This window comes from Erigeron canadensis, chromosome 7, assembly GCF_010389155.1.
Source record: "Erigeron canadensis isolate Cc75 chromosome 7, C_canadensis_v1, whole genome shotgun sequence".
Lineage (NCBI taxonomy): Eukaryota > Viridiplantae > Streptophyta > Magnoliopsida > Asterales > Asteraceae > Erigeron > Erigeron canadensis.
The window spans coordinates 7,065,752-7,121,182 of NC_057767.1; the positions used below are offsets into that span (position 1 = coordinate 7,065,752).

Below are 55,431 nucleotides of genomic sequence, written 5' to 3' on the forward strand. Positions count from 1 at the left end.
ATCAAAAGTATATCGAATTGGATCTCTAATGAAAGAGGACGAAATTTTAAGACTACCCATGCTTTTTGGTTTGTCTAACGATTTACGGTTTGTGAGTTAAAACATTTTGAATGATTTAGGTGAAGTTTATTATTTAATTGAAGAGAGAGAAAAAAGAAAAGAATGTGTGGTCCAGAATGGTTTTTGAGTTCTTTTTTTTTAGAAGTTCTCAAAATAACTCACCCCTATATATATATATAGTTATATATATATAGTTATAGGGGTAAGATATTTTGAAACCACCTCTTATTTTAGGACCAATTAGGACCATTGATTTTTGTACATCATCATCATCTGCTACGATATACAAGACTTTTTTGTAAAAACACTAAGACTTTTCGGCGACGGACCCACCAGAAAATCATGTGTAAGTTAAGTTACACATGTGTAAGTACTTACACATGTGTAAGTACTTACACATGTGTAAGTTAACTTACACATGATTTTTCTGTGAGCCCGTCGCTGGAAAGTCTTAGTGTTTTTACAAAAAAGTCTCCTATATCGTAGTAGATCATGATGGTGGTGTGTAACTTACGAAAATCAATGGTCCTTTTTTGGACTTTTTTTAGTTGGTCTCAAATTATCTTTCCCCTATAGTTATATATATATATATATAGAGAGAGAGAGAGAGAGGGAGAGAGAGAGAGAGAGTTCTATATATATATATAGATGGTGAAGAAAAGAGATGGGGATAGCCGAAAGATCGATGGTGGAGTAGCCGGAAATTAAACTTCCATGTCACCATCTCGATCTGTACAACGGTGGCAGTGGAGATGGCGGAGCAACAATTTATCCTACACATCTATACATACATAAAGAAAATGGATCTGTTCATATTGATATCTAAAGAAATTCCATCCATTCCATATCTATATGGATCAATCAATCTCGGTATACTTGTAGCATCATTTTTTTTCTTTTTTAAAGCAAGAATTGATAGGGTCAGTCTTCTTAAAAGGGGTAAATGAAACTCCGACAAGGGTTTAATCTCATGCGAAGGTTTAATCTCCTTTCACTTCTTGTGGGTTTAATCTCCGGCCAGGGTTTTGATAGTGGCAGGGTTTGTGTAACACCCGTCATTTTAAAAACCTGGATTTCAAAAAAACTTTTCCAAACGGCATTTAAAAAGTAGCGGAAAATGATCACTTTAAAACTGCTACATCCGTAACTGGATGGTACCTTTATAAAATGGTATTACTAACGTGCATCATCAAAACAATATAAATGAAATCCAAGTTATGGCACCAACATAAATGCCATCATGGTTACATGTTCAGGAATCGTAAATGAAAGTAGCCAAGACATAAGGCTAAAAGGGAAGTCTAAGCATTCAACAAACTATGCTAGTCTTGTTTATTGCATCTGCCCATCTCACCGAGCTAATCCTTTTCTAGCTCAAACCTGCTTATCCTGAAGGACACAACATTTTCATAAAAGCAAGTGTTAGCTAATAAATTAGCTAAGTAAGATACACACATTTATAAAACGTTCTTCATTTTACTTTCATAAAATTTCGTCATATTTTACTTCTCAAAACATAATCACATTACGTATCATCCACAACAATCATAGATAATCCCATCTTTAGTTATTCTCACAACCCAACACATCATATCATATCAACATATATATACAACTTAATCAACATGTCAGGTCTTACATATCTCACATAAACATATCACATATATACGTATAGCACATGTAGAGTATTTACTCCTAATTGTGCCTATCCATCGTTAAATCATACGTCTCACATATTTTACTTAATCTCACGTCATATTGTAATCCCACGTCTTAAATTACATGTACATCTTTCTCACATATTCTTGTAATTAACTAAATCAACTTATTCTTACATCTTACTTATTACGCACTAGCTTTACAACTAGCACGATTTCCCACGTCTTAACTTTTAGGAAAGGCAATGCCATTTCCATGGTACCCCGTTATGCTTTTAACATTGGTGGTTAGTCACTCCACCCGGAAATACTTGTCCCACGTAACTATGTCGCAAGGAGTCACTCAAGCGACCACGTACGCACTAGCTTGGCATAAAACTAGCACGGGTTAAGCTTAACACTTCCCACGTCAATCTCACATATTTAGCTATAACATTTCCCACGTATTTTTATCTTTCTTACTTTTTACGCACTAACACTAAGGCTAGAACGGTTTCCCACATCTCACATTTTACTTTAACATTAGGAACAATCGTAACCTAATTAGTCCCACATCTACTTTTGCATTTAATCCCACTAACGTGCACAACTCATAACAAATCCTACGTGTATCTAGTGAACTAGACATATCATACTTAAGTCCCACATATAAGCCATCACATATCAACATCAAGGCATATCAACGACATTATCAACAACATGTATCTTAAACATTTCATAGCAACGTCACTATAAGCATCATACTTCATATGCACATATATATATTTCTACTTTAAACGCCATCATATCAACATAAATCATTTCAACATGCATATATTCCCACATAACCTCCCGCATAACCCGGAAAACCCAACACATATAAGATAATCCAATTAAGAGGTTACTTATAGAAAACCACATTTTGTTGTGCCTCCAGCGTGAGAAAAGTCATGTATCTTACCTCGTAGAAGGGTACAACAAATGATAACGTAAGTTACCGAGCTTTGCAAGTATTCCCGACTACCTATAATCATTAAACGACATAATGAGCTAATAAGTACCTACTCACTTATGGTCATGACTCAAGTCTAAATACCTATAAACATGACTCATGACAATGCTTGATGCATCGGAGGTTCGTTTAATACTTAAGGCTTACATAACTCGACAGAACTCGACATTCACTCACTAAATTAACCTTTCTGGAAACTTGACATCATCATCATCTTTTAAAAGTATTACCATTAGAAAGTAGACTCTCTCACGATTCCGTGGATAGCTTATTTGTCAAAAATGGAGTTACGGTTCAAAAATTATGGCCATTTGAAAATTCTGTCGCTATTGCGTCGCAGCTAAGTGTCACTGTTTCCTAGTTGCAACGCAGCTTAGTAGTTGCGCCGCAGCTAGTCCTGATTCTGCACAAAACTCATTGTTTAACCTCCAAAACTTAACCAAACACACCCCAAATGACCCCAAACCTTATGAACGACTTTTGCACCTCAAAATTCACCATTTTAAGACCATAATGATGCAATAAAATCATTGATTAATCGTTTTTTGATTTGCATCACAATAACAAACGTTTTAGGTTACCAAATCGATTAAAACTCATGATTTTGACTCCAATCAACCCTCTAAAAACCTAGATCAGTCATGAAATGAATCAAGGGATTGAAAGGACATGTAATCAATGTAATAATACCTCAAATACCTGTAGATTACAAGAAGGATGCAAACTATGGATCAAAACCTCTTCAAATCAACCGTATAACGATGATATCGAACAATAGAATGCTATAGAACCAAGGGGACAGCTAGGGCTTCAAAGGAAGAGTATAATCTCTGTATTATGAGTCTAATGATAGGTTACAAGACCCTTAACCCATTTTTGAGTTTAACCCTAAGTCAAAACTAGTCCCTAAGCTTCCAAACGACTCATATTTAGCTCAAAACACTTATGGGGAATACTTACAACCCATTAAACACTTAAAGCACATCAAAAGGCATATCAAACATATCTTAAACAATTTAATACATCAATCACTAAGGCACTAAAGCTTTACACGTATAACACATTAAACACATATAGTCATTAAATCATTTAAAGGCTTAACAGACACGTATTGTTGATTTAACGACTCAATTCAACCGTTTAATAAAAAGTTCGGGATGTTACAGTTTGGATGGTGGTCTGGGGGAAAAGAAGAACAAAAAGAAACATAGATATTTGTTGGTGGTATATAGATACAGATTTGTCGGTGGTGGTTATGGTGTATAGATACTGATTCTGCTGGTGTCGTCGGAATCTGCTATCTCCATAAACACAACCGGTTACTTTCCAATGGTGACAGGTAATTTACATATGATAGACGAAAACAGGTAGTTCGTTACATTACATAAACGTTTTTGTAGTTAGTTACATAACATAAACATTTTGGCATAGTTAGTTACATTCCCAGGTCATAATGGTGACCGGCTACATGTTCAACCGGTAATCTTATACATACTATAGACGAAAACAGATAGTTTGTTACATTATATAAACGTTTTTGTAGTTAGTTACATAACATAAACATAGAAGTCCTCGTGAATTTGCAAAACTACAAAAAAAATCCTTGTAGTTTTGCATATCCGAGCATACCCTACGTTTTAGAAAAATCACAAGATATGCATAAAAGTCCTCATGTATTTACAAAATTGTATCCTTGTAATTTCGCAAATTCGGCAAGGATTTTCTTGTATTCTTTGGAATTTTGACAAATTCGCAGCATCTCCTTGTGGCAATAAATATGCATGCTATACAAAAAGAGTCTTGCGAATTTGTTATTGGGTGAAAGTTGGATAAAACTATATACTTTTTATGTTTTCGAGTACTCAAAGTTACTTTTTTTTCATAAGGATTAGTTTTTTGGAATGTAACTATCTTTGGCCGAATGTCTATAGTAGGAAAAAACTAAAGTTGTGTGTATTGTATGTAAGCAACTCGAAAAAATGTTGATTGTATGTAAGAAAACATATGTGGTAACCATATATATGTACCGCTTGTCAGATTTTAATTGGTTGAAACGAAATTCTTACATACAATAAACATTATTTCGAGTTGTTTACATACAATACACACAACTTTGGTTATTTCCTACTAAAGACATTCATTCAAAGTTTCTTACATTCCAGGAAATTAATCCCTTTTTCATATTATGATTGGTACATAAGTAAGTAAATATACATCCAATGTCATCTTTTATGGGTTTTGAGTCCCAATAACTTGACGGTATATGAGAAAAGTTAAAAAGTATATAGTCTTATCCCTACCACAACAGTGTAGAAAGGCTGCTTTCAGGTTTTATTTAAAATAAAAAAGAACCTACAGCTTGACAAGATACAAGGATAGATTATTGATTTTTGTTTCCAGAAACAAGGATGTCACCACTTATCCAAATTTGCTGGCTTTCATACTATTACATGATGCTATTTATTATGTCCCAAGGTGTCTCAATATACCAAAGTATAATGGACACAGAACAATTGTAGAAGGAGGTGAATACAACTTTTTCTTAATCTTTACCAACTTTTGAAAAACATTTGACTCAGATTGAAATTTAAACAATGTAAATAACTGGACTCAATAAAACAGCAAAGCATATAAATTAAATAAGAACTCATTCTTGAACACAGATTGTATTTTTCAAATGTAACTCTTTATTAAGAATGAATCTTTACAAAGAATTACAGGGTTGTTGCGAAAACAAGATAGCCTACAGATATCTAAACAACCTTTTGAAATGACAAAATACAATCAAAAAGTTTCTACTCAAAAGGATCAGCCTAAGCTGATCATATACAGACTAAGCTGTGTGTAAGAGCAGAGAAACTTATATTAATAATGATTCTCAGGAATGTCCCACATATGCATACAAGGATTGAAGCTTTTATAGGCGAAGGCTTCTTCATCTCTTGGTGTCCAATTAAGCCACGTATTGCAATTCTGATGGAGTGACAGGGAATATTTGATCGTGCCCTTCATGGTACTTATGGTCCCCGACACATTCTCTTTCATCCAATCACATTATGGATACGCATATGTAAATCCAACCACCAACCTAGGATCTAGGAACATTCCTAGTCACGTCATTTGTCCTTATCAACAAATCCTAGGTTGTTATCTTCACTTGATTATCAGACACAAATTGGACCTTTTGTCGAAGCACCAATCTGCTTAAGTATTTTCAAACTTACTGCTAATCCCAAGTTGTCTTCCACTACCAGCTTGGTCTTCTATCTTCAATCTTGCTCTTCGACTTGGATTGAATACTTTAACCATGTTGATGCAGCTTGAATAACACTAGCATCCATAAGATAATAATTACAAAGTATGAAATGATTTGGGTCAGAAATAGATCGCAGTCTATGTCAGCTTAGACTGACCCAGATCAGATTACAAGAGCCAAAAATTACAAGTGTTTATATATCAGATTTGTCATCACCAAATTTACAATTAGCTTTGAGACTCAACATTATTAATTAAAAAACACACATTCGAGCATTTCTTTACAAAATGGCTCGATACTCAATTTCCATAACCGATGACTTGGTTAGTTTTACAGAATGGAACAATATTTCGCTAATGGTAAATTATACTTCTCTTTGTCTCAAGATAATTTTCAATGACAAATTTATCTATTAAAAAAATATTCTAAATACTAACATCAATTACCATTGGTGATACAATATAATAAACACATTTTCTTGACTGAGGATAATCATTAATTTGATACGACAAAGGACCAATTTTTTAGTTGAGTACCTACGTTATATAATTAACATTATATTAAATACATTATACATTTAACAACAAACAATACATATCAAGGTGGGTCAAAATGATGCTTTAAACTTTCACACATGGTGTCAGCTTCCGCCAGCTACAACAAGGGAAGCTACAACTTTTATTACTTAGAAAATCTGCTTAGTCAGCCACCACATAAGTATTTTAAAGTTATAATCATATTTTATGAAAATTTATTTAAAAATTCTAGAGGTGAGGATATAACTCAAAACCTCTAAGTTGGGAGGTAGGCTTATTTGCCATTTAAACCACATGATATTTTGTTTAATGTTTGAGATCCATAATTAATAAACAACCTGAACTCTTGTAATGCCTTACGGAATTAATAAATAGTGTTTGGATCCACACGTAAATAATTTTACTCTTATTTATAAAATAATAACTCACAATAGATATAATCCGTAGGTTTCTTATTTATTTAATATTTGTTAGCTTTCATTAAAATTAAAAGTTGAGATTATTTTTCCATTAATACGAATAAAAAATAAAATTGATAGTTTAATTATGATTAACGTATCATAACTACTATAAAACTGTTCACACTTAATAACTACTATAAAACTATAGGATTGTTAATTTTAAAAACTTTTAAGCCTTGATTGCTTGACGCACCATTCATCGTTTTACTTTTAACATATCAAAACTCATTTGTATGTGATGAATTTATTCATAATATTCTGTTTACACGGTTGTGCATATTATGGATATATACATACTTTGTTGATCTTTGAAAATTTAACTTTAATATTAATTCATCATATTCTTAGCTTACAAGCGTTAACAGTAACATTAAATTTTCTTTTGTTAGTATCTAATATTATTTTGTCAAAGCGAGGGATATAACCTAGCATTCAACTTATTTCATCGGATAGAAAAATACCTTTTCGGATTCAAACAAACCAATTCCTGAATCTGTTTGTTTTGCAATGACTATCTACAAAAGTCAAGGATAGAGTTTGCCCAAGTTGGTTTTTACTTGAGGAATCTCATCTTTAGTTATAGTCAGTTTTATATTATTGTTTCAAGAGTAAAATAAAAAAAAAAGAGAAGTAAATGTTTTAATTTTTGACAATAATGACAAAACTACAAATTCTTCGAAAATATGTTATTTTCAAGGATGTTTTATCTATAACTTATTTTATATTTAATTTTTTTTAAATTTAAATTAACTAAGCAACACTTTCTTTGTAATAATTATTAAGTACCTTCCCAGTATTGGTTATTCTTCATGAGATCCAAATTCTATACTTTATGTTTTTTAATTGTACATTTTATGAGTTTCACATGAAGGCATATTTATAAATTCTACAAATTAATTTTATAAAATCAATTTAATGGCCTTTCATAAGAAAGCCATATGAGTTGAGACATACCTAAACCTCTTTTGTTGACTCACTTGCGACTTCTGTTCCATTTATATGGTTTTAGTTTTGGTTTAACTTTTCTACGAAAATTGTGACTAATAGTAATAAGATCTAGGAGTTATGAGCGATCAAGTGTTTAAAGGAAGTCAACTAGTTGATCGCTTTAAGCATTCTAACATAGTTGAGTGTTCATATAATTTGGTGGTATCTTTATAATGGTGATTCACTATGTCTATTTAGAGTAAGTTTTAGTTAGTGTACGTGTGTATGTGTCCAATATGTTCATTCATGTAGGTATATAAATACGGGCTGGAAAATGTTAGGCATATGACGAGGTTGTGTTCATAAAATCATAAAAAAATAGATTTATTATTTGTACACACATAGGAATTGAAATGCAAAAAATTTTTACGGATACACATTTATGTATATACAACTACTTTGACAAGAGAACTTTTGCAAAACCTAAAGACATCGTTTTTTCAATTTATTCTAAACTAATAGTAAATGGAAAAAGTTAGCCTAGAACGAACCTTATTAGATTTACTTCATTACTTTATATGGAACTGAATTACCGGATAAATATATAGCCTTGGAGCATGTGTTGGTTAGTGTATGTGTGCTAAGTATTTATACGTGTCCAATATGTAAAGGCATGTAGGCACGTAAATACGGGCTGAAAAATGTTAGGCAAATGACGAGTTGTGTTTATAAAATAATAAAAAAAAATAGATTTATTTTTTGTTGCAACTAAAATTTGCTTTTAGCAAGGGCCAAAATAAGTGTTAAACAATGTAATGTTGTGTAAAAAGGGACAAACATCTTGTCATATACATTATAGTTTTGATTGTAATTTAATTTATTATGTTTCTATATGCCAAAAAATATTAATATTTAAATATCTTGTAGTTGATGGCTCTAATTCATATTTGATTATCTTTGCGATCAGGCGACGATTTAGTTAGTCTTCATTTTTGTGTTACTTATGGATTATCCATATTTTAGTTATTAGAACCATATTATATGATGTATATGCGTGGGAACTGAAGTGCAAAAAGTGTTCATGGATATACAACTATATTGAGAATACTTTTTGCAAAACCTAAAGACATTATTTTCTCCCTTTATTCTAAAACTAATAACGAGTGGAAAAAGTTAGTATGGTGTAAAAACACCATTTAGTAATGAAAATATAAGACTATTCAAGGGTATATGTTTATCTAGTAATTCATGGCAATATCAAGTAATGAAGATAGATCTAATGAGGATCGTTTTTAATTTATGCAGAGTCTCTTATCTAAAAATGCTTTAAAATCTAACACCTTTAAATTTGTTGATATTTTATTGTCCATCCGGTATGAATATGTATTTTATTATGTGCATAACTTTTTACTTGAAGATTATATTTTTTCTATTACATGTCATTTACGATGAATTATGTAAAAAATAAAATAGTCCGATGCAAACGCACGAGTTTCACCGGTCACCAACAAATACTTATTCACATTTCGACATCTCCACGTCTGTTTATTACCTGAAAATTACCCTTAAGTCCACTAAACCATGAACGTATCTCATATGTTTCTAGAATTTTAAGTTGTAACAACCAATATGTAAGATCTTCATGCATATTATCGTAGTATCGCACTCGTATTATTGTATGTTTTTAAGCAGCACCGATAGATAAACTTTAATAACAAAGCCAGATTTTGAACGTAGGTTATTGATAGACCCACGACACTTCTTACGCACCGCTCTGAGTTATACTCCTGGATGTCCAAAAAAATAAAAATAAAAATAAATGCTTACATTCAACGGCAGATCACTAACTACACTTGAGAGGGAAAAAAAAGAAAATAACTACACTTGAGAATTGATATGGCCAGCAAGAGAGTACTCATCCAAAGGTAACTCTAATTGACTATAAAGAGTCAAATAAATTCATAACTCATGTTATTATACTATGTCCAAGAATTTGGTTATAGACAATCTTGAAAAGCTCAAATGCAAAACAAAGTGTAGAGAAGAAAGAAAAAAGGATATCTAACTAAATATATACAACATATTAAGAACTGGCAGACATTCCGAAAATTAAAAAGAAAACTTAACTACCTATTTTTAACATCAAAATATACTAAAACATCTCCACTTCTACAAAGTTTTTATTTACAACACGGTAACATCTCTATAGTTGTAATAATTCTTTTCCCTAAGCACAATCTTCATATCTAAGAATTCACAAACTTCCTTTTTCTCCTTGAAGTAAACAGAATTCATACCCATTCAAAATTTGTTTCTTTAGGTAAAACAAGTCCAATCAAACAGTCTACAGTATCAGGAGCTACGGAAAGAAGTGAACATGTTTCATTGGAGTAGGGGAGAATGAACAAAAGTCTTGCCCATGTCGTTTTTGTGGCTGGAATCTTTATCACTCCGGCACACTCTCTCTGCTTTAAGTAGGATATAAAATCTTGAAACTGCAAATAATAGTTAACTTAAGATGCTGACATGGAAAATAAATGTTGCGTGCAACATATATAGTTTGTATTGTCACTTTGAACAAATTTGATACACCATCCTCCTCTTAAAGATATTATGACCGTTGCAACTATGTTAACCTGGACTACTAGTTTGCATTTACTAGCTCGTTCATGCAAAAAATAGAGTAAAACTCTTCTGGTAACAAGAATGAATGCAAATTCTTAGTTCAAACAATAAGTATTTTCTTAACCATTTGATTCTAATACTTCATGAAAGAAAAAACAAGAAAAGTTCATTACTTATAAAATCATACAAACTTGGGAGGAGGGGGGTAACTATACTGAATAGTTGAGAACTCTTGCAACATAATTAGTCTACACAGTGATGAATGACTATATAGCCCGAACCCTATGCACAAATCCGAAAACTATGGCTTAGCAGGTATGTGGGGGGTTTTGGGACGCCAAACAGGGTTTTTAATCGGGTAAGTTGCGAGTACTGGGCGCGTCATCCTGACCTGACCCGCCCAATATAATAATATTAATATTAACAACTATTTATAATGATACCATACATTGATTCATATTTGGTTTTCTTGTATTATCTCAAGCCAAATGTGAACCATTAAGACATCATGTTGTATTTGATATTTTCATAGTATGATTCAATGTATCTCAAACACTGCTTATTTGTGACCTACAAAAATTTAATGATCATATATGTTTAGCTATTTTTTCCCTTGTGGTACACCTTTTGCTGAACTGAGCATAGTAGTTCCATAATGATTAGTTTGGCGATTTAAAGATGAAAAGGATATACTACATACATATCATCGTGTTTTAAGTTTATTAATATTAAAAACCTAAGTAGTCAAGGACATAAAATTCAGTGTTTCGGTCACGGACTGGTATAGGAAATATCGTTTTTTTCGGTGGTATTTCGGTAATTCTAATATTATATATGTATTTATATGTATATACATAAATAAGAGTAAAAGATAAAACCTGGAAGTGCTGAAACAGAATTCACTGAAATTTCAGAAATTTCGGTAATTTCGGTGGTATTTCGGTCAAACCACCGAAAATTTCGGAAACGATATATAAACCGAAATTCAATACCGAAATAATGTCCCACCACCGAAAACCGAAATTTCACCGAAATTGATAACATAGTTAAAAACCTACATTTAAATTAATGGTGACAGGTCACGAGAACAATAAGGTTTAAGGCAAGACATGGCACTAATGGGGTAACTGAGAAAATGAGGTACGTTTGGGGAATATTTTTGTGTTCGGGTTTGGGTATGGAGAGTGGAGACAACATTCCCCTCAACAAACCTACCCTATTGCCATTCTTTTTAGGTTTTATTTATCCAACATCATCAAAACTATATATAATTTAAACTTTGATTCAAATATTGATAAGCCAAAATATACAAATTCATGCATATGAAACTTTTGCAAGGGTCATTGTCAAAGATTGCATTACTTTAATGTAAATAAACATAAGAGCATAAAATGGACAAGATAACTTACGCCTTTATGGTCGCCCGGAGAAGTAGGGAGCAGCTGACAGACCTCCTTCTGTAACACACCCAACAATGCAAAGACATAAATATTTTGAAAATTCTGATAAAGCCAAAATTCCAACTCTTTCATATTTCAACAGTGAAATCACCATGGGTATCTTAGTTCTACACGTACAACGATGTTATGAACACCACATGCAGTTATATTTAAAAGACGAAACTTTAACCAAAGAAATCACCATGTATAACATACATGAGAAGTTCTAGTGTTCTACACGTACAACAATATTATGACCATCACATGCAGTTATATTTAAGTGACTTGAAACTTTCAACAAAGATCAGTTAATCCAAATTTTTAGACGAGACAGATCAGGAATTTTCTGTACCTACTCTGATATCTTTAACTAACAGCTCATGTGATAGCCTTATGTTTAACTACCAAGTATTTCTGATGGGACAATGGTTTCTGTTTCATAAATCAAATCAAGCATATTTCAGCCCTTTGAAGGGCATTTTCTATAAAGACGATATTAGATTAAGTAATTACAAGATAAAGAAAAAAACTGAGATAGCTATTCTGGTGAACTATGAGACAATACATTCCTAATTAAATCACAAGTTCGTCCAGTCAATTAGCCATGTATTACTTCCTCGGCGATGAATAATTAACATAGGATACAAAAACATTTCTATAGGTTAGAGATCAACAGAAAGCAACGTAAGGTAAGAAATCTTGTGTAAACTTAAAATATAGAACAATCTATATTATTCAAATTGCAAACTAAAGGCTGCTTAGCCACATGCAACGGCAAATCCTGCGAGACTCCATTTTGTTATTTAAATTAATGTATTTTCGCAATCAAATACGACACCAAGTGCTACAGATGTGTCATTGTTAGTACACGAGATTTAACTTTTCGTCAGTAGTACTGTTATACTGCTCAACTATTACCCTCTAGTCTAATGATCTCTTTTTGGTACCGGAGCCTAACATCCAAATAAAGCGGCAATCCTGGGAGACTCCAATGTGTTATTTAGATTAATGCTATTTCTCCTTAGAAAAAGAAGGCTACAACAGCAAGGGTCACAGACGTGTCTTTGTTAGTTACACCAGATTTAACTTTTGGTCAGTCTACTGTTATTCTGCTTAACTATTACTCTTTTTTGGTACCATAGCCAAATCTATGAAACAAGAACTGGTATAATCAGTGTGTCACGCTGCTCGCCACTCGATTTTTCCAAATACCCAGAGATAAGCCATAAGTTTATTGCTCAATCGCTTAAAACCTGATAAAAGTACAATCATTAATGGTCCCAACTTGGGGCCAATGTCGTAACTAAGATCACAAAATTCACTAAATAAAGCTAGTAACTTTAGTCCCACTGGAAATACAGATCTTCCATGTTTGGTAATTACGCAAAAAGCACTTAAACATGTCTAACCAGCAAATCATAAAAGGTGATCACACACAGAATGCACTTTCAAATGATTCATACTGATAGAAACCACCTAATGAACACTAACTACAGTCAAGAACTCAAGAAGATAGTCCAAAAGCCAAAAAATTCAAGGCATAGAGTGCCAGCCTTCAATGCCTAAGAATTCAAAAATTGGAAGGACAAAATCCATATTCAAAAGATCCACCTCACAACATTGTTGGAACAAGATCCAAAAAGCTCTAGATTATTCGACATAAAATGATGGGGCCAAAGAAGGCACATACTGTACACAGAAGGGAGCTCCAGGGCCAAAAAAATTAATATGTTTCACTTTTGGACCGCCCAAAAGCAACAAATTTGACAATCAAATGACGCCAAACTTGGCTAAATTTGTTTTCTTGCAAGATTTGGGGTATGATAAAATAAAGCCTTGTCCAAAAGCTAAGTAACTTATGGAACAATTTCGTATGTATACATATTTTCATGATTTTTGGAATGGGATTAGTTCTTTAGAATATAAACACTTTACACGAATTGTCATAGTGTGTATTAAGTGTGTATTGAACTTCAATCTCGTGCATTGTACCTAATAAACTATTAAATCTTGTACATTGTATGTATCGGGGTATATGTGGCAATCATATAAGCTGCCACTTGTAAGTTTTTGATTGGTCGAATACATACAATGCACAATTCGTGTAAAGTTGTTTACATTCTGAGGTACTAATCCCTTTTGGAATTATCTATGAGGTAATTTAAGGTCTCTTGGATAATCAAACATATAGAAACATTCCTTATTCTGACGATTCTACAAGATTTAGATAATACAACTTAGAAATTACTTTCCCATCACTACTAGAAGTTTCATTCTTTTACTTAGTATGAAGGGGTCCTAATATGATATTATATTATTATGAGCTAAATTTTATTATTTGAGATTTGTTTTAACAACTAATTTATTATTGAACTTGATTGTAGGTTACTTAATTTAATCAACTAATTTCTTAAGATGTGCATTCAAGAATTTCCCATCTTAAGTCATAAATGTGGTGCCAAAAGTCTAGGGTCTTCAAAACTACATTTTGGTTAGTGCTCTCTCCATAATCAAGGTTCTCCTTACTTAATTCCCATAAGGATCTAGCTCTAAATAAGGTTTCTTCATTTTTATCTTGGGTCTAAACTCTATGAAGCATTCTTCCATCCATATTTCTTATTTCCTATATTCAAGAAAATCTAAACCTTGACTTCTGCAATGAATTACAAATCATTTATGCTCGACAGTAGGCAATAGCCATACACTCATACTATTCATAAATATGAGGAAGAGTCGCATCTAAATACATTGTATAAGATAGATACAAATTGAATTCACTAGGCTTCAAGGTGAATCCATTTGACGATTAACGTATCACTTAATGTTTGTAGAGCTTCATGGGCTATTGTCATAAACCCTCCTCTTAAATCTCTGCATCAGCAGATATATTATGCCCCTAACACCCCGTCTCTCTAGTGTATACGAGTTATCATTTATGTAAGTTGGCATTTGTCTACGACTTACATCCCAACACATAGACAAATAATTTATTCCCCTTACAAGTTACTTAAGAGAAATATATAATGCAAAAATTTGACTACACAATGAATGCAATCGGCTTCAAGGGGAGTCCAACTTTAGATTAACATATCACTTGCAACATGTAGATGTTTATAGAGCTTCATGAGCTATTTTTATAAAGTCTCCTCGTCAATCTCTACATCGCCAAATAGATTGTGCTTCTGACAAAGGGACTCCGTATCTCTAATGAAATCGACTTAACATGTGTGTGAGTAGGCTTTCGCCCACTACTTACATCCAAACACAAAGAAATTTTTTCTCTTACAAGTTGCTCATCAAGAAGCATATGATTACTTAAAGAGGCCTTCAAAGTCTATCATCTTCCAAAACCTTATGCAAGCCTAGATAACTTTTGCGCCAATTACTAGGTCGTTAGGTGGTTTATATCATTAAAGAATGATGGAGATATGCATATATATAGGTTCTGCACAAATACATCGTAGTAGTGATGTTATGTCGACGACAAAACACCACCAAAGTATTGTATCGTTCATAAGTTAAGTCTTCACCTTTAATGCAAAAGATTACACGATCCCACCACTTAAAACTGACATGCCATGTAAGGAAAACTATTTATCATTTTATGATGCCACGTGTTTCAATCATAATGTGTATCGTGATTCATGATTGATAACCATTTATGTAACTCCTATTTCTAACCTCCATTGTTGATTCACAGAAAGCATGTGCAACCATTATCATATAAACACGGAAATCAAGCATTTGTCGACGATGGTAGCATTGGAGGACATTGATACGACCTATTCAATAATAGTTCGCATCAAGTCGTAAACTAGGTGTAGAACTCACTCCAAAAACACATACAAGGAGGCGGCACCTAGACTTATAAAACACCAATCAACCAATTCCATACTTGGCCAATGTGGGATCGTAACAATACCCCACCATTTATAGAGCCAACATCCTCATTGGTCACGGCTAGATTGGTCACGCTTGACACCCTTTTTTGCCCTAAGCCAGCACTCTATGAGCCACCACTCTAAGCTCATCCATCACGGCTTATGTTGGTTGTCACCCTTCTCTTTTGGGTCCAAGCCAACACTCCGAGTGTTAAAACCTCAAAAGGTTGAGCTAACTCTGATGGTCCCATCCCATGATAGGTTTGCATCAAGTCATAAGCAACATTTGGCTGATGTGGGAACGTAACAAACATGTAGCATAAAGTAAAGGTTGCATGTTCAAATTCCAAATTATGTCTTCTTAATTGTGGAGTTATACGGTTTACCATTCCCATGTTGGAAGTAATTCCGATTCTAAAAGCCCTCTCTTGGTGCCATTCTCCATTTCAAAACTCATTATCTATAGAAACAGCCTGCTTCTATACACTTACAGGGACAATTCTGCTTGATGGTAACCACTAGAAAATTAAGTAGCGATAGTTAAGGGCATCCAAACCATGGCAGAGTGACTCGTTCGAGTTGCAAGTCAAGTCAGATAAACTGGACACAATTTGTCAAATGTATTTGTGAGTCATAATGCGAAGTTCTCGCTTTTAGTGTAAATTAGCTTCACTCGTAAGAGTTAGCTCGTGACTCATGTAAGTCTTACAGCTACGGTTAAATGGTAACACAAATTTTCCTTACTTCTTCCATTGATATTACTTATCTTCATAGAAAACTGTAGGTGAGTATCTACAACGCGATTGTTAAAGAACAAGATGGCAAACAACATCTTTATATGTAGCTTACAAGATTGAGTAAACGTTTTTATATGTGGCTACTTATATTTTAGCTTGGAAAACTAACTTATAGATTTCAATCATTCTCTCCTCTCTATTCATACATATAGTCTAATCATATATGCTAATCATAAAAACAAATTACTTCAACTACGTTCTAAAGAAATAATTAGTTCTACCACATAGAAAATTTCAGCACACAACTAAATGAAACAAGATCTATCTAAGAGCACGTACAATTTAACACATCTCAAGAGTAATAAACATGATAACAAGAATATACATAAACTAATCAAGTAATGGAGTCGTTATAGAAAATAGAGAAGACAATCCAAACTTTCAGATATGGATAGACCTTTCAACCCAAACAAAACTAAGTTGACACTTTTAAAGTCTAAATGATTCATAACCATGGTTGAAACACATTTATCTGTCAAATAAACTTATAATTGTTCCATTTTCCAGTAGGCAACCCAGGGATCTGATATGGATCTGCTGGAAGTTTATATTATTTAGTAACATAATATTAGTTTTATTATTATTATGATTAGGAAAGGATTGTCTTTACTATAGATTTCTTATGATATCTTGTATATTATTTAGTTAGCTTGATCATCAAGCTATAGGATTAGTATAAAAAGAATATTAGGGCTGTAATTCTGAGTGGAATATTATTATCAGTTTATTGTTCTTGTTTAGTTAATTTGGGAGTTTACTGATTCTCGAATACCAGCCTATCTTTCTTATTGCTCTTATCATTTGATACAAGCCATTGGTTCGTATCAATTGGTATCAGAGCATCGATCTTGCAACCTGTCCTTTTGTTCAACTATGGAATCAAGGACAATCGTTGATTTTGATGCTGATGTACAGCAATACCGTGAATCTACTGAGGCTTGGGTGGACAGAATGCATGCTCGGATCAATCGTTTTTGAGCAGCCACCGCGCGATCTCAATTGGCCATTCAACAATTTCAGCTGAGGTTTACAACTAGGCTGAGGTTTACAACTAGGCTGGATAAACTTGAACCAGTTGTAGTTGGGACACAACATTGGCGGCAATGGCAAACCAGCCTACCCCGGCAACCGATGATTCAGGAAGTTGTCCTACCAACAATCCCTACAACTTCACCAAAAACAAATCAGTTTGGGTTGAAGCAATCGGAGGTTTCACAAGCAGGGGTATCCTTATCCCAGACACCTTCAGATCTTGCAAGGAATAATCATCCTGATGTGAACCAAGAACGAGGAGCTGAACTAACATTCAAGGACATAAGCAATGCTTATGAAGTTCTGGCAGGCGATGAAAAGCGATCCATATATGACAGGAATGGGGAGAATGGGCTTAAAGGTGCAGGTTTTGGTTTAAGGGATTGTGCAAAAGCTGATGAACTTTCTGGTTTGATACATATGATTGAGTTTGTTAAACAACTTCAATATAATCAGCAAGCTATGGAGTTTCAAGTCAGAATTTGGGATCCTGGAATTACTCGAGGGAACAATTTAAAGCAACACCTTGAGGACAAGGTGTTTTGGGGGGCGGGAGTAATGATATGGATCTGCTGGAAGTTTATATTATTTAGTAATATAGGGCGGGAGTAATGATATGGATCTGCTGGAAGTTTATATTATTTAGTAATATAATATTAGTTTTATTATTATTATGATTAGGAAAGTATTGTCTTTACTATAGATATCTTATGATATCTTTTATATTATTTAGTTAGCTTGATCATCAAGCTATAGGATTAGTATAAAAAAAATATTAGGGCTGTAATTCTGAGTGTAAAATATTATATTAGTTTATTGTTCTTGTTTAGTTAATTTGGGAGTTTACTGGTTCTTGAATACCAGCCTATCTTTCTTATTTGTTCTTATCATTTGATACAAGCCATTGGTTCGTATCAAGATCCTTTGCTCCACTCTAACCAATAGAAAGTCGGATATACACCGAGATTTCACATAACAGTAAAAATGTCAATCAAATGTTGTGGTCAGAAAATAAGCATTGATAGTAAAAGAAGCAAATATTAGTTAAGACAAGAGTGTAACATAAAGAACTAAGAGAACAAAGAGAAGACAGTTTTAAAGTGTACTCAGAAACTTACTTTATGTGATGGAGTGCCAGAAAATGTAGACATCACATGTTTAAAATCAGTCCTCTTTGTTATATCCAATTTCGCAGGCCATCTGCAAAACCAGAAACCCAAATCATCAGAAACTAGTACCACTAATAAATGCCAAATGATATCCAATAATACATAATAAAAATCAGTACTCTGCAGGCTCTGAGATATTATTATCCATATAGTTGCAGGCCTCTGATTGCAGTCTACGTGCATGTATTGTGGAATAGTGAACCCCACTTTTACTTAAAGTGCCCTGCCATTGTCCCCCACCTCCCACAATTGAAGATTCCAAAGGTGGTGGTGGAGGAGGTGGCTGAGACTCAAGCATAGAAGGAGGAGGAGAGGGCGGCAATGGTGGAGGCAATTCGGGATGAAAAGATGGAGGTGGCAAGCCTGGATGAGAAGGTAATGGAAGCGGCATATTTAGCTGAGGTGGTACTGGAGGTGCGATGTGAGGCTGAGGTGGCACATAAAACATCGGATCATGATTTGGCATTGGATTCGCTTGTATCTGAGCAAGTGGGGTCACTGAAGCAGGTAAGAAAGGAGGCGCTACCGCATGATTATGAGGATTTAAAGGCATATGATGATCCATTCCATGAGCATCCCATGAACTATTTGGAGGATAATACATAGGTCTCATGTAAGGAAATGGTTGAATTGGCTGTGATGATGCATAATTATGCCCATGCATTGGTGTGGAATATAGTACACTTTCTGGATTGCTGTAAGTCCAATTCTGTTCAGGAGCCCCCGATGCTATATGACCACCTAGGAGTTCATAGCAAGCAAACAAACAAGTAAATCGTGTGAACAAGCCTTATATTAAAAAAAATATATAAAAAAAAGGTGATTTCTCAGTTATTGATTAAAACCTGCTTGGAATGGATATCCACTTTGCATTGTTGCTCCTTGATTAACAATATTAACTCTTGGAGAAGACAGCTCCATGGGGTTAGGATTTCCATATTGGCTGCGCAAACATACAGCGTAAATATTTTCTCACGATATAGTTCATAAAATATCAAAAGAAGAAAGATAAAGGTAATAACCTAGAGTAAATATATTAGTAGACGTTTTGTGATCGCTATAAGTATTTAAGTTATTACGTAAGTAGTGTTCAGTTAATAAATGGTCCTTCAGAACCATTAACATATATACAGAACCCAAAGGTTGATATATAATAAATACGAAATCAATAGGTAATAAGAATATAAATAAATGAAACAGATGGATATATAAACTAGACTACTCTATAAACTAAGATTCATGTGAGTAGAAAGAAAAAAAATAGTATCATTCTCCAATAGAGAATTAACCCTTCTAAATCAAGATATTATTAGCTAATCAAAAGGTCGGTCAATTTTGAGCATGCTTTTATAGTGTGTATATATATATATATATTCAAGAGTACAAAAAGATCTTATACCTGTATCCAACCACGGTTTGTGCAAGAGGTGAACTAGCAATACAATTTCCAAGATTGTTGTTTCTTGAGTCAACATGCAAATGACCAACACCTGGCGACTGGAAAAAATCTCTTTTTTCCTTGCGACGCTGTCTAAGATGTGCCATTACTGTAGCAGCTTCTTCAGGATTTCCAAATTCCATCAATACCGCACCTTCACTGACAAGATCACTAACTGCAAGTGGGCCCTTAAAAATAACTTGTCTTGATTCATACAGTATCTCATCCTTATCTGATTGGCTACGAATATTTCCAACATACACATCGCAACACGTGCCCACAGCTACACCGTTTATATCACCTCGTGTGCCTAGCCCTGTATCTAAGAATTTTATGATGAGACAAGCACCCCATGGAGAATGCCCCCTCATAACTTCTCTGGCCTTTATTGAGTCCATAATATGCTTGTACTCGATTACCGCAAACCCTTTGATAGAAAGGTACAAAAACTTATTGATAGGACCAAATCGTTCGAATTGGTACCTTACAAGATGCTCAGATGCCTCGGGACCCAATGAGCCCACCCAAAGATGTCTTGAAGCTGAAAAAACATCCATGGCAGCTCGATCCCCATCGGAGTGCCAAAATGGAAAGTGATGCTTAGGTGATTCAAAATTACTTTTAACGCCTCCAATAGAGACGTTCAAGGCAGGTAAACCATTTCCCAATCTTGAAGCATGGCTCTCCTTGTTGGGAGTTGATGAGCTGGCACGAATTATATTGGGCGTTGATGAGCTGGCACGAGATAAGTCTCTGTGATCGACAGAATCCAATTCCATAGATTGTGGGCCTCCGCTGTTATTAGGACTTGTGTTGGAACGGATGTCTCGTTCCAACTGCAGAACATTGAGTTGGTCAACAGCATCACTGGGGGTTCTAGGAACTGAAAACTGCCTTTGTATTTTTGAGGTACTGGAATCATTCATGTTGTTGTCAACTTGCTTGTCCAGTGCCCTGACCTGTTCTGTGAATGAACTAAATATTCTGTTGAAAGCAGCAGAGATAGCAGACATAACGTTAGGTGACGCTGATTTACTAACACTTCTAACAGTCAAGAATATCCACTGTCTCAGAGATGGGTCTTTATTAAGAACCTGCTCAGAAGGTTGAACATGGTAGCCAGTAAGAATTCAAATGGACAACCAACATAATCAGAATGTCACTTGTAGCAATAATAGGAGATATGATCCATAATCAATATCAATACTCCTTATAAAGCAAACCCATCTTCCTCCCTTTCAACTTTCTATCTTTAAAATACCCCAAATGCCCTTACTAGTACTAGACATGTGCGCACGCAATGCGGCGGTGTGGCGGTGGTGGTGGCGACGATAGCGGCAGGGGTGGCGGCGATAGCGGCAGGTGGCGGCGACGGCGGTGTGATTATGAATGTAAAAGTAATTGATGTAAAGGGGGTAGTGTAATTTTAATGGTTGAAAGCTGATGTTGCAAATAATTTCATTAAGCTCATTATAGGTATATTAGGTAGAGATAATTAAATTAATGAATAAAAGAGAGGGGTAGTTTGGGTTTATCAAGTTCTTCTTTGAGAAATTTGGAGGGTGTAAATAGTTTATAAGGTAGTATAAAAGTATAGATAACTAATACTATCTATGAGTCTATTAAATACCCAATATAACCTTAACAAAATTAATTTATAACGTATATATCCCCTAATTCCTAAATAACTACATGGCTTTTACATCAATAACCTACACTACTCGCGTCATCGCCACCACCACTAACCGTTGCCACCACCATCACAATAATGCTACCACCATTACCGCCGCATTGCACGAGCATTCATCCAGTATGCTATACACATATTAATTAGTCAAGTTATTAATTTATAACTTTCTTTATAGAAAAGATTTACATTAAAAAAATATCTTGTAATTCAAACTTAACTGGATATATATATATATAGGGGCAGGTTATTTTAAGTCCAACTTATTTTGAGTCCAAATTTGAGTCCAATCTGAGTCCATATAACTTACACGTGTAAGTCGTGGTGGCGGTGGTCGGCGTCGCCGTCGCCGTCGCCGGAAAATCATGGTGGTGGTCAGAGATTATGGTGGTGGTGGTAGGAGGTGGTTGGGATTTGAGAAGATGGAAGAAAATCAATGGACTCAAAATAACTTTTCTATATATATATATATATATATATTGTCTCAGTGACGAATACAAGGTTGAACATAGTAGCCGGTAGAAAATCAAATTAACAACCAAAATAGTCAATAAATCACTTGAGGCAATAATAAAATATTTGAACCGCAGTACGTTATGAACACATTAGTAAGTCAACTTTCTATTTGGAAGAGTTATATTAAAAAGGTTTCCAAAAATTCACTTAACTGGATATATATACACATAAACACTTGAAGGGAATCACGCAATGCGACCGCCCCGAACATGTCATGGAAGAACCTTTAACTCCGGCCATTGTGGATCGGCTTGATGATGATTCACGTTATTGATAAAGTTATAGTAGTGGGAAACCAAGTTAAGTCCCATGAGATTATGATATGGGAGGGAAATCAAAATAGAAGTGGGAGAAACCAAATTTTTGAATGTAGTAACTAGGTGAAAAGGTAAAATAGTAATTATATATATAGAAAGAGAGAGAGAAAAAGATGTTGTCCGAGTGACAAAAACAAGGTAAGGTGTGTAGCCATTGTACATTTTAAAGTTTGCAAATTTGACCGATTTACTTGTGAATGTGCCAATTTTACATTTTATCTGCGGGAGGTCAAACAAGCAAATAATAAACTTAGCTAAAACAGGGAACACGTCAATGGGCCATAGGTCACCAAAGTCACAGTCTATTTTAATGCATATATAGCCCCCAGATCGTTGTATTCAAAGTATTAGTTTTTATTGAAATAATGAAAATTTTCAGTGACATTTGACACACTTCTTATTTAAACTTCAGGCAGACCTCTGTTTCAACCTGTAGAAAAACGAAGCCCTTACCAAACCCACATGGCCCACCCTTTTTGATAACTTTGATATATTAACATGTTCCGCAACTGTTGCTATGGTTGCACAAGTTCTTACCAGATCCAATAAGCAGCTTTTAGACCAGTGAGACACATCTTCAGAAAGAGAGTTGTCTATTGAAACTTGCCCCTCACAGGTACCAAGTCTAGCTGTCACCTGATTAAGAAAATGCTGTCCTACATTAGACCCAGCATCTGGTGAATTGGAACTGCAGAGTTCAACGCAAGCTTCAAGTGTACTTTTAGGGCACCTAAAGAAAATCCAGAGAAGACATAATGCACGACATTTTGATAATTTTACAGATGGGGCTTCGTCCTCAACAGAATACTTCTCTTTGAGCTCATTGAAGGTGTTTGGGCAATCATATATGTTCACAACATCCTTATTTACAACCTGGAAGATTTCTTGTCCCTCCAAGGAAGATATGAAGAAGTTCATTACGTTCAAAAATACCTCCGAACATATGCCTTGGATAACAGACGATGATGGTGTTTGTAATGAAGCAGCCTCACAGATAGTAGCTAGACCAAATATACAGATTTTAGCAGTTCCAAATGCAAAATTTTCAGCATCATCTTCGCCTTTGTTGACAATTGTCATGCTCCAGTTATGTATATTGATACAAACTTTTGCTGCTGCTTCAAGAGCTGTTGGACAATGTGAAGCGTATTTCGGGACAAACAGTGCTACAAGACGTTGAACACTAGCACAGCCTACACAAAAACAATTTAGAGAATAAGAAAAAAAAATCATATATTACAAAACACTTCATACCTAGCAACATTATGTCGACCGAGTGTTCAGAAAGATGCGCGGTAAAAAGCTGGCAAGAACCAAACTTTATTTCAAAAAAGACTAACAACGCAACTAAAATAGATATCAAAGGCACTGTCTGCTCCCAAAGAAGTGAATATGCATAGCAACAGTATGTCAAAATGTAGGGAGAGAAAATACACAAAAATAAAGTAGCAGGTCAATATATAAAGCAAGGTAGCAAAACTTTACTGTGTAAGCAATACACAACCCCAGTGGGGCTGCTTTTGCTAAGAATTTAGGCAAGGTCAAAAGAGTCTCGGATTTAAAGTGGAAAATTCATCATTTTCATGACAGCTTCAGTTCCATTGGCAATGGTCCTATCTTATGAAGAGTTATAACTAATAAGTAGCACATAGGTTTGAAACCTAAAACAAAGAAGTAGTATGACAAATGTCTCAACTCAAAATGAGGTGGACAATCCAACTCAGGCTCTAAACCGATAAAAGGAATTACCTTGTGACAATCAGTATACCATTCATATAGCCAGGAATAATGTTCTCAATGACAGTACCAAGAGTATCAGGTTTGACTGTCATATTGGAGATCATATAGAAGGTACTTCAACTGCTCCATGGATTCAGCATGTCCACAAATGTACACCCCTATGGAAGACTCAAACAGACTTCACATGGCAGGACTCATATCGGTTTGCCTTCCTTATGACATTACTCCATACATTTTAATGCCTATATATTAATATAATGACGTTTCCTATCCTCGACGATAATAGACTATTAATTTATGAAGCTTCAAAGCTCACAAGAATTGCATGTATTTAAGGAAAAATAGAAACTTATCGGCAAGTCGGCATAGACCCTCCACATGAATATCAGATAAACAAAAGGTTACACACATATTGCACAGTAATAAACTAATAATAGCTATAATAACTTCAAAGCCCAATCAGTGACAAACGGATTCTCACTCTATCCCCAAATTACTGTCGATTTCTAAAAAATCTAAAGATTGCTATGCTAATCACTAATTTTCCGAATTAAACCTTATTTAACTCCACTATTGCAACTTTTACAAGTCAACTATGTCTTAAATGTGACAGTAACAAATGACATTTTTATTAGAGAAAGGGGTAAGTGTTCAGAAATGTATTCAACTTTAGTTTAAAGGCAAAAGGACTTACAACAACTTACTATGTATTTCCAAATATCAAATGTTGCTATTATATGTAACGGGTGGTACTTTTAGGTTTAATTGACGTGGCACATGTTATCCATCGCAAAAAAAGCAATCGAACACATATCAACTGAAATAGTAATAAAGTTGGCTTAGTGATCAGGTGTCCTAGACTGACTCCTAGTGTCCTCACAAGATATCTCAACTTCGAACCTCCTTAGATAAACATCTTGAGGGTGGCCGTGAAAAGGGTTCGGAAATATTCATTAAATACCCTAGTTAGACCATTCGCATCTCGCCTTCCCCGGATAATCCGAACTATTTTCACATACTACAAATTACGCGTTATCGCTTAATACCTTTTCTAGCACTTAACCCATATATAAAAAGCTATACTAATTGTTATAACAATGATTTTGCTCAAAAATTAATTCTAGGGCATAGTTAGATACACAAATATACATACATATATACATATATATATATAAGTAAATGAATATATACCTCTAGAGGCAGTAATGAGGGACAAATAAGCTTGTTCAAGTTCAGGCAAAACATGATTAAAATCTTTTTTTCTTGAAACACAATATTTAAGTTGTTTAAAAGATTCATAAAAGTTTCTAATTTCTTCTTGATTTCTTCTTTTTTGTGCTATTTCATCAGGTGTTAGCTTTAGGGCTTGTGGGGTTGGTGTATTGGTGGGTGTTTGAGTTCCCGGTGGTGGTGGTGGTGGCGTAGGTGGTGGTGACGGTGGTGGTGGGGTTTGTGACGGCCGGCGCTTTTTCGGTGGTGGTTGCTCCGTTGTAGAAGCCATCACGGTGGTGCAGGGGGGGGCGAATGATTTTGATTTTGGAATGTATGTACTCAGAATATAGAAGAGGAAAAGAGGGGGTTGGTTGTTTACTTTTTAGCATTTAGCACCTTCAAGTTTAAAATTATGTCATCTGTGTGCTTTTAGATGGAGATAGATTCCCAAAAAAACGAAAAAATAACGAAAAATATTGCGTTTAATCACTATAACCATCCTGCAGCGTAAAATATTGGGTTTAGTAGCTGGATGATGAGTGTATTTTTACTGATGTATATGATTGGCTGTTAAATTAAAATATTGATGTGTATTACTTACATTTTTTTTAACTTTGTACATGATTCTTCTTATTTGACATGATAACCTATGATAAGAAGTTAAATAACAATGTTTATCGTCTCATCAGGAACTCTTTGCATGCTATCCAGATGTATATTTAACCAAATATATTTTCATCTGCTATTTCTCGATCCTTAAATGATTTATTGATATATTAGGGTGCTGAAACACATTATTCTTTTGCTACTTCATTTATCCTCTTATTTTTTTTAGAAATCACCAGGCCGATTGTGATACAATTATGTTAACGGAATCATAAAAAGATAGTGGCATCTAATGATTGATTGTTAGCTACAATAATCACTTCACATACCAAATTTAATAGATTGTTTATTGTTGTATATTAAGGGATACATATGCAATGCGACAGTAGTGGCAGAGCCGAACGACGACAACCGTGGTGGCGGTGGTGGATAGCGGTGATGGTGATAGGAATGTGGTTATTAATGTTAAATAATTAAGTTTTTGAAAATGTAAAACGGCATTAAGAAGCGTCCTTTATGTGATGTCCAAACCAACTGCCTAACACATATTTGTAAGTTGCTCCACGAGCCACGACTGTGATTATTTGGAAGCACATGGTGGAAGCTCAGTACTATGCCCACTTTTGATATTGTATATAATTTTTGTTGCCGGTGCACTTAGTCGAAAGAAAAAAAGGGCCACCCGATCACTTTTTGTTTCAATCGTAACCATTGAAATTCAACCTTTTAATGTGCACATAATCTCATTGTTAGTTACACTTAAAATTCCATGTGCTTAAAACTCATACATTAAACTAATTGGCTAAATTCAAAGCTTTGAATTTCGATCTTATCTCCTCTTACATGAGTGGACTTTATTACATATATTGTTAACAAATTTATGTCATGACCTCTATCTCATTTTAACAATTCAAACCTATCTATGTAAGTTTCAGTAACAAAGTGAGTAAATTATAAAACTTTAAATTTTAAATTTCACATTTCATATCAATTTCTCTCCAATAAGGTACACCAATCTACATAAACCTCACCTATATAAACTCACATCCCTATTTTATTTTTTACCAATTAACTCATGAGATTCACCATATTATCCATACTCAAAAGAAAAATAGTTTTACATCAGCAATCAAATGATACACACTCAACCAACAACACCATTGGAAAAAAGAAAAAAAAAACAAGAAGATAATTTGAGGAATTGGAAATGGGATGAGGTCATCGTCATAGACAATTCGGAGATGAACAAATTGATGATCTCGGCTACGATGGTGATGACGACTTGGGCCTTGATGTTGATGATGAATTTCCTATCTTGGATGATTTTTTGGTATTGGATGATATCATCCACCCAATTGAAGACGATGCTAACCAAGTAAGTAATATAACCACAAAATTTACTCCCCATTTTGATTCAATGTATATTACAAGTTTATTTATACATGCTATATAGGCGAATTTTGAAGTTGAGGATGAATTTCCAATCATCGATGATTTCATTGTATTGGATGTAAATCTTCGCAATGAAGATCATCTTTGGTCATCTTAAGTTGGTAATTCTTTGACTTTCATATTTAATCCTCATTTTGGTTTTACAAATTTTAATACTCGTGTTTTATATGCTATATAAGACATTTTTTATGTGGAGGATGACATTCCAATGCCGAGGATCAAACGAAGCAAGTTTGATCAAGTCAGAGTCAAAACTGAAAACCGGATGAACCAAGTTTTCGTGGAAGATGAGGAATAAATGTTTATATAATTCAAAAGAGAAAACTATTACCTAGAAAACTAATATCGAAAACATAGATAGTAGCATAACTAAACCCAAAAGCTGAAGTAAATGATATATAAAGGTGACTTCTTGTCATTTTTTTTTTGAAAGGTGTGGATCATTTGCTCGCAACAGGCGATATAGCTTACGTTGTCTTAATCGGATCCGCGCTAGAGAGTCCCCTCACCCTCAATACCTAACAAGAGGAGAAACTCTCAATTAAATCGTCCGAAGGCACGACTTTTAATTGCGGTAAAACTCTGCCCCTCTGTAGGACTCAAACCTATTTCACTGGGACTTTTTTTTGTGAAATTCCTTCAAATGTCCTTCCCATGTCTCGGACTTGAAACCTTCAGCATGTAAAGCTGGTGCTCAACAACTGAGCTATAATGAAAAGTACTATTGTCATCTTTTTAAGTATTTAATAAACAATTGTCTTCTATTAATGTTATGTTTTCGGTATTAGTTTTTTGGGTAAGTGTTTTTTGTTTCGAATTATTCGATGTAAATGTGACTTCTTATCATCTTGATTTAATAAACAATTGTCTTCTATTAATGTTATGTTATGACATATTTAACCATGTTATATTTAACCATGTGCTGTCAAATTAATTGTGAAACATGATACCATTAAATCTTCACCTTCATACCATATTTATGGAAGTTATGAAATATTTATATCAAACATGCGTCCATTAATCAACTTGATAAATTGTGTATATATAAATTTTACGATGTACAGCTTAATGAGTCAGCAATTAAAAATTAAAATAATTAATAAATTACATATTAACAAAATAGCCAAGTTATTTATTTTATGGTTATTAAAGCAAGTACACATCGTTCACTGAATATATATATATATATATATATATATATGAGAATTTATCGCTATACATCACACTCAATCAAGATCTCATTTTATGTATCACTTTATATTATTTTTATTTACATTAATACACTTTATACATCACATGTAACATTATAGTTTATGTAAATTTCTTAAGTTTCTAAAAATATCACTTTTATACCAATTATGTTACATTACAATTTGAATTATGAAAAGTTTTTCCAATTTTTACAGTAGTCATGCATTTTTTTTCTATCTTTATGTTTTTATTTTATCCGTATAATTTGTTTGGTCAACGTCGATATCTTTACTTATGAGCATTGTTATAGAATTAACTACAACGACTGGAAATTCATACAATACACTGTATGTCATAAGAAAGTAGAATTCAAAACAGTACATTATTACTGCGAAAATTGTCAACAGAATGTTATGAACCCACATCAAGCGTAAGTTGCAAATACTATAGTGATTTTTTCTTTAGCCTAATTTGTATTCATTTCAATTTAGATACAAGTTGGTGATAGAAGTAATCGACAAGACGGAGCGAATGAATTGTGTTCTTTTTAACACTGGTGCCGCAAAGCTTTTAAGATGCACCGTGGAAGAGTTGCTTATCATGACTAAGGAAGAGGTTAGTTTATAGTTGCCTTTTACTTTAAATTTACAACATGTAATATACACAAACGTTAACTGAAACATTATAATTCCAATACGTTTTCATGTTAAGAACATATGAGATTAAAAATGTATTAGTTGAGATTATACATGATTACAGAATCAATATATATCCTCTGCTGATAGTACATTTATCTATATGGAGTTCTTTAAGTGGTCATTTAATGATATGTTCTTACAAGACAAAAGTCCAACAACGGTTGATGACATTATTCACTATATATGATATAAATTGTTGTAAATATATCATTTTCTAACTTACATGGTGCTGGTGATCCCCAATGAATAGAGGAATTCTTCATTGGTAAATTGGTCGGAGTAACAGTCGTCTTAGGGATCGAAGTTGATGGCTATAATTTGACACCTAATTTTGCGTAGATATACAGTCCCTAAATATTACGATGATCATCCCAATTCCCTAAAGAACTACAATGGTGTGACCGCAAATGTAGGCCAAACAATGGTGCCAACGTTTGGTAATCTTCACTCCCATGATAACCATTGTGTTTTAGATGCCTTTGAATTGCCACAGGCTATAACCGAAGATAAGGAAATAACGATGGATGAACTTCAACGGGGAGGCCAGGAGGGTATTTATCAACAACCTTTGCAATTGCAATAACAACTACTTTACACAAGAAGATGTGAAGGATCAAGATGTAAAGATTGAAGACGTGAAAGATGAAGAAGGGACTGATGACGTTCACATGGCAGATGTGACAGGTGAAGATAGGAAGGAATGAATTTTTACTTTTTGTTTGGAGGCTTATTTGCCCAAAAATAAATTTTATACGCACAAGGAAAATGTGAGTAATAGACAATAATACCTCTCAAATCATATTTCATTTATTTAAAAGATTTTCGCTTTCAAATATGGATGTTTACTCCACCACCATCACGGGAACATTTCGTTTTCTCCTGGTCGTAACTCATAATACATATGTGTCTGTATGTGTATAAATTTGTATATGTGCCTATCAACCTATGTATATAGATTTATATTTATTCGTGTGCATTATTATAAAATGTGAAACATTTTCCGAACTATAAAGCTTCAAGACGACTGGTTTAGGTAGTTTGATGATAATGAATTCCTAGTCATGTCTTTGCAAACATATAAAGCAACTCGACAAACTCGAGAATTAGTTACACGTTCCTTTTTTCTCGCATTAAATTATTCAAAAACTAGTGGTCATTGTTACTTCCAACATGGCATCGGAGGAATTCGTAGCGTAATGGCAATGGTGTAGCGTAATGGCAATGCTGGTGAGAGACTGGGAGACGCTTGGCAGATTTCACCAAAATCAAACAAAAGAGATTACGAATATTCTGGTCGTTCGGTTTCTTCGGAATGAGTATGGACTCTGGTGACTTTGGTCGACGTAAAACCCATATAACTTTGATTACTTAAACAATATAAGGATATTATTGTCTTTATAGATAAAATTTCTTGTATGAATAAAAATTTTCCTTCAGCATATCAACTCCCTTTTTGTTTCCTTTACTATTATGATTAATTTATGTTGATTTGATTTATATGGTATTATTTTTAAGTTGTCTAATGTGAAGTTAGGTTAAGAAAATAAAAAAAATAAAAAACCCAGCTACGCACAGATATTTTACTAGTTGTTGATTTGTTTCCATGATCGAAGAAGGCGGGGAACAGAAACCTCTCAAAGTTGTTGACAAAATCTGGTTGGACGAGGTCATTCAAACTACCGTGTGGACCTTAAGGAAGAACAGAAACATACCAGGACTTGTTGTAATTAGCAATATGCAAAGTGTGAAAATAAAACAAACGACTTTACTGTTACGGTTTAAGAGGGAGGTCTCTGATCTCAAACCTATCCAGAATAGGTTTTTGAAAATCCGCAATCAAAAACCGAGTGAAAAGAGTCATTTTGATCCGCAAACACTAATTGGGTTAATGAAAGGACCTGAATCGATAAACCGAAAACAATAAATTTTTTTTTCTTTTTATATTTCAGTGGGTCGAGGACACCCCACTGCGCCGCAGTGGATATCCTCGGCCAGAACTTGAACAAGCCCCACTGCGCTGCAGTGGGTACGACACATCTCCCACTGCGCCGCAGTGGGAAGAACTGAAATTGTATCCGTGGGATTCCACTACGCCGCAGTGGGCAAAGTCACCCCCACTGCGCCGCAGTGGACCACCTGACAGCAAACCTAAAACTCATTTCAACCATGAACAAATCGTAACCATCAAATTTCTAACCACAGCTGAAAGACATTTTTCAGAGATTTATAACGACTTCATAGACACATTTCAAACACAATTACAACATAGTTTGTTTCATAAATCAAAGGTCGACCCTAACGGGTCATTTACCCGTTTTGGCACCATTATCACCCAAATTCGACATTTCCAGCTTCCAAAACTTTACAACTTGAGCATTTACAGAAATGTTACAGAAACATGACTCCAAAACAAAATGTACAATGAGCCAAAGGAGAGGGACAACTAAGTATCTACACCAAAAGATTGTCATCCATCCCAGGATGACCTAAATACCTTCAAAAACTTCCAAGGATTACTTCAAGCTCTAAATCAATTTCCTTCAATCAACAACACTAGTTCCTTCTTCTCAAACTACCTATAAGAGTGTAAACAACTAAAATATAAGCAAAGACTTAGTGAATACACTTGCATACAATTACGATTACGAAGGAGGGCAAAGTACAAGGACTATCACAAGTAACCTATATCATCGTCATGTTATATTTACTTGCTCACCTTGCACCCTAAACACATATATTTTCACAACTTTAACATGGTGGTCTTTCCACACATGGACAATAACTTCAACATGGTGGTCTTTCAACACATGGACAATAACTTCAACATGGTGGTCTTTCCACACATGGACATCAACTTCAACATGGTGGTCTTTCCACACATGGACATCAACTTCAACATGGTGGTCTTTCCACACATGGACAACAACATAAACATAAAAGAATGCAAATATACTCACCTTCTTCGCACTCGCACAATAACTCAAATAAAGGGTAAAGCACAAGCAACTTCAACCTATGATCAACATACAAAGTATAAGCTTATATTCACACTTGACTAGCTCAACCTAGTCATTCTTAATCACTAGCCTTCTTACACCCCAAAACCCAACCCATTTGTCATTGAGTCCCATTTTCTTTAACAATAACACCAAGTAGTTCAACCCACCACTTTCATCAACAAATCCATATCTAGTCAAAACTCATCTTTTCTCAAAAACTAAAATTATCACATGAATTTATCATTTTCATAGTCAAAGTTAACACATAACTCAATGACAAACTAGGTTATCTAAGGAATTGGGGAGAAATCACCATGATAAAATTTTCTATTAAAAATCCCCAAATTGGTTCACTCTATGAACCCTAATTCCAAAAAGAAATATAAAAGTTAGGTTAGGGGAAATCAATACCTTACAACAAAAGCAAATTCAAGACTTAATTGGAAAATTCTTCCTTTTCCCCTTTTTCCTCTTGAAGTTCGGTCACCACACACACACCTCTCAAACCCTAACTTTCAAATCTTGAATAAAGACTACTTGATGGTGATGATTATTGTGGATGATTTCCCTTTTTGAATTAGAGAGAATTAGACTCTGATTTTGTAATGAAATTGAGAAGATTGCATGAAGAAAATGATGGGGGAAGAAAAGAGTAATAGTGGATTATGACTCAATTCAAAGAGAGTTGGCTGGCACCTTCCTGGCTTGCCACGACTCATCTCTTAATTTGTGGGTATTTTACCCGCTATCCGTTAAAGTTCCAACAAAATTAACTCCACATTCAAAAATGAAATACTAGGAAATTGATTTAATGTTAAAACTATAAAAAGGGGTTAATTTCTTTTACCTTATAATTCTTGGGGTGTTACAGTTAATGTATAACCAGTTTAGCAAACTAGCTCATTTCCTGTTCCTCAAAGGGATAAGTATCTTGAAATGTAACAAACTTTGAACGAATGTCTATAATAGGAAATAACTAAAGTTGTGTGTATTATATGTAAATAACTCGAAAATAATGTTTATTGTATGTAAGAAAAATGTATTCAACCAATTAAAATCAGACAAGTGGCACCTCTATATGGTTGCCACGTATGTTTTCTTACATACAATAAACATATTTTAAAGTTGTTTACATACAATACACACAACTTTAGTTATTTCTTACAATAGACATTCATCCAAAGTTTGTTACATTCCATGATACTTATCCCTTCCTCAAAAGGTGCTCCAACTTGCCACATTCCGCCAGCATTGTTGCACATTCATAGTTGACACTTGACAGTAAAATGACATAATAATACACAATTCGCATTCAAATAAATTCCAGACTGAGGAATGTTCTTGGACACAAATCGCCATATTCCACATTCCACAATGTAGGATACACTTGGATAAAATCATTTTATGCTGCAAGAACTCAAAATCCTCATAAAACATAACTGAAAACAGTATAGTCTTTACATGAAGATGATCAGCTGCTGGTTTTGGGTGGTGTGTTTGCAAATTTCCACGAGACACGTAGAAGAGCTTCACTAGTTTTACAACCAGCAACTTCATCAACAGGCACTGCATTACGAATCTCTTCTACATCTTCTTTTGTCAGTTTCACTTTTAGTGAACCAATATTCTCATCAAGATTCTTAATTTTGGTCGTACCTAGGCCCAAACAAGAAACTCGTTATTTCTCTCATACAAAAGCATAATTACAACTATAAGTTATAACCTTGTGGACAAGAACTGGTACTTCTGATGTTTTTTGACATCTTTTACCATATCAAACTTACCAGGAATTGGTACTACATCATTTCCTTGATGGAGAACCCATGCAAGAGCGAGCTGAATAGGAGTACATCCATGTTTTTCTGCCAATGCTTCTACTCGATCATAAATGATCTTGTTCTTGGTAAAGTTTTCTCCAGTAAACCTAGGATGTGATCCCTGGAAGGGGAAGCTTGTTATTACAAAACTAGAGGTGGTGATGTTATTCACAAATAGTCGATTCAGGTCAGGTCATGTCGTATGGTATCTCTAATGGGTCAAATGCGTTAAACAAAATCAGCTAAAAAAATAATGCGGGTCAACCCAGTTGAAAGTCACCTAAAGTGTCCGTTTTTGCTTTCTTTTCTTGGACTGAAAAATACTCACACACGTCGTTATAAGGACTGGAACCAAGGAATTATGGTTGGTTAGATGATAGGGACATCTTTGGTACCGCTTAGTTGATGCATGAAACCTTTTGAGTCCTGACCCATTCCATTACTTGAAATGACGTATCTTTTGTTAGTAAACATGAAATTTTAAGTCTTTATATTAATGTAAAAAATTTGGACAAAATTGCAAACGATATTAGCCATACCACAGCTTACTCTTTTTAACTGAAAACAATTAGACCTGTGTTGCTTTGCCACACCTAAAATGGGTGCTAGAAACATAATACAGAGAACTAGAGAGGAGTAGTTGATCAAATACCAGCACACTATTTTCAGGAAGGCTTTCTCTGACTGCTTTGCCCCCGAAAAATCCACGTCCCACGGGACTATATGGAACTATGCCTATTCCAAGTTCCCTTGTAACAAGAACAAACTTTTGAGAAATACTGAAATGCTAAACACAGTTAACTCGTATCATAAAAAAATGTATATAGATTAAATATGGATAGAAATACACCTGCAAAGTGGAATCAGTTCTTCCTCGATCTCCCGAGTCCAAAGGGAATATTCTATTTGTAAAGCAGTAATCGGGTGAACTGCGTGTGCTCTCCTAATCGTGTCTGCGTTAGCTTCAGATAATCCAATGTACTTTATTTTACCCTCGCCCACCATCTTTTTGAGCTCTTCCATCTGTTTATAAAGGAAACTCTTATGTCCATACAGAAAATTTGGTACAATACTCTTGTTTGAAGTAATATCTATCACCATTTTATCAAGGAAAGTTACAGTAATCAAGAAACTTAATCATTTAAGCAAGAGACTAGTTGCATAAAAAACAAAATTTAGTCCAAGTTCTAATTTTGGTAAATAACTTGTTCGGCAACAAAAAACCATCAAAGTTATATAAATTTGAAATAATGTGACTAATTTTCAGAAATTTTGATCTAAGAATCTGACTCGGTAACCATTCAAAAACAATGAAGTGGTGGTTATTTTAGACCTAAAGTAAGTAGGTTATCCATAAATATCAGACCGAATTTGGTTAGATTTTTATGCAATTGCCCATAAGAAAATTCAATGAAAATTTGTAAAACTTTGATGGTTATTTCGGACCTAAAGTAAGTAGGTTATCCATACATATATCAGACCGAATTTGGTTAGATTTTTATGCAATTGCCCATAAAAAAAATTCAAATATACGGAATAGGAAAGTGACCATACAGTGTCCTCGATGGGAACAGTAGTGTCAATTCGATGTATGTAATAGAGATCAATGTAGTCCACACCCAACCGCTTTAGGCTACCTTCACAGCACGAACGGGCATATTCAGGAGTTCCTTTAACTGTAATCTTGGTGGGGTCAAACTTGAAAAAACCAAATTTTGTGGCCAATTGGATCTTTTCTCTAGGTAATTCCCTTAATACCTGCACCATTCCACTTTAATCAAAAAACACACAAAAAATGCTAAAAGATGTTAAAAGGAAGAAGGATAAAAATTTTACCATTTGCCTTTTTTACGAAAATATATTACCATAGCATAAGTATCCTATACAAGGCAAACTATGGGTTGAGTGACCTTATGTTGTTGCGACTAAAGAATATTTGCAAACATAACTAAGGGTAAAATTCTGGATGGATCGAGGAAAGGATAATAATCGACAAGGGTGTGCCAACTATAAACTGTATTCAATATCATAGGATTCAAACTATCTTATTACATATTCCATTTTTACTACTTACGTAAATTTCCCTCCAGTTCCACAGATTAACATAAGACAAAGCAGTTTAGCAGTTGAAACTTCAACTAAGAAAACATCATACAGGAAGGCTTGATGATAGCCTTCCAAAATAGAGTTCCAAAAGAGCTATATTTCCAGAGTTCATATGTAGTCAGGACTAAACTGTCAGTGTTTTCGTTACATTTTAGTAAAAAAGATCCTTTCACAATTAACTCAAATACCTTTCCTACGAGTATCTCATTAGCATGGTCTGCCCCGTATATATCAGCAGTATCAAAGAATGTAATTCCTCTATTGTAAACTCCCTTGAGCACTTTGATGCCTTCTTCCACAGGGAGAGGAATATTATAGGCACCGGTAAGCCCCATGCAGCCATAGCCTAATCTTGATACCTACGCATCCGAAAATAAAACCAAAGAACAAATCAAAAAATTACTATTAATATTCGGACAAACAAAGGTCTTATGATTAGGGAACGTGTAGATTTGCGCTTTAACATTTCGATAAACAGACTGCTTACATTTGTTTAATTAATAAAGGGTCATTTAATCCAGATAAGATAACAGTTTCATATCAGGTACAACCAAACTGGTTATTTACGTAGTGTTTCATTTTTTTCTACTGTGAGACTTCTATTTCCATTTTATGAACCATCTCCTATCTCTAGCCTGTTCAAAATAAATATATTTTTAGTCATTCTATCTGTAAATAATCAGGTCTACGCCTACTCAAACATCTTATTATCTTATTAAGTTATTATTACAAAATCAAGGGATAATGTTATAAACTTAAGATAAAATCAATTCTTTCGCTTTAATTCCTCAAAAGAATATCAGGGGAACAAAAGGCCGTAAAAGGTAATATAGATCAAAGGTTGAAAAGTTAATTCTTCATAGCTCTAGCCACATACACAAAGAAGTGTTGATATCTAAAGGATTCTTCACCGGTTTGCTAAACAACAACAGCGTATCCACAAAGATGTAAGAAAATGTCGATATCTATGAATAAGCAAGACTGAATAAAACATAAATTAACCAAAAGAAAAAGAAACATAAAACAACAAACATCAATTTGGAAATCCATCTCTTTTACAGTGAACAGAGTATCAAAATTTACTAACAGCTTACACAACTTAAAACACATAAATAGTTGAAAGAATTTGGTACTCCCTAGCTAGTCCCTACATACAGAAATAAGATATACATTTCCGCCTTTATGCTGAAAATGATTACCATCAACTCTTAAGGTCAATTGAAACTTGAATGCGTAATAAAACGAGATTAAAAATGCAATTGAAACCCACTCTACACATTTAGTAGGTTTTGAACTCTTCCATTTATATAGATGATCTAGTTGTTCCAACTTAGTTCTTGACCTTCCCATTTCAAACAAAAACGATGAGATTCATCTTAGAACATATCCCATTCTAGATTGTTACTGGTTATATATACAAGTGTTTTCATCAAATTCGTCTACGATCTTGTTATGTACCCAATCTTTTGATTAAGTGAAACTTCACAGTGACCTCAAGTTTCTAAGAACCTCGGTCGTCACTAATGAACTACTTCAAAAATACTTGACACAACTTTTGCAATATTAGTGAACATCTTTTAGATACTTTCAAAACTTTCGATGTATTCATGAAATTTCTTTTCCATGTATTTAAATTTTCAGTTTTTAACCACGCCATAAGGTCATTGAAATCCATGAAACGCTAAGTATAATCATTTTCGCAGTTGATTAATTAAGGATGGATTGATTGGATGAGGATTCCCTCAAGTTCCCCCAACTTGAGTTGACCCTTGATTGAAAATCAAGGGCTAAGATTCAATCATTAACTTTAAATCTTGGCCTTTGATTTTCAATCAAAGGTCTTTGATTTTCAATCAAAGGTCAAGATCATCCCAACTTCAAATTGGGGAAACTTGAGGGAATCCCCTTCCAGATTGATTACCTAGAATTTCATTGTAGATAATTTAAGTTTCAAATTTTAACATTGTAAGTACTCTAGTATACGTGGCGCATCCACATACTGCTTGAAAAATTAAGTCCATTCAATGAACACGATTATCTATATCTAAATCTATATATAAACTACATTATAGAGTATTTAGTTCACTCCATTTTTTCAAGTTCACTCCATATTTACTTAAAATACTTATAATCTACTTAATGACTTAATTTTCAACATCGGTCTTTAACTCTTAAATAACTACACTACCCTTTTACATTAATTATTTTTTATGAGAAATTAATAATCACACTGCTACCGCCGCCGCCGTCACCATACCGTCTCATCGCGCGAGCGTATGACTAGTGGGTATACACATACACAATGGTGTAAAACCCCACTATGAAAACATAACGGAAAAACTAGTATTCTAGTGGTCGATTCCAAACCGATCGATAAAATGTAAACTTCCACGGGTTTAGGTTAAAATGGGATGATTTAATGCAGCCAACTTGATAAAAAGCATGAGATAAAAGTTATTAAATAAAAAAAAGATGGATTTGAAAATATGACCTCAAGGCCCTGATTTCCAAGCTTTACTCTAGGCAAATTGAATGTTGAATTATCATCACCCATTTTGTTGGACTGCAGTAGAAGGGACAACTCAATTTATTACAGTATATATTGAACACTGATTCAGATGGATCATTAAAAAGGGAATTTCTTTTTTATAGTTAATATAAAAACTTGACATGTTATATAAGAATTCCAAAATTAACTTGTTTATAATTTTTCACATCACTTACCTACCACATCACATGATTCGAAGTAGGTGTGTTTCTAGCCACTAATTTGAAGAAATTAGACGTAAATGAAAATGAGAAAATAATTTACATTAAAGAAATCATCATAAATATACTCGTAGATAATACTTATTTTTATCTCAAAAAATACCTATCAAAATGGCTTGTGATTTTACAATTATGCAATAGTTACAACTTACAACATTATTGTATCTTCTAATAAGATACAAAATATCTCTAAATAATCTATTAAGGTTGCATTTGTAATCTTTAAAAGACGTAGATCAATTTATAATTGTTTAAGGACTAGCGGATTTAACCGGGTTCAATCCGGGCCTTTTAATAAAAATTATAAAACTAAAAAGTCTGCATTTAATTTTTGTTATAAATATATTATAAATCGATATGGAGATAGTAAATTGAATAATACAATAATTTACAAATTAAAATACCTATTGCATTAACAAAACATAAAAAAGATATTATACTATATAAAAAAAATTTCTTTGTTTGTAATAAAAAATTATAAACTTTAAATAAGCATTTAGTAAGCTATTTTTAATTAAAAAATATTGTAAATTATTTATGACATCATAATTATAATAAAGATTTTAAAAAAAAAAAAATGTAGGCTTGCCACATCATATTATTTCTAGAAATACTTTAGAAAGACAATTGTCTTTTTATTTATTATAAAGATTAGTTAGAGGGCATGAGAGGTATTTACCTATTAGGCCAGACTTAAAATCTAATTACATTTTATTAGATTTTTTCATGAAAAATAATATTGTGTAAGTTTAACACATTTCAAAGATAACTTATTGGTTGAACACCAACTTTACATGTTGGAGGTCTCGAGTTCGAGACATGGGAAAGACATTTGAAGGAATTTCACAATAAAGTCATCTAGTGAAGCAGGTTTGAGTCCTGTAGAGGTGGCAGAGTTTTTATCCCAATTAAATGTCGTTCCTTCGGGAGGTTTAATTGAGAGTTTCTCCTCCTACTAGGTATTGAGGGTGAGGGGGCTTTCTAGCGGACCCGGTTAAGATAACGTAAGTTGGATCCCCTGATGCGAGCAAATAATCCCCACCTTTAAAAAAAAAAAAAAAAAATTTAATGTCTAAAACAAAACCCTATCTATACTTCTTTATAAAACAAACTACATTTTCCCTTTTAAACTTTCTATCTTTAAAAAACCCAAAATACCTTAAATTTTCAACACTTTCTAAACCTACATACTATATATAACCAAAATACCCCTAAAATATTTTTGAACCCTATCTAACCAAACTATCCATATCCTTTATCCACTAATTTAAATATTTTCACATAATATACCTATTATACTTAGTTATGAAATTATTTACAACATATATCACTCAACCCTTAAAATTGCTACATTACCTCTTTTTATATAAATTACTTTTACATTAATGGTCACACCGCCACCAGCCACCTATCACCGTCGCCACCCCCATCCATCGTCACCGTCGTCGCCGCATTGTACGGATATCCTTCTAGTTAACAATTTATTAGAAAAAGAATATGTTTGTTTGATGCCCCGGAAAAGAAATTATTTCCTTAATTCTATTCCTTCAAATGGCCGTTTTGATAACTAAGTAACTGTTCATAACAAGGATAAATTTTCTTAAGTGTTTGATATAATGTTACCTTAGTATATTTTGTGTTTGAAGATGAACTGATTTGATTTTATTTTATCAATGTTCTCATATTTCTATAAAATTTTTATGTCACGGTGCCTGTTTAAAGTTTCAAAGAAATTATATTTCTGGAGGTTTTGAAATTATAGCTCGGTCAAATATTTCTCGAGGTTTATCTAGTATAATCCCTTCAATAAGTCAAAAAATGTGTACCCTGACTTTGCCATCAAATATAATGTGTACATGGAATATATTTCAAGGTAGAGAACGGAAAAAATAGTGGTTGTGGCAGCACCTCACTAGGTGTGGACCGTGTGGTTAGCAGCACTCATGGACGTATACCCTTTAGGGTAAACGAGTGGGAACCCTTTGTTATCAACGTTTTATGTACAGGATACATCAGTAACAAGTTGATTCTTATGTTTGTGGACGTATACAATATGCGTTTATCTTGTGTAGTTGTGTTGCAGTTATGGCACAACACAACTTGGCTTAAATAGAAAGAAAAAACTAATCAACAGATAAATCTGAAGGACTCTTCACTTGTTTGCTACAAACAAGAACCATATACATAAAGATGTAAGAAGCATTGATATCTATAAGAGAGCAAGACTGAATAACATATAGAATTAACTACAAGAAAAAGAAACAACAAACATCAAAATCCATATCTTTTACAGTAAACCGAGTGTCAAAATTTACTAAGAGCTTACACACTTAAGAACACAGATATAGTTAAAAGAATCTCGTACTCGATACAGATATACGATATACATTTTCGACTTTACCCTCAGCTAAACTCACAAGGTAAATTGCATTCCAAAAGTAGAAACATTGGGTTAAAACTTGAATGTGTAACAAAACGAGATCAAATTTGCAATTGAAAACCACTCTACCCATTGAGTAGGTCTTGAACTCTTCAGTTTATATGGATGATCGTTTTGTTCCAACTTACTTGACCTTCCCTCTTCAAGCCACAAAGATGAGATTCTCCCCAGAACATAGCCCATTCTAATTTGTTACAGGTTACATACAAGTGTTTTCATCGAAATTCATTTTACCATCTTCTTACGTACCCTGATTCAGTGAATTTTCATAAGAAATTAAGAACATCAATTTTCTAGGAACCCCAGTCGACACTAATGAAGATTAATCCCAAGGTGACTCAAGTTGCGGGCCCAAGGTCACAGGAAGACTATAATATTCATCATAATGCAAATTTACAATCCTTTGTATCTAATCTCTATGCATAATCACAACATACACACACAACAAAATAAGTTTTCAAACAAATACAAGAAAAGAGCATGTATTTACCAAATGGTGATCGAACTTCATCTTCCACCAGATAGCTCTATAGCATCTTGATTATAAATCGAGTCTTCTCCCCAGTCAAATCTTCTTTGTAACCGATCATACTCATGCCTACGATTAACTTCAACATTTTGCCATTCTTCCCACCGTTCTGCAAGGCCTTCTCCTTCCAGCATTCGCACTACCTCTGACATTGCTGGTCGGTCCTCTGGAGACCCTTGGGTACACAATAATGCTACCTTAATCATCATCTCCACTTCTTGCATGTCGTAGTTCTTATTTAGATTGCGGTCAACAATAGCATCCAACCTCTTTTCCCTTTCTAGTTTTTTGACCTTTAACCGTACAAAAAAGAATCAATCAGTATAAACGCTAGAGGTATTAAGATAGTACGACTGGTAAATGTGACACCTTCAACCCAAACATCAATTTAGGTTGTATGATTTGTAATGGGACGAATGCATTAATAATATACATACATAACAGCAAAATGAGTTGCTAAACAAGTATTGAAATGTGTACTACTTTCCTAACAGGTGTTAGTGGTCAACCCACCCCACCCATTTTAACCCATGCATGAAAGTCGACTGTTTTGACCTAATCCCAGTTAAATGCTTTGGCCAATCTCACCACTAGCCTTTTTGGCCATCTTTGCGGGTCAAAATGTGTCAAATCTAACTGCAAGTTGGCTGTTTTTCATATAGACAGTTTGAAATTGTCACCTCATAATAAACACTATATGGCCTATGAATAGATGTGTCAATTCAAGTGATCCTAGACTCCTAGTCAAATGAGTGTAATATATCACAACATAGCAAGATAGAAAATGAGTTAAACAGGCAAACGGGTCAAAAGTGGCCCAATATGTAAGTTTAATGCATAAAACCTAAATCATTGCATTCTAAAAAGTGATATAAATATTGAAATTGTTAAATTATTGCAATCACACTAACTTTTTATTAGCAGTTCACAAATTTGGTCAAAAAGTCTTTTGGATCAACCCAACCCAACGTGACCTGCAACAAAGATACTCAATATGACCCAATGGCCAATACCCAACCTCATGAGCCACCCAGATTTCAACCAAGAAAATCGAATCTTACATGGTCAAGCAACAACACATCATCTTCTTCTTCAAGTCGTGAAAAATCTATGGCCCGTTGTCCAGTTACTATTTCTAGAAGCATGATCCCATAGCCAAAAATATCTGTTCTTTCTGATGACTTTCCGGTAGACAGATATTCTGGAGCTATATGACCCATTGTCCCCCGAACTTGAGTTGTCACATTAGTTTTTCTAACATCAACCAACTTTGCCAATCCAAAGTCACCTACGACGGCTTCAAAATCTTCATCGAGCAATACATTAGCTGCCTTAACATCCCTGTGGATAATTTTAGGATTGCAATGTTCATGAAGATATTCCAGTCCACGAGCAGTGCCTAAAGCTACCCGCTTCCTTGTAACCCAATCCAGAACAGCCTCTCCAGGTTTAAGTTCTGCAAAATTATTATAGTCCAAGAGACCATTATTCTTGTGGAATAGAATAAGAATATCACAGCATGGGGGTTTTCATGCTCGGTATACATGTATTTATATGATATTTGATTAATATGATAACTATTTGAAACAGAAACAAGCTAATTTCAGATGTATGCTTGCTGTTGAAATAACAATAATCAGAGTGCTTGGCACAACAGATTGTTTAATGAATCAACAGATAAAAAGGATAATGTATGCATAGGCCACTTAAGTATTCAAAAGTTTTCATTGGACCACCCAAGAACCAATTCTGGAAGAAAACTTGTTGGAAAATGTAAAATGACAATATATCCTTTAAATTTGAAGCTGTTGCCAAATCTAGGGTTATAAGATGACAAAAGATTCCCTTCAATCTTCTAAAAGGTATTCAACTTAAGATGGATTGCTAAGAGATATTTGATAAATTTAGCGGAGTATTTGTCATTTTACAGCTCTAGAGGCAGTTAAGCTCTATCATCTTACAATTGTTTTTTTGAAGAGTTTGTACATCGAAATTGGAATAAACAAAAGAAAGATAATTGGGTGCCATTTGAAGTTCTTTCAATACCCCCATACCCTGCTCATGGCAGAATTGGATATCGTTGCGATACATTGATGGCCATGATGAGATTCTTTTGAAAACTGGAGTAGTTTCTGTCAATGGATCAAGTGACCTTAATCAACTAGAACCAACACAGGTAAACTCTACAGAAGAAAACAAAGAAACAGTCCAAAAAACCTAGGAATAAAAACTATATTTGCATTTTATTATAACAAAATGTTATATATGTCTGTTACAACACTGACAAACCTCCATCCCTGTAAATACTAAATAACCGATTTAGCCCTTCTATGGATATGTGTTCCCAATGCAGCAACGCCCACTAGAAACCATATTGGTGGATGTTCATTAGTGTGATTGGTCATTAGCCAGGAATCATGGAGGCTACTGTGTTAGAGTGCTGGTCTCTTCATTTTGTTTGTGGGGACCTTGATTTGTCTTGTCAAAATTTGAAAATTTTGGGTTGATGATAAAACATTTGTGTAATTGGTCAGCTTTGAGGTCTTTCGGATAAGAAATTGTTTTCCCGTAATGCTCAGATATGGAATTTTGATTGTTACTGCAACTTATGGATATTCCATATAAATTGTCTTAAAAATGAAAAAATTTATATATTTTTATAAATGAACCATCAACTTCACATCAAAGTTATCTAGTTAAAGAGTAAATTGAACTAGAAAGAAGTCAAGACTCAAGAACTTGACTTTACTCGATTTCTACTTACGAAACATACTTTGGAACTTAACATGGGGCCTGTGTCATGGTTATTATGTTTAAAATAAGTGACCCACATGTCCCTTAATCAAGTAACTAGGTTCATATCTGATGAGAACTTATCATACGGACCCTCAAACTTGAGTTCAAGAGTATATTCTCTAACATAGAAATTGACCGACACTACCAGCGTCTATAGGTAAAATCCTAAAGTAGGTGACAGCATCCGTTATTTGATTGTAAACTTTATAGATAGGCTCTTTAAAAGTGCTGAATGTATTCACCATGCAATACAATAACAAATACCTCGTAACCGATAGGCAACACTTAAGTTCTGCATGTAGGGATACACCAACAAACGTTCAGTAGGTGTGGTGCAAAAGCCAATGAGACGTAAAAGATTCCTATGCACAGCCACACTTATCATCTCGACTTCACGTTGGAATGCTGCATCCCCACCCGGACTTTCGTAATCAGTTAACCGTTTCACAGCAACTTTTGTATTGTCTCCTAAAACTCCTTTATAAACCTTCCCGAAACCTCCTTGTCCAAGAACGTTTCTCTCATTGAAGTTATCTGTAGCAAGCTGCAGCTCTCTCCATGCAAAACGCTTGAGCTGACCAAATGCAATTCTTCGGTCAACTTCCCCTAAAGGTCCAAACACAAGTAACTAAAAGATAAGACATAAATAATCCATATCAAAATTCAAAGGGGCAATACAAAAACCTAAGAGCTAGAAATACCTGATGATGTCATATTACATGTGCTGAAATGTAGTGACACACTTTATCTATTATGCAAATTGCTAAACTCATTTAGAAAAAAAGTATATGTTTCAGCTCCATTTTATACTGAATTATTTTTTAGCAAAAAGCATTTCCACAACAGGATATAAAAAAGCTCCTAGCAGTTTCTAGCAGTAGTCAAAATGAAAAGTACATATATAACTGTAAAACTAGAGGTGGGACAATGGGGTGGGGAAGGGGGTTGAGTACTAGGCCAAACTCAAAACACCTTGGTACATCTAAGAATGGGTCATGTGGATTAGGTCGGATTGGGTGGGCATACAAATAATTGTTCATTTGTTTGGTAAAAACTAAAGAGTTGAATATAATTGACTAAAACTATGTTGTTACAAAAACAATCGACTTGTTTGCCATAAGACCATAAGAGGTTTTATGCAATACAATTACACTTTTCAAAAGAACTATGAAGTGTTCGGCCCATTTGACCAGTTGCATTTTAGCGCATATATTTTATTTGACCCATTATATTATTAGCTAGATTTAATGATTTCATCTGTTTCATATTAGCAAAACCCAAATTATTCATTCATAATTAATGGACCAAAATTCACACTGTACAGAAAAGTACATAAGAAGTGATGGTGATAGCTTGAAGATATGGCATTTGGTCTGTGTGGATGGTATGAGGACTTGTGTGGTGTATGGTCCAGATGAAAATTATCATGTGTGCAACACATGACCAAAATAACAAGGGATCTCTAAAATACCTTCAATGAATAAGAGAAGCGGTAAAAGTACCCCATAACACTCAACAAAAAGACATATTGCAGTGTGGGTTTTGTCAACAGTTTCTAAAGTGCAAGCTATTTGAGGTTACCTGCAACATCAACAAAGACCTCTCGCTTGTAACCTTTGTGCCTAGCTCTCCACAAAAACAGCATCAAGCATCCAAGCAAAAGAAGAACGACAACTCCAGCAATAACCCCAACTATCAGCCCTGTCTTTGATTTCTTTGAAGCATCTATCACATAATACATTTATACGGTCATATGTTAGCCAAATTTCAGAGTCATCATAAAGAATGTAGAGTCGTAGGGGTAACAAACTAAACAGGTGGGATCTTAGGCAACGTAAATTATCAGTACAGATAAGGCATCTCAGGTTGACCCATAACACTTTTTGTCCAAATTTATAGATTTTTACGGACAACTACTGCAATAACTATGACACAAAAGAAAAGACAGTATTAGCACAACAATAATCTAACATATAACATTTTATGCATTTTATTAACCACTTTGTAACTATTACTGAGTTCCTTATTAGTTAGGCTTTTAAAAGAAAAAGACAATATCATCACAAAAACAATCTAACATATTAAATAATTAATTTATAAGATTGTTATGCATTTAAATAACCACTTGGGTAACTATTAATGATTTTCTTATTGATTTAACTTATTAAGTTGATCCATTTGATATTTAATGCTACACAACCTCAACCCCACTTATTCATTAGTAAATGGGACCAAATTGCTACCTGAAATTAACATTACAATGGAGACTTAAATAAAATTACCTCCAGAACTAGATGTGCAAGAACGGGTATTATTAAAGCCACAGTTCAATCCATTCCCTGTGAAACTGTAAAAAGCTGTCAAGGTCAAACAAATTGAACTAGTAATGTTAAGACTTAAGAGATATCGCGTTAAAACAAAATCTACTTACTTGAATTTAGAGACCTGAAATAACTGATCTGGAATTTGACCACTGAGATTGTTGAAACCAAGTAAACTGCACTAAAAAAGTTACAATGAGACCGGAAAATTAAGAATCACTAATTTATCGAGTTATATATGTTCATCTCCCATTGAGATGGCAAAAAGTTGGGTAACAGGTCAACTTTTTAGTAGGTTTAGATGACCAGCAAACACTTTTTACTCCAAAATTTTGAATTTCTTTTACATATGATTAGTATGTTCGCTATGAATACGATAAGATCTATAATACAATAATAATCTAAAATATTAGTTTAACTGATCTAAGAGGTTGTGTGCAGTTGTGCACTATTAATATAAACTATGAATGGCATTCAACATGATTGACCCATGTTCCCTTTCTAGCTTTTGATTTGAGCTCTGTTGGAGATTAAACATAGCTCAAATCGACCAATCCATACATAAATGAATTGAATTTGCCATCTCCCGAGATTCTTCACTTACATGCTAGTCAAATTTTGCAGACTTGAAAGTGAGTCTGGGATGGGCCCTTCGAGATTGTTTTGGCTTAAGATCCTTCATTAAAAAAATTATAAAGGAACCCATATTATAATCAAGTAAGAATTATCAAATGACATGCTAATGTTAATATGTATGCAAACGAACCATTACTTACAAAAACTGAAGATTTTTTAGATTTCCAAGTGAAGATGGTATCTGCCCAGTTAAACGATTGCTTTCCAAATCCAACATTGTCAAGCTAGTCAAGTTCCCATACTCTTCTGGTATGCCGCCTGTTATTTGATTCCCCTGTAATGAACTGAAGGGCAGAAACCATCATATGTCATTCTTCTTTTGTGTGTTAGGAGAAACATTTTCAAAGAAAGTTAACTATGCTGCTAGTTTCTTTGACATATATTCCATCTAAGCTTATTGTTCAAAACACGCTTTTTGTCACTTTTCACACATATAATTATATGAATGAAAACAGTCTGGGTTAAAAAAATTCAAATTGTTCTTTTAACAGCAAAGCTTTGTTAAATGGTATAAAACAAGTGGAGAAGCTAAGTAACATAAGAACTGTGGGCTCATATGTCATTTCCAATCTAAAAGTGCAAGTAGTGTCTAAACGCATTATAAGTATAGATGATAAACTGAGATATATATGTTTTGTTTTGGAGCAATATAATCATATAATTACAATGGTGTGATGCTCCTGTACATACAGTATGGTAAGCTTTGACAGTACTCGTATTCTTGGTGACAATGTTCCAGTAAATCCCATGAATGACATAGACCTGAAAATCAACATTAAATTAGAATCAGACTAGAGAGACTTAAAGCAATATAAAATTTACCACAGGGTGACTTACACAGAGAAAACATTGTTATCGGCATCACAGCTAACTTTAGACCAAGTACATGGATTAACTTGATTCTGGTTCCAGTCTGTAAGTTGATCAGGTGAAGCCTTAAGTGTACTTCTTAAATCAAAGAGTGCATCCCCTTCAGATATATGTACATATTTCATTCAGTCAGTAAAAGTTATAATAAACGCCGCCTCCAAGTCGGCGAGTGGGTTGGGTAAGCTAAAAACAGGTAGCTTTGTCAAGTGCTATCCAAAAGAGGTTGGAAGAATTATAATTACACCATGAGTCGAGCTTTTTTTCCATGAAGAGTTTTTAATGTTATATGAAGTTGAAACACTGACCTATTTTCATAATAGTTACAGTGTTTAGCTCAACCCATTTGACATTGCCCGTTATATAGCACATCCCCTCAATTGAACCAATATATAAATATACAGGGTCATACTGCCACCTCTAAATTAACCGACTTTAAAACTTATAAAAAGGCATATGGTAATGTAATAGAAACAAAAATTTGATATAAATTTACATAGACCAAGTGAAGCATTTCAGTTAAAGAAACAACAACAGCATACTGTAATTAAGTGATCAATAATTAATTTGCCTTAATTGGTTTCCACTCCAATCAAAACCTATTTTTAGTAAAAGGAAAAGATAATGGGAAATAACTACAGTACTCAACTATGACTACTAACAATACTCAATCCCGTCAAAGACACGGTATCGGGAGGTGAGAGTAGATAGTTATACCTCGACTAAGATTACTAAGGACAACTACAATAATACTCAATCTAGTCAAAGGTGGGCTATGCGGAGGTGAAATGTAGGTAGCTATACCTCAACTGTAAGGACAACAACAACAATACTCAATCCTGTCAAAAGCATGATACGGGGAGGTGAGACGTGGATAGTTATACCTCGACTAAGACTACTAAGAACAACAACACTTAATCCTATAGTTATACTCGACTAAGACTATTAAGAACACAACAACAACACTCAATGTTGTCACATACGGGGTATGGGGAGGTGAGATGTAGATAGTTATACCTCGAGTAAGACGACTAAATGACTAGTGACAAAAACAATACTCAATATGGGAGCGGAGATGTAGATAGTTATACCTCGACTAAGACTACTAAGGACAACAACAACAATACTCAATCGTGTCAAAGGCAGGGTATGGAGAGGTCAACAGTAGATACTTATACCTCAACTAAGAGTCTAAGACTACTACCGACAACAACAATACCCAATCCTGTCAACAGTAGGGTATGGGGAGGCGAGATGTAGACAGTCATATCTAGACTAAGACTACTAACGACAACAACAACAACAATACTCGATCTTGTCAAAATACCCAATCCTGTCAACAGTAGGGTATGGGGAGGCGAGATGTAAACAGTCGTACCTCGACTAAAGTTACTAATAACAAACAACAATGCTCAATCCTGTCTAAGGTGGGGTATGTATGGGGAGGCGAAATGTAGACAGTCATATCTCCACTAAGACTACTAAGATATTATTAATTAAACTAAGGTAAAATAATCCGTAAGCTTAGGAAGTTACAGATTAAACCTTTGAATCTGATAAACATACATAACCTCCCATGAATTTTACATAAACCCCTCCTGAATTTTACATAACTCCCTCCTGTTTTACCTAAGGTATGTCCTGCATGTTTTACCTAACCTTTCCCCTTAAACTAAAATTAAAAGTAAGTAAGAAAGACTAAGAGCAAAGAAAGCATATATCTAACCTTGAGCATCAGGAGCTACAAAATGCAAATTTCCAAACGCTACAACTATAATCATTAATATCATCTCCATCATTATTTCCAGTACTATCTATATCTATACATATATATATATATATTTACATCATTTATTTTGTATCTCTATATCACACACAAAAACCCCCCACTTCAAATTAAAGATTTAATACAACATCACATAATAAATCTTTAGTGATGATTTAAATGATGGGGTGTAATAAAAAAGAGAGAGTGCTGTAAAAGTTTGGATTTTTTTTTTTATTATATAATAATAATAGTGTGTGTGTGTGTTTTTTTTTTCTAAAGAGAATGGGGAATCTTATCTTTTGTTTTTATAATTAAATTGATAGTGGGGTCGGTTTCTTTCTAGTGAATTTGATAATAATTGTGTGCACTGATTTTAGAGACTCTGGTCAAATATGTACATTGGGTGGTGGAACCACGGAAAATTGTAAATTAAACTAGACGACTTTTAAGTTGGCGTGTTATATTTCCACTGAAAACAGTCAAAATACACAGTTAAACTTCGAAAAGATTCTTAAAGGCATTGGGTAACACCACCAGGTCAACGGTCAACCCATCAGGGTATTAGCGGCAACGTCGCCGCTAATAGTGGGACCCCCGATAGCCTGACGACGTTGAATGACAGCCATTTGGGCGATGAAAACCAAGCGCCACGTCACCGGTATTAGCGGCGGTCGCCGCTAATACCGGTGACGTGGCGCTTGGTTTTCATCGCCCAAATGGCTGTCATTCAACGTCCAGTAACATCATGCAGTACCATACTGGTCTGCGACTTTGGGAATGATTATGTGCCATACCGAGCAATACTTTCCATACTTCGATAGGATAAAATGATGGCAGCCCATCATTTTCGAATACTATATATTACCAACTAAATCACATTCATTTTCAAATGTAAATTTCTGAAAAAAATTTCTTGAGTATAGAAATATATTTTTTCAAGACTTTGTGTATCTTTCTTTAACAGTATTTGTAGTTGCTGGTATTGTGTATCTTTCTTTTTCAAGCGTTTTGTTTATATATATATATATATATATATAGTATGAACACCATTAATAGTTAATGAGGTTGATGTTTACTTGAATTGTTTCAGATGGATAGTTTGGAGGATATTTGGGCAGACCCAGAAAATGTACGTATTGAAGTGTCGGATAATGTGTTTGAGCAACCTGATGCAGACGGTGAATATGAATGCGAAGCTGGGGACTTTGAAACTGATGAGGTGTTCGGTTCCTTTGAAGAATTAACGGAGTGGGCTTAAAGAACAGCAATGGATTTGGGTTATGTTCTAGTTATACGGCGGACGAACAAAAACTCAAAAGAGGTGGTCAATAAAGTGACACTTATATGTCACCACGGTGGAGCGCGCGATGCAAGGTTAATTGGCCCACCCAAACGGTCCAGTAAGATAGGTTGTCCCTTCACTTTAATAGGCCGCCCTGGGCGTGATGGTGGTTGGAGGTTAACTGTCAAGGATTGGGGACACAATCATGATCCAACTACCAATCTGCAAGGGAATGCATACGCCAGACGGATGACGGATGAAGAAAAGGAATTTGTGGGGACCCAATCGGATCGCGGTTTGTACCCACATCAGATCCTGGTAAACCTCAAACTTGAATTTCCAGGAAACTTGACTCGGAAAGGAGACATTACCAACTTCCTAAAAGCGAGAAGAAGGTCGGGCCAAGCAGGGCGTACTCCAATGCAGGTACAAACATTAAATATTCTATTGTACTACGTTGTTGGAATTGACTTATTTACTATATCTTGGTAACTAATCGCAGGTTATGTTTTCACTGTTGCAAGAGAAAAGGTACTTTTACCAGTTCACCACAAATAACAAAAATGGACGCTTGGAGAACCTGTTTTTCATTCATCCAACATCAATGACCCTATGGCGCGCATTTCCCTGGGTTATTGAAATAGACTCCACGTACAAAACCAACATCTACAACATGCCGCTAGTTGAGATCGTCGGCGTGACTTCAACGGGGAAGACCTTCAGTTTAGCGTATGCGTTTATCGTAAACGAGCGGGAGGCAAATTATCAATGGGTTTTACAATGTCTCAAGTCCACCCTTGCTGATGGCTTTGTCGTTCGTGTCGTTCTTACTGACAGGGAGTTGGCCCTGATGAGAGCTTTGAAGGTTGTTATGCCGGAAGCGAAACAACTGCTGTGTAGGTACCATATATGGCAAAACATAATCAAGCACTGTGAACCGGCATTGCGGATGAAGAAAGATGTTAACATTGACAGGCTTAACGTTTGGTGGAAAAAAGTCTATCAGTCTCGGACTTTTGACGAGTTTAAGTCAAATGAGAAGGAGTTAAAGGAAAAACTTGCGGGTTTTCCAGGCGTCTACAAGTACCTGACCGATAATTGGTTGTCCCCATACCGAGAGCAGTTTGTGTCCTGTTGGGTCGATGAACACCTCAACTACCAAAACCACACCACAAACAGAGTGGAGGCCGAGCACCATTTACTGAAGGAAGAACTGAGGGGGAAATGCACATTTACTAGAATCCTCCAATGTGTTGATTCTGTCCTGATCAGTCAAGAAGCAGAAATAAGGGGCCAACTGGGGTATAGCAACGGGACCCAGAAAGGGAAACATAATTACAACTGTATGAAGGACCTGTTGGGAAAGGTTTCACTTAAAGCTTTGGACATCATGGCTGATGAAATTGTACGCTTAGACAAAGTCCTTAAAAGACATGTTAACAAATGTGGGTGCAAGGTTCAGTCCAGTTGCGGGCTACCATGTGCCTGCAAGATTGCCGAGTACATGCAGCGCGGTTAGTACGATTTATTACTTGTATTTTTTCATCAAAACCACATAATTTCGTACACTTATTTATCTCAAAAAAATGCAGGGACTCGTATACAGCCTCATGTCATAGACCCGTTTTGGAAAAAGCTTGACTTAACACCGTGGACATGCGTAGAAGACGAAGAAGACGATGTCCATAAAGTCGTTGATGGTCTTACGAATTTCTTGGATCAGCAACCCAAGGCCCAAAAGAAACATTGGTTGTCAAAAATTAAAGACATGTTTAAGCCTGGTAAGACACAAGTGAAAGATCCTCTTGTTCAAAAGACCACACGCGGAAGACCAGTCGGCTCGAAACAAAAGCCGCCAAAGGTATACATAATACATCTTAAAAAATATTTGTCTTATTTAATAAATACAGTATATATAACTACCTCGGTTAAGGAAATTGATTCTTACTAATGGTCCAGGTGCCCGATCTCAACACCAACCCACCTGGGCTACGAAAATCCAAGTCCAGTCGACCGAGGGAATACAAGGTGCCAGATTTGAACAAACCTCCACCTGCGCAGCCCGCCAGACACAGTACGTACGAGCCGTCCCAGTCCTGTCGTTATCCCGAGAAACGAAACTTGTTCGACGATCAATCCCACCCTGAATCAGAATGGGTCAAAGATAATCCTGACATTTTCGGAAACATGCACCCATATCCAGGTCTTGATGATATATATACTTTCGGGGAGCCGTCTTAATCCTACGGGGACGGGGATACACCATATGTGACACAAAAATTATATGGATTCGGCGATACGTCCCAAGACCATTGGCTCAACTATGCCCAACCATATTCCAACTTAGTTGATGACATCTTCGGGCCACCACGTACACAATCTAGAAATGCACCCATATATGAATCAAGGTAGGCGCAGGTGTCAGATCCAAAGTCAGAGGCACAGTCATCGGCCAGTTGGGTTGGGTATGTTGCGGAACCGTATAACGCCAGTCTTTCCAAAAATTACGCTTGGGTACTAGGTGAGATACCATCGTACTTAAGGTCGTACGTTGTAGGCGCACAAAATGTCAAAGGAGACGGTAACTGTGGATTTCGAGCTACCGCTGTAGCTTTGGGGCTAGATGAGGAGATGGGTGCAGAGTAGGTTCGTACGCAGATGCTCGCGGAGTTTGAATCTGACCTCGATGGGTACATGCAAATGTTTGGGCAAACAGAGGGCAACCGAATGTTGTCGGCGCTGCGAACATCTTATTATGGAAGAAGCCAACCCATAGATCATTGGATGAGTAAAGTTTGGTTCCATATCCTCCTGGCCAATAAGCTGGGTATAATAGTCAACTGCGTTAGCCTACGTGACCCCCGCACAGTATTTCCGATGCATCACGGCTTAGATCAGCTGTTATTCAAACAACCGATAAGTATTGCTCTCATAAACGACGAAACCCATTTTGTTGCAGTGAAATTAGCAGGCGACTACCCAATGGCCTACAAGAATCCGGAATGGAAATTTCACGCAACCGATCCTGCACGTCGACTAGCATTAACGTACGCAAATCAAGAAAATGCGTATCAAAATTGGTTGTACGCAAACATACCAAGAGTATCATCAGGCCCTCCTATTGTAATAAACGATTAACGCCAGTCTATGTTTTATATAGGTTGTTTGTATGTATACTTTTTTTATTGTATATATTTTTTATGTATTTAAGTTGTTGTTGTTCCAAAACAAGTTTCAATCAACAATTTTTCATACTTTTCTGTTGTACATACATTGATTTTATAATACTTTTCTAAAGTTGATTCCAATTATTTTTTTATCAACAAATGTATAAAAACATAAAAAATACAAATGATTATATATTACAAAAGGAAATCACACTTCAGTTAAACGATGAATACAAACAATAAAA

The 55,431-nt window shown here is 34.8% G+C and overlaps 3 protein-coding genes across 3 annotated transcripts; all 3 read right to left on the reverse strand.

Moving 5' to 3' along the window:
- Positions 1–9,833: 9,833 nt before the first annotated feature.
- Positions 9,834–26,138, reverse strand: LOC122607697. Its single transcript, XM_043780722.1, has 8 exons — positions 25,722–26,138; positions 23,328–23,983; positions 20,232–21,364; positions 19,678–19,775; positions 18,952–19,573; positions 18,782–18,863; positions 11,924–11,971; positions 9,834–10,384 (listed from the first exon to the last, which is right to left on the reverse strand). The coding sequence occupies exons 1-8, from the start codon at positions 26,029–26,031 to the stop codon at positions 10,181–10,183; spliced, it is 3,153 nt and encodes a 1,050-aa protein (XP_043636657.1). The 5' UTR covers positions 26,032–26,138; the 3' UTR covers positions 9,834–10,180.
- Positions 26,139–33,975: 7,837 nt separating this feature from the next.
- LOC122607414 (perakine reductase-like) lies at positions 33,976–39,354 on the reverse strand. The gene is made up of 8 exons (XM_043780383.1): positions 39,336–39,354; positions 39,103–39,174; positions 36,800–36,970; positions 36,060–36,263; positions 35,356–35,528; positions 35,158–35,254; positions 34,473–34,626; positions 33,976–34,344 (listed from the first exon to the last, which is right to left on the reverse strand). The coding sequence occupies exons 2-8, from the start codon at positions 39,163–39,165 to the stop codon at positions 34,160–34,162; spliced, it is 1,047 nt and encodes a 348-aa protein (XP_043636318.1). The 5' UTR covers positions 39,166–39,174; positions 39,336–39,354; the 3' UTR covers positions 33,976–34,159.
- A 2,286-nt stretch (positions 39,355–41,640) lies between these two features.
- LOC122608562 (probable LRR receptor-like serine/threonine-protein kinase At5g10290) lies at positions 41,641–50,972 on the reverse strand. The gene is made up of 12 exons (XM_043781656.1): positions 50,696–50,972; positions 48,940–49,072; positions 48,793–48,864; positions 48,243–48,386; positions 48,071–48,142; positions 47,577–47,642; positions 47,428–47,492; positions 46,727–46,870; positions 45,410–45,751; positions 43,411–43,805; positions 42,311–42,642; positions 41,641–42,070 (listed from the first exon to the last, which is right to left on the reverse strand). The coding sequence occupies exons 1-11, from the start codon at positions 50,766–50,768 to the stop codon at positions 42,328–42,330; spliced, it is 1,821 nt and encodes a 606-aa protein (XP_043637591.1). The 5' UTR covers positions 50,769–50,972; the 3' UTR covers positions 41,641–42,070; positions 42,311–42,327.
- Positions 50,973–55,431: the final 4,459 nt, after the last annotated feature.

Excerpts from the sequence above, each read along its gene's own strand:
- LOC122607697 (XM_043780722.1), bottom strand. The coding sequence starts at position 26,031 with ATGGCTTCTACAACGGAGCAACCACCACCGAAAAAGCGCCGGCCGTCA. Across the intron at positions 19,574-19,677 it reads TGGATATCCATTCCAAGCAG|GTGGTCATATAGCATCGGGG; the intron begins GTTTTAATCAAT and ends ATGAACTCCTAG. Across the intron at positions 18,864-18,951 it reads AATATCTCAGAGCCTGCAGA|ATGGCCTGCGAAATTGGATA; the intron begins GTACTGATTTTT and ends CTGGTTTTGCAG.
- LOC122607414 (XM_043780383.1), bottom strand. The coding sequence starts at position 39,165 with ATGGGTGATGATAATTCAACATTCAATTTGCCTAGAGTAAAGCTTGGA. Across the intron at positions 36,971-39,102 it reads TTGGAAATCAGGGCCTTGAG|GTATCAAGATTAGGCTATGG; the intron begins GTCATATTTTCA and ends TCGGATGCGTAG. Across the intron at positions 35,255-35,355 it reads GAACTGATTCCACTTTGCAG|GGAACTTGGAATAGGCATAG; the intron begins GTGTATTTCTAT and ends TCTTGTTACAAG.
- LOC122608562 (XM_043781656.1), bottom strand. The coding sequence starts at position 50,768 with ATGATGGAGATGATATTAATGATTATAGTTGTAGCGTTTGGAAATTTG. Across the intron at positions 47,493-47,576 it reads TTTCAGGTCTCTAAATTCAA|TTTCACAGGGAATGGATTGA; the intron begins GTAAGTAGATTT and ends AGCTTTTTACAG. Across the intron at positions 42,643-43,410 it reads ATGTGTTGTTGCTTGACCAT|GTCAAAAAACTAGAAAGGGA; the intron begins GTAAGATTCGAT and ends GTACGGTTAAAG.